Genomic DNA, 72089 nt, shown 5'->3' on the forward strand with positions numbered 1-72089 from the left:
CTGATTGGGATGAATGAATTAGGTGGGAGTGATCATGGATCAGATGGACAGAATGTAATTCCATGAGACCACTATAATTTCTGTCTGTTTTAATGGATAAACAATAGTCACACTCTCTGCCCCATTGGGCATTATGTGCCAGAAAGATCAGAGGCTGCAGAACAAATGACTTTCTTCAATAGTTGACTATGTGCCACATACTCAGCTATTTTACATAATGCCTCTGTTAATGATAAACTATTAAATGCTCAGTCACGGAGATCAGCCAGCATTTGATAAACGTGAATTCCCCTATAGCAAGGTCAACCACAGAAGGTTATTACAGTATCCATGGAATCCAAACAAACCTTATTAAGTGACACAAACTGTCCTACCATTAGCATCCAGGCATTATCCTTTTAAAGTTCAGGACTCATCCAGGAGAGACACTATTACACCTTCTGAATTGGAATTAAAGTTGATGAAGACTGTGTTCTCAGAATTAGATGAGAAAGAAGAACGACATTCTAGTTCTTTCAAAGAAAAATGATCTGTGCCTAAGGTCAGTGAATATGCTTTGAACAAGACCTTAATAAATAATTGGAGAAAAATAAATGGGAAAAGTTTATCAGTACTGTTTCAGATTAACACTCGCAGTTCTGTGTTATAGCTGAGGAAACTTTTTTTTAATTGATTGTTCAAATTCAGTGAGTGGTATAATTTGTATTTGACACTAAAGTTTGGAAGGTAGACTTATTTTTGAACTTCCTTGGATGTAGGGCAGAGCTATTTCTTGTTCAAATTGGCTTAAGAAAGTGGTGATTGGTTTTCCGCATCAATTCAATAGTTTTTTTTAACAATTTTAGGAAAAGTTAGCTGCATCAAATGTAGTCAAACATTGAACCAATCAGGAAAAGATGACCAGGTTACTTCTTCACGGAGTATTGTGATACCTTTCCCCCTCAATTCACTAGCTCTTTGTATAGTTTTACTAATTTCCATATGTTAATATACGAGTATGTGGCCGTGAACATGAGGTTGATTAGATTAGATTAGATTATGAGGACACTCAGTCCTCGTTTATTGTCATTGAGAAATACATGCATGATGACTGCTCGAATGGCTACCTTCATACAAATAGATTTTACAGTATCTGAAAATGTGGCTTAATAGCAAACATTTCTCTAATTGCGTCATTTCCAGAAGTTTCTTCAATAGCCAAAGGTTAAGGGTGCAAGACATGGCTAGTAATTACCTATGGATCTCTTGCTAGCCGTGGCATAGTGGGAAGAGAAAGAATGCAGAGATTAGGGAAATATGAGTCATAATGGAACATTTTAATCTTTCCATCTGGGAGAAATAGACTGGTCTGAATAGCAAAGGCATCAAACTTTTAGAATACATTTAGATGTCTTTGTAGAACAACATTATCTTGGAGCCAAAACACTGAATGAGAATCCAAAAGAAAACATATTGCAGTATTGGAAACCTGAAGTAAGCTGCACCACCAGACTCAAGGACAACTTCTACCCTACTGTTATCAGACTCTTTTATGATAATCTACCTCGTTATGATCATGCACTTGATTGTCTACCTGGACTGCATACTTTTGGTAGGTTCCTTAAGGTTGTTATAACCTTGGGTGGTAATCAGGACAGGGTCTGACTACCTATGAAATGCTCTCAATGACGTGTGCCTCAATTAGCGTCTAACAAGCAAGACCAGCTCCTGGCCTTCATGTCTGCCTTAGCTACTAAACCCAGCAGAACCATTTCTACTGACAGGAGATGAGCAAAGGTGAGTTGCCGGCATCTTAAAACCAGTGACTTCAGGCAGATGGGGCTTGTCAGCCATGGGTGGCAGCTCATCTAGGAGAAGGAAAACTCAGATCTCAAACCTCCCCTGCCTTGTGGCTATACCCACTCATGGACTCATGGGGAAGGCTTCAGGAGTAAACCCCAAGGCAGTCCTATGTTGAGTTCAACGCTGATGGGCAACTTCCGCACGTCTCTGGTGCCAAACTGTATCGGTCTGCTGTTCCTTTGGGTTCATCAGGTGCACAGAGAGGAGGATTCTGGGAGTCTGCTACATGGGCAACAGCTTGGTCTCGATATCCTTCTGTCCTGGCTTGTGTATCTAGACAGCTGGATGGAGCATTCATGTTCAACACTGACCAACGAGGCCTCAGACTCTTTTGGTATCTTTTACCCTTTATTCTGCATTGTTACTGTTTTACCTTGTTCTAGCTCAATGCATTGTGTAATGATTTGATCTCCATGAACAGTATGCAAGACAAGATTTTCACTGTACTTTGGTACAGACAGCAATAATAAACCAATATCAAAATGCTGGAAATACTTGGCAGGTCTGTGGAGAGTAAGAGAGAAAAAAAATAATGTTTCAATTGATGATTGCAAACACAGCTTTCAGATAAAAAGTCACCATCCTAAAACTTTAATCTTGTTTCTCTCTCCACAGATGCTGCCTGGCCTGCTGAAGGTTGAATTATTTCTATTGTACTAGTTTTAGTACATCTATGAAAAGTTTTGTCTGCACTCTTTCAAAGTAGCCATTTAAAATAGATTATGCAACAAGGTTTAGTGGTGAATAAAATGGACAGCAGTATGACAGGGAGGGTGCATCATAGGAAGGCTGATGACAACATGGAGATTGACTTTGCTGTTAGATTTAACAGGTCAAAGCGTAAATGGCAAGGTGTTGCATTCAAGCAAAGCAGATTTGAACAGAGTAAGAAATAAACTGATATTGATAAACCAGACTAAACTATTAATAAATAAATAACATGTGTAGAAAGTATTCCAAGCACTTTATAACACAAATCCTAAAAGCAAAGGGTCTACGTGTAAACTTATGATCAAATGATGTATACAACAATCCAAACTGAAGCTAAACCTCAAACAGTAAAAGCTTCATGCATTCATTTAAAAATAAGAAATGTGTATTCATTAAAAACTAAATTCATTGAGACTTTTTAACAAAAAGAAAATTGATTTTTCTGGATTAGTATTTTGTTTAGTGGAGAAGTAGATTAAATACCAACACTGCGATGTACTGTATTAGTTAAGTAATAGTTAAGTATAGCAATATAAGCAAAAAGGAGGAAAATTTAGGCTAACATTTAATTGAAAGATGCAATGTTATGGAATATTTTGGTATCGGCCAAAATGCATTTTTCTTGTTATTGCTTTATGATTTACAGTATGCTACTGAAAATAACAAATAGTAATGGAAAATAGATAGGACAGTTATTTAGAATTTCTTGACAAGTAGAGAGATTTTACATCATAGAAGTCCTTTATACAAATCCACAATTCTCAAAATTCTGTTCAGTAGCGGCAGTACATACTGACCTAAGAGTCGATCAATGCATCAAAATTTAATTCCTTTCATGTCCTTGTATTAGTACATTAATGATAAAATTTTGTCTGCATTTTACTTTAAAATAAATTATTTTACGAATGAAGCAAAATAGCGTTGCCAACAACCAGCAGGCTAGAGCAGGAGCACAGATTCAAAAGAACTTTATTGTGTTGATTTAAAAAAATGCTTAGTGGAGAGTTCTGAAATCCCACTGCAGTGATTGGTCATGAAAATACCCTTTTAAACTATAAGCTTAAGCTTGATAGTAGTATGCTGCTCCTATCAGAGAGTTAAGGTCTTAATATCTGTGATATATGCTTATTAGATTTTGAGCATATGTGTTTCTGGTAAACTGCTAGAATTTATTAGGTATAAAATTTCAGTGTTTAGGTAGTAATTGCCAATCCCTCAGTTTTATTGCAGCAAATATCCTGTCTGCTGATTGCTGACAAAAAAATGAGAAGCACAACTGCTTGATCATTCTGATAGAGTTTACCGAAAGGATGAAAATAACTTAGATATGGGAATAACCTCAGCATTATCATAAACACAGGAGATTTTTCAAATGCCAGAGCAGCAAACACGATATGCTGAAGGAACTTAGATGGTCTGGCAGCATCTATGGAGAGGAATAAAGGGTCTCCTGATGAGGGGTCTCAAGCTGAAACATTAAGTGTTTAGCCCTCTCTATAAATGTTGCCCGACCTGCTGAGTTCCTCCAGCATTTTGTGCCTGTTGCTCAGTGTTATTATATTTTATTTATATATTTATTACAGATACAGCATGGAACAGGCTGCTCTGGCCTAACGAGCCACCTATTTAACACTAGCCTAATCACAGGACAATTTACAATGGCCAATTAATCTAGAAACCAGTAGGTCTTTGGACTGTGGGAGGAAACTGGAGCACCCGGAGGAAACCCTCGCGGTTCATGGGAAGAACGTACAAACTGCTTACAGATGGCTCTGTGATTGAACTTTGAACTCCAGAATGCCACTTGCTAAGTCACATCTTGCCATTCACTACACTATGATGGTGCTGATTGGGTTCACTAATGTTTATATTATTATCTGGTTTGGGGTTTGATATTCCAGCTGCCAATTTCCCTGCGGGCAATCTGTTTGATTTTTTTGTTTAAGGGAGGGTGTGGGGGATTTAGGGTTTGCTAGTTTTGTTTCTCTTTCATGCAGTTGGAGGGGGGTGGGGGTTGATGTCTTTTCTTTCAACAGTTCCCTTGGCCTTTCTGTACATGGCTACCTGGAGAAGATGAATATCAGAGCTGTATTGTACATGCATACTTTGACAATAAAATGATCCTTTTGAACCCTCCTTTCAGAAAATCATTGCTATCATATTCAATACTTAATTTAATTTCCTTCTAGATTCTTTTCCAAGTAAAGGTATTGTTGCTGTGAGCTTTTTCCAATTTATCAATCCACAGGTTTCTGCTTAGTAGAGCAGATTGCAGTGTTAAGCAATGTACAGAAGGTTCACAATGCATTTTAATTGTACCTTCAAGGTATTAGCAACCCCAGAGATACTTTTCCTTTCCTATACCAATATTCTCTGCTTATACCAGGGGCAGAATTGTAGAATTGCCAGCTGGGAGCTGCAATGCTGTGGACCCCTACAAGAATGCACGAGCTGCTAAGCTCACTAATGGTCAATGCTGACAATTACTCAGTTCTCATAAGAACTGTATCAATTAGTCATGATCTCCAAAGGTGAAGAATCAATGTACAAGACCAACATTCACTTTGTCCATTAGATTTTCAACATGAATTCTCATATTATGTTTTGGTAATTCGTATTACTTTACAAGTTAAAAGACGTACATCACAGTCTTTCTTCTTGGTGCCCATTACACCGTTGGCATTTAGGGCAGCATTTAAGGTCCTCCATCTCTGTCTGTCCATACCATCACACACATATATAGGATTCTTTATTGCTGTTTCCGTAACCATTTTTTTGGACCCGTAAGTGTTGTTAGCCCTGGTCTGAACACCCGAACCTGGAGGGCCGGTGGAGGATCACTCTAGCCAGGCCTCTACCCTTTGACCTGTTTGGCATGGGTGACCCTACCAACAGCCAAAGCACAAAGCCCTGACTCCAGCCAACATAGATCTCCAGGTCACTGAGGCACGCAAGCCTCCAAACCCTACGGCAAGGTTGTAGTCCTCTTGGAGGATTTCACATTCTTGGTTTATAAATATGAACTATATTTCTAAAATGTATGTATAAGGCATTGAACAAATAAAAATTAAAATTAAAATTAATGTTAAAATCAACTTGGATTTGGAACTGGTTTAAAGCAATTTATTTTGAATATATTCAAGAGCGATCTCCCAGCAGGTCGGCAGAGAGCATTGTTACCCTTCTGAATTGAATAATAATTTATCCTGAACTCTGAAGGAGGGTAAAATGGTGAATGTATAAGAAACTGGGATCTGATAGTAAACAAGATTATTCTGCATTCTGGTTGCCCATAATATTGTATCCTATTGTGGCTACAATTTAAAAGATTATGATTGAATGTATGAGAGCTACAGGAAGAAAACAAAGATTCTTGTTTATCATTGTATCGTTGGCTGCAATGTTAGGCCACAGTAATGTTCTCTTTACTAAGGGTATCAAGATTGCTTTTATATAATAGAAGATGGACTAGAAAGAGATCCTGAGCTTTGTGTTAGCTGCTGATCCCACCCAGATGTTCAGGCTTTCTGTACAACTACTCAAACTGACATTTATACCTTACCAACAGAAGACTGTGTCATCTTGAAGAAGCTAGAAGAATGGCAAATTCATTTGACGTTATCCTAACCGTGAGTATTTTAAAAATACCAGCAATATTAATGTTGTTCAGCCACTCCTTTGATTATGTTGTTGCTTAGTTAAGAATAATCTTTTCATGCTACAGCTGGTATCATGATAATTCAATGCATTAGATGGCAGTATAGTTCACACATTGTCCATTTGAAACCCTTGGAGGTGACTTAATGGTTTACAATAGTGCTCCTTGTTCTTTCTTACAGATTACTCCTATAAGTTTATATTATTATACACATAAATTATATTTCAACTTTATCACTTTTCCTGACACCCTGAATTGGAATAACATGGATGAGTATTTCCTTAGGTATAAGTTAATAAATAACAGTGCATATTTTTTCCAAAAGGTTGATCATGCTTGAGCAATCTTATAGAATTCATCAAGAAAGTCAATGTGGAGGGAGGAACTGCACAGATTCAAGAGCTTCTACAAAATTGAGGCAAAGGGCATTAAAGGTAATGTGAAAACATTGTTATAAGTTCAGCTGAATGGCAGAGAATAGAAAGTAGGAGAAATGTGGTGGTTTTCTCACTGAGGCTATGTAAACCACACAAATAAATGATCTGAATTTGGAATTATTAAAGAGGTATGTCCATGGGATTCAGCAGACTGAGAGGAATAACGCAAAAGAATTTGCAGCAAATTTGGTCAAGGTAGATAAAATCAATTCACCATAATCCAAGAAGTCCCAGGGTTGAAGAGATTCAGTTGACCGGTTCCCCAAGAAAGTCCCATAACAAGTCGCAATCAGTGTCTTTGAGGCCTCTGTGTGTTTAGGTAGTGTGAGTCCACTGACAGGAGATTTAAATAGGAAGCTGAACTTGTCTAATCCACTTTATTCAGAATTGTTTATTACTGAGACATATGATAAAGAAATATTTACTTCACTACGCGTTGGGGAAGTTTTTGAAATCCTAAGTAATGTGAAAGAGGAATATGGAGGGTGAGTGTGGACTGAAGGAGGAGAATGACATAAAACCTTTAAAAATTAACTAAAAGACCAAAGACGATAAGAATTGGGCCATTTGGCCCATCAAGTTTCTTCACCATTTAATCAAGGCTGATTTATTTTCAATAACAGCCCCAGTCTCCTGCTTTCTCCCCATAACCTTTGATTCCCCCTTACTAATCAAAAAACCTATCAACCTCTACTTTAAATATGCTTAATGACTTGGCTTCCATTGCTGTCTGTGGGAATGAATTCCACAGATTCACTTCCACTGGCTGAAGAAATTCTTCCTCAACTCTGTTCTAAAGGGACATCCTTGTACTCTGAAGCTCAGGTCTTAGACTCTCCCACCATTAGAACGATCCTCGCCACATCCACTCTATTTATGCCTTTCAATATTTGGTAGGTTTCAATGAGACCCCCCCCCCCCACCCCCAGTCTTCTAAACTCCAGTGAGTACAGATTAAGAACCATCAAATGCTCCTCATTTATATTAATCCTTTCATTCCTAGGATCATTCTTGTAAACTTTCTCTGAACTCTCTCCAGTTCCAGCATATCTTTTCTTAGATATAGGGCCTAAATTTTGCTCAAGTGCAATCTGACCAATGTCTTGACATTTTCACTTTGCTGATGGATGTTTCTCCAGGATAATAGCCAGGAAAATTAGTCTCTCAAAAGGCAGATTACTTATTGTAAACAAAGAGAAAACATAGACTTTCAAGATCATTGTCGAGGCAGCTTTAAGACAAGCAGGAAGTTCTTACTGCTAACTTTAAAGTACCAGCTCTGTGATTTTATAATCCCAGGTCAAATGAGCAGCTAAACAAGGTCATAGAAATATGCTCCTTTTTATGTCCTTCTGATTGTTAATCAAGGTTAGTCTGTGAAACATTATGAATCTTTCGCTCTCCAATGATTGCTGAATAGAACCACAAATGTCCTTAATCCTAATATGCAAAGGGTAGAATTTCATTCTGGAAAAGATACAGAAAAAAAACATCAACATGGATTCCCAAATTTGAGACAAGTTTGTCTGTAAGACTGTAGGCTAATGGAGCATTTTATAGAAATTACTAAAATTATGGAAGAGTTTGAGCAATTAGGTCAAGAGTACCTTCACAGTTCAACGATGGGAAACAAGGGAGATAAATTCTCAATTACTTCTAACAGATTCAAAGAAAATGTGTGGAGAGTGATTTTTTTTTAATGCTGAGGGTTAATATGAAATGGAATTCGTTACGGAAAGCAGATGAGTGTAGCTAATTTTATAAAGATGCTTAAGAGCAAACAATTGACTTTAAACAGTTGGGGTGATCTCAACACTACCATGTCTCTGGTGGCAACTTCTGAATTGCTACATTTCTTGAGTGTTTACATAGTCATACATAATCATACGTTATTGATCCTGAGGGAAATTGGTTTTCATTACAGTTGCACCATAAATAATTAAATAGTAATAAAACCATACATAATTAAATAGTAATATGTAAATTATGCCAGGAAATAAGTCCAGGACCAGCCTATTGGCTCAGGGTGTCTGACCCTCCAAGGGAGGAGTTGTAAAGTTTGATGGCCACAGGCAGGAATGACTTCCTATGACGCTCTGTGTTGCAACTCGGTGGAATGAGTCTCTGGCTGAATGTACTCCTGTGCCCACTCAGTACATTATGTAGTGGATGGGAGACATTGTCCAAGATGGCATGCAACTTGGACAGCATCCTCTTTTCAGACACCACCGTCAGAGAGAGTCCAGTTCCATCCCCACAACATCACTGCTCCGTGAATAGTCTTGGTCCTGTTACGTACCCCGTAACTGGGTTGCCAAACCAGCAGAAATGGATCACTCAGTTGGAGTCTGGAGTACTAGAACTAAGAACGTTTTATTAAAGAAACAAGCAACACAGTAATCGAAAGGATAATAAATGCAACAATTCAACAATGATAACCACACATGTGCACAGAATTAAGATAACAGCATCAATCAAGCTCTATCGTTGTCTAGGGGTAAATGACCAATTTCAAAATGACTCAAAGTTCAGTCCAGTTTGTAGTTCAGTTCGCAGTAATCGTTGCCATGGCGATGGACAAGGTGGGGGAAGAGAGACAGAATAGGAACAACTGATCATTCAGAACACTGCTTCACTCACAGACCAGCGGGATGGCTCACAGACAGCTTTTGGGCAGGTCCTTGGTGATGTCACCTGAGGTCACCGACTGTGACCCCTCCTCCAGATGCGGTCGATCCTCTGCAGTGAACCCGGCACCCAGGCAAGGGCGGACACACACCGGGTTCCCGCTGATCGTACCTTTCCACCCTGTGCGTTGTCCGGTACTTCTCACCACTCGTGAGAGGCGCACCGCTTCCAGGGTCTCGTTACCTCGGGTGGCGTGTGTGTCTGTCTTAGCGAACCTGTCCCTTTTTATCCCCCTGCTGGGGTATCGCCTGTCCATCACTTCAAACAGTTCAGGGTTCAAAGGGGGGAGCCGCTCCAGACAGCTCTCCCTCCCACATCCCTTCATTACACATCTCCAGACGCTGCTCCATTGTTCCTTATCTCTCCTTCCCCTGAGGGCAGGTGGCAGACCAACTGCTGATGCCACTGATGCTAGCCCAGGCCAGCAAACATCTTAATTTTATGTGTATTCTCGTAACACTTCCCCCCTTTAAAGGATTTTTACCGGGAGGTAAAAATTACAAACATGACTACATTATCTTATACATACACAATATACATCTTTAACAGTTATTTAGCTAATACAGAGAATTTGAAGCTGTCAACACCTTGACAGACAGTCATCACATTTTCTGTTCCTTTTACACGTGTTATTAATAATCCCTTAGACCAGGCTCCAACTCAGCAAACTTCATAGTGGCCAAAAACACTGATGAATTGCGACCAATGTAACCTCTCATTTGGTTTTGTCCCGGACCACAACAACAAGGGTCGTCCCATTCTGACTCAATTTTCTCTCGCAAGGGCTTAGTAGGAGGGGGACGGGTATTGACCGCAGAGTTATTGCAAAACTTCCTGCAGTACCCCACCATCTCCAAAAGCCTTCTGAGGGCCCTCTTGTCTGTCGGGGTTGGGAGGTCAGCGATAGCCTGCACTGTAGCTTGCATCACTGCCAGCTGCCCCTGTGTCACCACAATTCCCAGGTAAGTGACTCTCGTGTGGCCGAATTCACTTTTTTCAAGGTTCACTATCAAACTGGCTTCAGACAGCCGTGTTAAATTGCCAATACACACCTCTGTGTTCATCAGCCCTTTAGTCACTGAATTACTCGAAAAATATGGGTGTTGTTTACTTGGCTGCCCTATTGTAACAGACATAACCCAACGTCCCAGTTCTTTGCATTTCCTCGGGACAATCAAACACATAGGTGCGAGTCGTTTAATTACTCCTTCGGGGATTAAGGGAGAGACCTTATCAGTAGATCTGGCCAAAACAATAGCCTTCTCCCATCTGACCGATCCCATCCTAATCTTTTCAAAATGGTTCTTTTCTCTTAACAGGGGGCCCCTAGCTTCATTGATTTCCACGCTAACACCGACTAGGTTTGTTAGCATATCAAAAGCCGGTGACCGTCTCAGTTCGCGTTGGTCATGATCAATAACATTTTTCCCCCTGGGCAGCCGGTAAATCTCTTTCATGATTCCACCAACTGTTTCCTCCAGCACCGCAAAATGTCCACCGGGGGGTACCTCGTGGGCCATGTTAAAAACCTCATCCCCATAACTCTTTTGCACCACCCCCCATTCCTCATCTGCGGATACTGTACTTGATTTCCCTTTCTTCCTTAGCACTTCCTCCTCCGCACAATAGCTTGTCAAGGCTGTGTCAGAGAGAGCGGTCTCGGCAAAAACCATCAGCCCCTCGTCTCGCTCCTGCGTCTGCACAAATTCTTTCCTGGCTACTGCTACGTCCGTCCCAGCTCCCTCACTACCTCTTATCTCACTACACCCTGTCTCATACAAGGTTGGCAGAAATGTTTCAGCCAAATTCACCATCGCGGGCGGGGCCTCCATGCTGGCAGGCTGACCCGTCAATCTCACGACTGGGAACACGATTCCTCCGGCGATGTCATTACCGAGCAAGACTTCCACGTCTTTCATCGGTAATTCGGGCCTCACCCCGATCGTGACTAGTCCAGAGACCAGGTTGCTCTGTAAATGTATCTGGTGCAAAGGGACTGACTCTGTCCCTTCCCCAACACCTTTGACCTCTACCTCCCCAGTCTGGGTCTCTGAGCTAAACTCTAATACACTCTTCAGTATTAGTGACTGACACGCTCCCGTGTCTCTCCAGATCCGCACTGGAACTGGTTTTAACCTCTTTTTCACTGACACCAATCCGGCCGAGATAAACTTCTCGCGCCCTTCCTGGACTTTTTCAGACCTGTCCTTCCCTAGCGGTTCGCTTAACAGCTCAATACAGCCATTCAAAATTTCCGCTTTTCCTTTCCCCGTCTCCTTCCTTGGGGCAAAGCACCTGGACGCAAAGTATCCGACTTTCCCACAATTATAACAGACGACCCCAGGAGACTTCCTACCAGACTGCTCCCGGTCTACCTTATCCTTTTCACTAGTCCCCGGCTTACTTTCTGACTTTTCCGGCGGACTCTCCCCGCCGTCCTGACTACCCTTCTGGTAGCCTTTACTCGGGGCAACCTTCATTTTATGCGTCAACGCATACTCATCCGCTAACTTAGCAGTTGCGGCTAGCGTGGCTGCCTCTTTCTCATCGAGGTAGGGTCTCATACCCTCAGGGACACAACCTTTAAACTGCTCAATCAGAATCAGCTGCAGCAGTCTGTCATAATCCCCCTCTACCCCTTTCGAGGCGCACCAACGCTCACAATATGTTTGCATCTCGCGAGCAAACTCCAAATACGTGCGGTCCCACCGCTTCCTCGCATTCCGGAACCTCTGCCGGTATGCCTCCGGGACCAACTCATAAATCCTGAGGATGGCCTCCTTCACCACCTCATACTTCTGGGCATCTTCCGCGGATAAAGCGGTGTAAGCTTGTTGGGCTTTCCCTTTCAGTACACTCTGAAGTAAAACAACCCACTTATCCCTTAGCCAGTCCTGACTTATGGCCACTTTTTCGAAATGGAGAAAGTACCGATCCACATCGGTATCGTCAAATGGGGGAACCAGCCTAACCTCCTGGGTCGCCCGGAACCCTCCACCTTGGTTCGGCACGAGCCCCTGCTCGGCCCTTATCTTTAACTTCTCCAGCTCAAATTCCCTTTCCCTCTGTTTCTCCTCTCTCTCCAACTGTCTGTCCCTCTCTCTCTCTTTCTCCTGCCTTTCTAACTGCTTCTCTTCGTGTTCTAACTGCCGTACCCGGAACTCGTGCTCGAGTCTCAGTTTTTCAAGCTGTACCTGTACCGCGTCTCCAGCAGGTTTTTCAATAGACACCTCCCCCAGCTCACCTTGGGGAAACACACCTTTAGATACATAGTGCTCTACAATAGCTCTGTGTATCTCCTCTCTCCTCATTGTCGACTTCACCTTAGCAAGATTCACCCGTTTGGCCACAGCTATCAATTCCGATTTCCTGGCATCCTCTAATGCCTCCAAGGTCGGCGCCTTTATAAATTCCTCAACCTCCATTTCTGCTGTTTGTCTTTTCTTTCTTTCGGGAATTTTACCCCAATCAATTTACTCCGTCCCAAATTTAGCGTTCAAAATCGCGGACGAGAACCCCACTTATGTTACGTACCCCGTAACTGGGTTGCCAAACCAGCAGAAATGGATCACTCAGTTGGAGTCTGGAGTACTAGAACTAAGAACGTTTTATTAAAGAAACAAGCAACACAGTAATCGAAAGGATAATAAATGCAACAATTCAACAATGATAACCACACATGTGCACAGAATTAAGATAACAGCATCAATCAAGCTCTATCGTTGTCTAGGGGTAAATGACCAATTTCAAAATGACTCAAAGTTCAGTCCAGTTTGTAGTTCAGTTCGCAGTAATCGTTGCCATGGCGATGGACAAGGTGGGGGAAGAGAGACAGAATAGGAACAACTGATCATTCAGAACACTGCTTCACTCACAGACCAGCGGGATGGCTCACAGACAGCTTTTGGGCAGGTCCTTGGTGATGTCACCTGAGGTCACCGACTGTGACCCCTCCTCCAGATGCGGTCGATCCTCTGCAGTGAACCCGGCACCCAGGCAAGGGCGGACACACACCGGGTTCCCGCTGATCGTACCTTTCCACCCTGTGCGTTGTCCGGTACTTCTCACCACTCGTGAGAGGCGCACCGCTTCCAGGGTCTCGTTACCTCGGGTGGCGTGTGTGTCTGTCTTAGCGAACCTGTCCCTTTTTATCCCCCTGCTGGGGTATCGCCTGTCCATCACTTCAAACAGTTCAGGGTTCAAAGGGGGGAGCCGCTCCAGACAGCTCTCCCTCCCACATCCCTTCATTACACATCTCCAGACGCTGCTCCATTGTTCCTTATCTCTCCTTCCCCTGAGGGCAGGTGGCAGACCAACTGCTGATGCCACTGATGCTAGCCCAGGCCAGCAAACATCTTAATTTTATGTGTATTCTCGTAACAGTCCATATTTACATGTAGAATGACAATCCCATTAAAGTCCATGCTTTGAATGTTTTCAGCCATGTAAAAGATGCTCAGTACTTAACTAAATCAGGAAATGTAAGACAGTTCTTTTTCAAATATTGGCCTTTTCCCCTATTTTATTAGTTTTCTTCATGAGAAGAGTTTGCTGGGGGTCGTGACATCGATTCTAATGTGGCACCTCTACGCGCGCCCTGAAACTGAAATGGGCTAATTTAGTTTGGATTATGAATGAAATTCAGAACATTAGAACATAAGAAACAGGAGCCACAGGCCTGCCCTATCATTCAGTATGATTATTTCTGTAGGTTTTGAATGTTCTGTGCTGCTTCCGTATAGGCCTCATTTCCCTAACGGGTCAAATAAGTTACCTATTTCCTCTTTAAATATCTCAATGATATCACCTCCACAACCACCCAGAGTAAAGTATTCCAGCAATCAACTAACCTCTACAAGAAGAAGCACCTAATGACCATCTTCTATTTGTAACCATAGGCTTCTAATGGAATGATCTCAATATCTACCCTGTCCTAAGGATTTTATATGCTTAAGTAAAACCTTTTTAATCTCTTCTGAACCCCAAAGAATATATATCTACTTTTTGTCTGGATATGATCATCTGGTCCCAGATGCTTTCTGCGGGTTCACCCTCTTGAAAGACGCTCTCACACCAGCTTCAGAGACTGAAATCACAGGGTCATTGGGGCTGTGGGAGTTTGTGATGTTTCCTACTTGTTTTGACAGTCAAAGTGAGCATTGAAGACATTGTGCTCATCAGAAAGCAAGGCCCTGTTGTCACCTATGTCACTTGATTTCACTTTACAGGAGGTAACATTCAAGCCCTGCCACAGCTGTCAAGCATCCTTTAGTGATTCACGTTCAGTCCAGAATTGCCACTTCGCCTGTGGGAAAGCTTTCCGGCGATCGTAATAGGACCTCTTGCATTTACTTGTTGCCAGATCTGAATATCACTGACCTGGCCCTCAGCAGATTGTGGATCTCAGGGTTCATCCAGGACTCCTGGTTGGAGACAACTCTGATGATTTTGTGGGGACACTCTCGTCTACAACTACTTTTATAAAATCCATGACAACGTCCATGAACACAGCCCAAACCATGGACTTGAACCAATCCCGTAGCCGCCTCTCTGCTTCCTGTGACCATCACTTTGTTGTCCTTATCTCTGGACTTTTGATCTTTTGCCTCTGCCTGTATGCAGGTAGGAGAAGAGCAGTCAAGTGATCAGATTTTCTGAAATGTGGTCTAGGCACGGAACGGTAGGTATTCATTATTGTAGTATGGTCTAGTGTGTTGGGACCTGTAGTGATACAGGTTATATGGACAGAGATTAAAGTTTCTGAATATGACTTGACATGTGTCAGGGTGGACTGTTTCTTGATCGGTGATTGCAGCATGCAGTATCTCCAGTACTTGATTACATTCGGCCGTTGATGGTATAGGAACTGTGGTCAGGATCATGTAGGAGAACTCTCTTGATAAGTAGAACGGTCAGCACTTAATTATTAGACCTTCCAGGTCAGAATCGTATGGTCTGACACCAGTGGAGAAGTGGTTATTGGTGAAATCACAGTCCCCTGGGAAGACAACATCGATGAAGCCCATGAGCGCAAGTTAACCAAGTATGCAGAATTAAGATCAGAGTGCAGAGACAGAGGGTGGAAGGTCTCATGCTATGCATTCGAAGTAGGCTGCTGTGGGTTTATTGTGTTCACTCTCCAGATGTGGCTGCATGACCTTGGCTTCACTAGAGGAGAGATCAAGTCAACCAGCAGGGTAGTAGCTGAGGCAGCAGAGAAAGGATCAGCATGGGTGTGGACCAAGTATGTCCAGAAGGGCAGATAGTCAGACAGTGTATACATATCTTGCAAACCCTTCAGTAGTTGCATAGACTCCTGAAGAGCAGACTATCTGTTGCATGGAAGTGACCAACAACTCTGATAGAGGCAGATGCCAAGTTTTTAAGCTCACCAGTGGGAGGTGATGCTTTAGCACCGCTGGCCCACCACCTCGAGGGGAGTCTTGATCATAAGCGGGCTGAAACTCCTGAAGACAGGTGGCAGATCAACTGATGATCCCACTGGTGATAGCACAGGACAGTTAACATCTTAGTCCACGTGTATTTTTAACTCAGGTCAGGGTAACAAGAGTATGACAAAACCTGCAGATGGGAGCACCGCAGAGAGTTTCTCATGAAGCACACCCCCCTCTCCCTACCTTTTGCCTTTTCCAAATCAGTAGTTCGGTCCATCCTGTGTATTGAGAAGTGTTTGGGTCTGATTGCTGAATTGGCATGTTCACAGTGAGCCATTAGGAATTAGGCCTTCCTTCTTTAAACAGCTCAATAGCAAATCACCTGCAGAAATCTGGGGAGTTAGTTTAAAACAATATAAGACAGACTTCTAACTATGATATTTCACCACATCTTATTTCCTTCAATAACATCGTTTGAAGTACAATAGCTTTTAATACAATTACTGCTTTCAATTCCATAATGCTAAGCAAACTCATCTCCAAATTACTAGACATAGGTCTGGGTCTCAACACCTACCTTTGCAACAGGATTCTTGACCAGCAGACTGCAATCAGTAAAAATAGATTCAAAGCACATAGATTATCAAAGAATGCATAAACTATACACCTTGAGATTTGTCTGCTTATAGGCAGCCACAAAGCAAGAATCCCGAATAACTCAATTTAAAAAAAAAGGCCAAAACCACAGTGCAGAGAAAGAGGAAAACCTAGCCCGCGCACACACACACAGACACACACGTATCATGCAAACAATAGAAGCAAGACAACAGCATTCGAATTAGACTGAGTCCCCAGATCTGCTCCCAGAGCAGCCAGAGTAGGCCCAGGCCTCAGTCCCAGTTCCAGACATCCCACCTCTCCCGGAAGTTCCAGGAGTCTCCTGTATATTGATAGTGGCTCTCTGATGCCTGCAAATTATATACAATATCCCAGAAATCAATTTTTTGAGAGCGAAAGAGAGAGCAAGAGAGAGATAGAGAGCAAGAGAGAGCACCATGGCAGAGTGTTCCAAAACAAGAAGATATAAAATGTACGTCGCCCCAGACTACACTAAGGTGTACCCCTGCCTAATAGGGGTCAAAATAATGACAGTGTTGTTCGCTGCACTGTTTGCAACAGTGACTTTTTTTATTGCCCATGGTGGGTTAAGACTGTAAAAGACATTTTGAGATGAGTAAAACAGGTGTCATTTGTTCATTAGCATTGCTAATGTTATTTAAACTAGCTGCCTAGCTACTAAGGAGCTACTCTATTGCAGACATCCCACCTCTCCCGGAAGTTCTGGGAGTCTCCCGCAAATTGATGGTGCTACCTCCCTGAAATGAGTTTTTGCGGGGTGGGATGTCTGCAGTTCATCACACCAGTGCAGCAAAAACAAACAGCAGTTGGATCAATTTCCAGCCTCGGTGCCGCAGAGAAAGAGTGAATATTCGCGGGAGAGTGAGCAAAATCAGCCTAACGCTTGATGCCGGTCTCAACACTTGGGCTTCCAGTCTATCTGGACCAGTTTAAATTGTTCATGCACCGGGTAGTGCCAAGCTCCAGGACCCAGACCCCGGTGCCACAATAAACTTGGGCTGCCCAGCTCAAAGCCATTCTTAATCTTGCCAAATTGAGCGATACCACCAATTCCATCTGTGAACCGGGCAGCTTAAACATGTTGGGCCGCACAATGCCCTAGCACAGGTCATCCCCTGAACCAGTTTCACCTCTCCTGCCTCCCCACTGTCTTCGGCAATAGCTCACCACAATTTGCTTCAGAAAAGATGTTATAAGTAATTTTTGTAGTCGAATCTCTTGCTTTCCGAACCACCACATCTTTGGTAGTGCCATCTTAAATCGTATAGGCAGGCACAGTTGGCCTCAACTACATGGGCCTATTTCTGTGGTGTAACGGGATAGTGAACCTGTAGCACACATGCCCAAGATGGCACATGCAAAAACTTCCGTTGCCACGCAGTTTGTAGTGCCACCCTTCAATTCTTTAAACCCCACCTATAATAAAAATGATTCATAGCGATTATCTTCACTGCTAAATGAAGCGGCGAATGATTTTTTTACAACCAGAAAGCACTGAGATGTTTTGAAAGGAAACATCTCATGCTGGCTTGACGCCAGTGAGACAGGTTGCAAGAGCACGTGATGCTGGAATATACATTTTAAAATCCTCAAGGCTTGACGTACACATCAACACATACAAAATGCTGGAGGAACTCAGCAGGTCAGGCAACATCTATGGAAATGAATACACAGTCGATGTTTCGGGTCCAGATCCTTCTTCAGGACTGGAAAGGAAGGGGACAGATGGCAGAATAAAAAGGTAGGGGGAGGGGATGGAGGACAGCTGGATGGTGATAAGTGAAGCCAGGTGGTTGGGAAAGGTAAAGGGCTGGAGAGGAAGAAGAGAGCGGACCACGGGTAAAAGGAAAGGAAGAGGTGACCTGGGGGAGATGATAGGCAGGTGAGAAGCAGTAAGAACCCATGGAGGGGATTAGAAGGGGAGAGGGAGGGAAAAAAATCGTTGAAAGAAGAAATTGATATTTATATCATCAGGTTGGAGGCTACCCAGACAGAATATAAGGTGTATAAATAAGAAATATAAGTACTGCACATTGTGCAGTATTTGGACAGTAAAAGATTATAATAACAATACCATTTAGAAATGATGTCATTTTTCAATCGTCCTTTTAAAAATTAATATTAATAATTTTCAAACAGGTTTTCAATAATGCTTCATTTATTTCAGTCTGTCTCTGTTATACCTTTATTAATAGTAAAACAATGAATACACATAAATGAGGGACTCATCCTTTTTTCTTAAAGAAGTCCATTATTATTGTTACTAATTCATTAATAAATGATAATCTCTGCTCAAAATTGTTTGGAAGATTATTGCCAATTTGGGCACATGCTTTCAAAGTGGTTCACTGCCCCTGCTCTGTAAAATTGGTGTCTTACGTCCTCAGCCCTCTACTTAGCCTACTCCTGCACCTATTGTCTATTGTCTATACATCCTCGACTGCATGGGCAGATTCTGCCCTAACGCCACCTATGAGTTTGCAGATGACAAGACGGTAGTGAGCCAAATCTCAAGTAATGGTGTGTTGAAGTATTGGAAAGAGATAGGGAACCCAGTAGCAGGCTGTCATGACAACAAGCAAAACTAAAGAGAGGGTTATTGACTTCAGGAAGAGTGGCAATTCACATGCTGTTTACATCAACAATGCTGAGGTTGAGAGTCTCAATCTTCTGGTTGTAAAATCACTCTGGTCTAACCATAAGGATGCCAAGGCCAAGAAAGCACACTAGTGCCTCTACTTCCTCAGGAGGCTAAATAAGTTTGGCATGTAAATTGGTAAATTGGTTTATTATTGTCATATTACCGATAATATAGGGTATTCTTGCAGTTCTTTGGGGTCAGGTGTAGGAAAATACAGTATTGATGGTTGTTAATGGGTTATAGGTCACAAGGAAAAATTAATCTAAGTTTAATAATTGGCAATGATAGCACCACTTCAAAATCTTGCTCTGGTTTTTGTTCTCTAAGACTTACAGAAGAGAGGTACAGTGGAGATCACCATCTAGTCACTGGCATTACTAGCAAGTGACTAGTATTACTAGAGTAGCCTAGATTGAAGCAACAAAGTGATTTAATACTATTTCATATGAGCTTCAAGTCCAAGGTTTAGCTTAAGGCTGTCATAGCTTGCAGCGGGATCTGGACCATGGAAAAACGGGCTGAAAGATGACAGATGGAATTTAATGCAGACAGATGGAATGTAATGAGGTGTTGCTCTTTGGGAGGACAAACCAGGGTAGGACTTACACAGTGAGGGGCTAGGACTCTGAGGAGTGCAGTAGAAGTGAGGGATCTGGGAATACAGATCCATAATTTCTTGAAAGTGGCATTGCAGCTAGATAGGGTTGTAAAGCGAGATTTTGGCACATTTGCTTTCATAAATCCAAGTACTGGGTACAGGAGTTGGGATGTTGTGTTGAAATTGTATAATGTGTTGGTGAGGCCTAATTTGGAGTATTGTGTGCAGTTCTGATCACCTATCTACAGGAAAGATTTCAATAAGATTGAAAGAGTGCAGATAAAATTTTTAAGGATGTTGCCAGGACTTGAGAACCTGAATATAGGGAAAGGTTGACTACGTTAGGACTTAATTTCCTAGAGTGTGAGAGAATGACAGAAGATTTGGTAGAGGTGTACAAAATTATGTCAGGTAAAGATAGCGTAAATGTAAGCAGGCTTTTTCACCGAGGTTGCGTGAGACTAGAACTAGAGGTCATGGCTTAAGGATAAAAGGTAAAATATTGAAGTGGAACATGGTGGGGGGGGGGGCGCGGATCTTCTTCTCTCAGGCTGTGTTGAGAGTGTGGAAGAAACTGCCAGTGGAATTGGTGGACATGTATTTGATTTCAACAGTTAAGAGAAATTTGGATAGATCCATGGAAGGGGAGGGGTGTGGAGCTATGGTCTGGGTGCAGGTCAATGAGACTAGGCGGGTTATTAGCTCAGCACAAACTGGACAGGCTGAAGGGTCTGTTTCTGTGCTGTAGTGTTTGATGACTCTATTACTCTAATAGAATGTGAGGGAGAATTTTGATGATCTATTGCAAACACATTGGCATGCCAGTTTATGTATCTTAATTCTGCTGTCTCACAAGGGATCTTATTGGCACTTAAATGTAAAAGGACAATGGTGGTTGTCCATTGTGTCTGACAATGCCAGGAATCCTGTGTGGGAGAGTTTTCAAAGTGGAAAAGCCACTGCACTGGGGCAGCCCTACTCTCTCAACCTCCGAAGTCTGAGTCCAGTGGTACGAACAAGCTTTCACAGACTGTGGTCTTCCTTGGTTGCAGTGGGTGACCATGACGTTTACTGTGCCTTATCATGCCCTTCGCTCTCCACAGACCATTGCAAAAGTGCCTTCCCGGCCATTGGATCTCACTGTAGATCTCATCTACCTGGTCTGCCAGAGCTGACTTCACATCCTAGGACAGGCACAAAGCTGCCAGCTACCCTCACCTGGTTTTAGCCTGCCTGTCGGAGCGGTATACTGGGGTGTGGCCATTGTCACATACAAACAGCTACTCGTGAGAGCTAAGTGTCCGTTGGGGACCAAAGGTGATTGAGCAGCCCCAAAATGAACATAACAAGCCCCTTCACCAGAGGTGCTACTCCTCCCTGGACACCCCATACACCACACAGGGCCAACACACTCAGGAAATAGTTAACCTGCTTTTAAAATCTTGTATTATCCTCATATTCCCAAATCATGCACTTGCCCTGAGAATCATAAAATACAGAAAGCAACAAGCATTCAGCAGGTTCTTAGAAGATACTTCAAGCAGGGAGGAAAATTGAAGGCCTTCTCCTGTAAAGGCAAAATATAACCAACACTGTCAAAGGTACACTGCTGTCTGCCGTCCAGCAAGGCAGCATCAAGGACCAAATCATCTCTTACTTACTGTACCTCACATATGGTTAGCTTTCCGGTAGATGGCTCCTACAATGTTTGGGTCCTGCCCATTATTGCTTTCACTCATTTTTATTGCCAGTTCCAATAAAGCCTGCAGTACTTACGCAGAAATTGGCTGGCACATTTAAATAGTAATATTCTAATTTTTCATCAATACCAATTTCTATTCCACATTCATACCTCACTAAATAGATGCTACTGGTGAGGTGAAGGGAAACTGATCTAATACATTTTGTATATACTTCAACAGTGATTCACGTAAAGTTTAATTTTCAGGTAACATTAATACTTTCTGCACTGTTGAAAACTGCTTCACTTTTGTACTTTCAGAGGTGGTCCTTCCTGTTCTCTCAGCTTCACCCAGTCAAAAAGAGGGCACATCATCTTCCAAGAGAAGTACTGTATATGTTCCCTTGGTTTTAGAGAAAGCAAAAGAAGGCGAGGCATTACAGGAGTTGTTCAACGTACAGCCAGAACAGACTGAACAAAATATTTCAACCTCTAATTGACCTGTGCTTGCAGAGACTGCACTTCATAAAGAAAGTCAGTGATGAGTTATACCAGATAATACAAAGAAACCATAGTCTGCCCCCAACATTGGGCAGTGACCATGAATTCTCCAGCTGTCCTAGGGGACCATTAGTAACATAATCAATGAGCCATGCATAGAGACAAAAGGAAAGTCACAATTGCTTATTCAGTCATGCAGGTCACTTGTACTCTCCATGAGCCAGCAGTGGAATGGCAGATTGATGGCTCAGCTAAACATACAGCATGCCTTCTGAAAATCCAGATACACAACATCCACTGATTCTCCTTTAACCATTCTATGCGACATGCACAAAACACGCTAGTGAATGAGTTGAATATAATTTCCATAACCAATGGACTCTCTTTCAAGGACTCTGCAACTCATGTTTTCATTATTTATTTATTTATTCATTATTAGTATTTGTTTTTTCAGTATTTGCACAGTTTGTCTTCTTTTGTGCATTGGTTGCTTATCCATCTTTGCGTGTAGTTTTTCATTGATTCTATTGTGTTTCTTTATATCTACTGTGAATATCCACAAGAAAATGAATTTCAGGGTAACATATGGTGGCATAAACAGACTTTGGTAATGAATTTACTCTGGATTTATTCAGCTTAACTGTCTTGTGATTTTCAAATAGTTTTCTCTACGTGGTTGCGATCATCTGAAACTTCTCTTTAATGTTGTCCCCTGGATGGGCTAGTGCACTGCCTATTGTACAAATGAATCCTCATTATTGAGGCCCATTGTTGACATGAATAACACCCCATTAAGAAATGTAGAAAAATAGGGGCTAAAGTAGGTCAATTGGCCCTTTCAGCTAGTTTTACCATTGAATACGCTTCATGACTAATATTCAATCTTTAATAGGTGTCAATAGGTGCACTTAATGTCAGAGAAATATAAACAATATACATATTGAATTTTTTTCATCAAATCCACAAAAACAGAGGAGTGCCCCAAAGAATGAATGACAGTTGAATGTTAGAACCCCAAAATACCCCCCAGCACCCCCTTCCCAGGCACAAGCAGCGGTAAGACAACAACCCCCATACCACCCCCACCAGAAAAAAAACATTAGCACCCTCCACCAAGCGTTCAAGCATCAAGCAAAGCATTAATAAATATACAGACTTGCAGTACCCAAAAACTGCATGTTCACCCGGTAATTCTACATACCACAGTCTGTCTGTCTGTCTGTCTGTCTGTCTGTCTGTCTGTTTGTCTGTCTGTCTCTCTCTCTCTCTCTCTCTCTCTCTCTCTCTCTCTCCCCCCTCTCTCCCCCCCCACTAATAAGGGAAAAAGAGGTGTCCCCATTTCACAGAGAGAGGGGAGACATATCAAACAACTCGCTGATTTACAATGTTAAAAGTCTGTTGTGTCGCTTTTTCCGAGCTCTGCACCCAGAGAGTTGGCACCAAAAAGGCGCAACTCTCCGGACACACAGCCCCCGGCAGTTAACCCGCTGCTCCCGATGTTCTGTGTTCTCCTGTGACACTTCAGTCAGGGGCACTGGCCTAGAATCAACACATTCCCAGAGCCTCGAAATCCCAGAAGCCTGAATGCGTATTCGTTTTCCAGGCCACGTCTTTGGGATATCGGAAAGCGGCTGGTCATGAGGCCCTGAGAGTGGGTCCCATTCCCACAAAGAACAGTCTTCAAAGGAGGCCCCCCCACACCCTGGAAAAGAAAAAAAAGAGATATCAAAAATAGAAATAAAGCAGTTCCCAAAGATGCAAGCAATGGGGTTGCTGTTTAGCTCCATCTTAACTTCGACCTGCCACAAAAAATTCACGACATACATTATATTAACCTGATTCTGATTTTCATGATCACCATTCTTTCCCCATACTATTCATGTCTTGTGTCCACAAATCGATTTTCTTAAATATATTCAGTGACTTGGCCTCCACAGGCATCTGTGGTGGAGAATTTCACTGAGTTGACCATCTTCTGAGTGAGGAAATTTCACCTGATGTCAATTCTGAATTTCTAGTCCTTTATCCTGAAATTGTGATAACTGATTCTAACCTCTGTACCAGGAGAAAATCCATCCTGCATCCAGTCTAACAAGCCCTCTCAGAATTTTCCACCAATCAATAAGGTTGTCTCTCAGTCTTCTGAAGCCTGGTGAATACTGGGCAAGTTACCCCAATTTCTCCTCATTGCAAAATGATACCATCTTTGGATGGACATTTAATGACAGATTGTCTTGGTTAGGTCTATTTTCACTGGAAATACACTTAGTGGCCACTTTTTAAGGTATACCTGTACACGTGCTCCTTTGTGCAAATATCTAGTTGGCCAGTCATGTGGTAGCAACTCAATGCATCAAAACATGCAGACATGATTAAGAGGTTCAGTTGTTGTTCAGACCAAACATCAGAATGAGGAAGAAATGTGACCTAAGTGACTTTGACCGTAGAATGATTCTTGGTGCCAGATGTGGTGGTTTGAGTATCTCAGAAACTGCTGATCTCCTGGAATTTTCATCCACAACAGTCTCTGATGTTTACAGAGAATGGTGTGAAAAACAAAAAACATTCAGCGAGTAGCAGTTTTGTGGTGAAAATGCCTTGTTAATGGTAACGGTCAGAGGAGAATGGTTTGATTGGTTCAAGCTGACAAGGTGACAGAAACTAAAAGAACCATGCGATACAACAGTGGGGTGCAGAAGAGCACAACATGTTGAACCTTGAAATAGATTCTATGGGTGTGGAAGACCACAGACATACACTCAGTGGCAACTTCCTTTGATAAAGGAGGTACCTAATAACGTGGCCACCAACCCTTTAGGAGAAGCCTGAGAAGGGAACTTACAGAAACCTATCACATTTCAATGGGTCTAGACGGCGAGGATGTTCTGTATGGCCTGAGTGTGCAGGACCAGAAGGCCACAGATTTAGGAATTGAGTTTAGGTGAAAATTCTCCACATAGAGGGTAAACCTGTGGAATTCACTACCACAGAAGGCAGTAGAAATGAAGTCATTCGGTATATTCAAGAAAGCATCATGATCACAAACATAAGAAAATCTGTAGCTGCTGGAAATTCAAGTAACACATACAAAACGCTGGAAGAGCTCTGCAGGCCAGGCAGCATCTATAGAGAAAAGTAAGCAGTTGACGTTTCAGGCCGAGACCCTTCGTCAGGACCGGGTGATGAGGTGGTCTCGATCCAAAACGTTGTCTGTTTACTCTTTTCCACTGATGCTGCCTGGCCTGCTGAATTCCTCCAGCAATTCGTGTGAGGCATCATGACTAGTACAGGTGAGTTGTGTTGCAGGCTTCATTTCTGTGCTGTGCTCTATGATAAGCAGTTAGGTGTATTACTTAATGGCAAAGTCAAATTTGTGTTATGCCCAGGTGCAATGAAAAACTTACAGCAGCATCGCAGGCATGTAGCACCATATAAGCACCAATCACAGGAAAGAACATAGATTAAATATAATTTTTGCAAGAAGTAAAATACAATTAGAACAAAAAAAAAACAAGGTCCATTTTAGTGCAAAGTGATCATGGCGGGCATAATGTTACTAAGCTCTGACGTATTGCCAGTTGGTTCAAGAACCAAATGGTTGAAAGGAAGTGTTGAGTGGTAGAGGACAAAATGCCCTTGGGGCCTGCTCCAGCATTCAACACTTCCTTTCAACCAGTTGTTTCTTGAACCAACTGGCAATACCCCACAGCTTAGTAACACTATGGCTACCATGATCACTGCTCTTCTCTTCTGTACTTCTGTGTTTTACCTGGCCTGCCTCAGTTCTTGGGTCTGTGGTCTCCATATAACTGCTCCCAGATTCTCTCCTTGACAACCTCTGTCTTCTACCTCCATTTGGTCTCCAGTGAGGTATGCATTTGTACACCAAGAACCAGACATTAGAATCACCTGTAGGTTGTTTGGAGAAGAGGGTTGTAGTTCGCCAAAGGTGAAAAAGAAAATGATAATTACTGTGGTAAAACACTAAGTGATTTAACTATGCTAAAAAGACTATAAGAATGTCATCTAACACACACAAAATGCTGGAGGAAGTCTGCAGGTCAGGCAGCATCTATGGAAAGGAATAAACAGTATACATACAAAATATTGGAGGAATGGTGTGTTTCTCTGGATTTCCAGCATCTTCAGAAACCCAAACATGAGAAAATCTGCAGATGCTGGAAATTCAAGCAACACACACAAAATGCTGGTGGAATGCAGCAGGCCAGGCAGCATCTATAGGAAGAAGTACAGTTGATGTTTCCGGCCGAGACCCTTCGTCAGGTCTGAGCTTTGGACCTCGGCCTGAAACGTCGACTCTTTATTCCTTTCCATGGATGGTCCCGGATCTGCTGAGTTCCTCCAGTATTTTATGTGTGTCACTCTGGATTTCCAGCATTTGCAGAATATCTTGTGTTCATGTAGTTAAAGCTTTCTCGTTTCCTCAGAAAAGAAAGTGTTGTTTCACATGCAAGCTAAATAATAAGTTAATAAAATTAAAGTTTACTTTTTAATAATTATGTCTGCCTCCTCTGTAACTCAGCCACAACCTCTTAAATTTATCAAACAATTTAGCTGCAGTCTCCTTGCATATTAATCACTCCAATTTCTGTTTTATCTGAAAATAGATTACTTATGGGATTCCAGTTGAAAAGCAGCAGAACACTTCTGAACAAATCTTACCCTAACACAAGAGCCAACGAGCTGTGAATCTTTGTGACTACCCAATGGGGCTATGCTCTGGGAAATCTTCCAGTCCTGTTGCTTCAGGCCTGAACAAAGATGATACAAAGGCAGAGGATGTAGAAAGTACAGGGGATTTGCAAAGCAGTGTTGAAGAAACCCTTTTAACAACAAGTGTCAGAAGGCTGTCTAGCACCAGTCCCACAGCAGAACTGTGTATCATCAAACCTAACACCGAACTCTATCCAGCGGCATCTGAAGAGAAGGCTGTGCAATCTGTCTCCTATGTTAATGAAAATGATGGGATGGAGATAATAGATATTGATTGAATTATCTTATGGAGAGAAGGCAGAAGAATGGGGTTAAGAGGGATAATGGAATAGCGGAGCAGACCTCAATGGCCTAACTCTGCTCCTATCTCCTACGGTCTTCTGTGCATATACGGAATTGTGTAAACTTTTGTATGAATTTAAAATGGAGTTCAAGATGTTTTTGTTGTATTTTTCAATCAAAGTGAGCTTGAGCGCTCTAAAATCTGTAAAAGACTCTGGTTTAACTCTCAGAAGTACTCAACCAAGCTGACATTTTGATGTGGAGGAGGATCTGCCTCACTGAAGGTGCCATCCCAAAGCTCTTTCCCAGTCAGTTCAATATAAAAATCCCTTATTTTTAACTTTGTTGAAAGACCTTTCTGTCTTTGGCTCCCTTCTACGTGTCACCTGTTGGCGTTACCAAGTTTGAAATACATCACACTCCACTTGTAGCAAGTTCAGATGAAGGGTCTTGACCTAAAGCTTTGACTGTTCATTTCCCTCTGCAGATTCTATCTGAATTAATCCAGCATTTTGTCATTTGCTCCAGATCCCAGTATCTGCAGTCTCCTGTGACTTCAGATTCCATTTGTACATTAATGTAATCTATTCTATTGTTGTGTTTACACTATGAATCTCTACCCTATCTTTTATCAATCACACCTCTGGTCTGACATCCAGCTGCATTTTTATTCAAAAACATTATGAATGCTGAAGCTATTACTCTTGTTTTTATTATCCTTATGCAAAGGCATACAACCTAATTCATCTTGGGTGAAGACACTCATGTAGAGAAAAATAAGAGAGAAAGCCTTACAATTATTTATAATTTTTCATTCATTTCAGAATGCCTGCAGTACTTTGCAGTCATCAAAGTGGCGTCGCTGTTGTAATGCACACTGTAAATTCCTATACACAGGGCCGTGATTTAAAAAAAAGTTAGTTTACTTAGGAATATTGACTGAATTTAAAGTTCTATTCAGTTTATTATCAAAGGACATATATAGAGCATCCGTTAGTCTTGCGAGACCATGGATCTGCACCTGGAAAGTCTTCACTCTCCAGGGCGCAGGCCTGGGCAAGGTTGTATGGAAGACCAGCAGTTGCCCATGCTGCAAGTCTCCCCTCTCCATGACACCGATGTTGTCCAAGGGAAGGGCATTAGGACCCATACAGCTTGCCACCAGTGTTGTCGCAGAGCAATGTGTGATTAAGTGCCTTGCTCAAGGACACAACACGTTCCCTCAGCTGGGGCTCGAACTCACAACCTTCAGGTTGCTAGTCCAATGCCTTAACCACTTGGCCACGTGCCCAAAGGACATATATGTTACCATAAACTACCTGGAGATCCATTTCCTTGCAGGCATTTACAAGAAAAAGAAGAAGAAGAATAGAATTTTACAAAATACTATACAAAATTGGACAAACAATCAAAGACCAAAAGAAGACAAACTGTGCAATAAACTAATGCTGAGAACATGTGTTGTAAAGGGTTCTTGAAAGTGACTCTGTAGGTTGTGGAATCAGTTCAGAGTTGAGGTGATTGAAGTTATCTATGCTGGTTCATGAGCCTGATGGTTGTAGGGAACCTGGCCGTTCCAAAACCTGGTGTTGTGGGAGGTAAAGCTAATGTACTGCCTGCCTGAGGATAGTAGAAAGTAGAGGGCGTGGCCTGGATAGTGGGGTCTTTGATGATGGATGCTGCTTTCTTGTGACAGCGTTGCATGTAGAAGTACTCAATGATGGGACAGATATTGTCCAGGACCTAGGTTACCTGAAAGCAGACTGCAAGAGAGGAAAGATTTAAAGGGGAGGTAAGGGAAGTTTTTCACACAGAGGGTGGTAGGTGTGTGGAATAGGCTGCCAGAGACAGAATAAAACAGCAAGGAAACAAGTCCTTTTGTCCTAATCACCCATGTTGTTCAAGTCACCCATCTAAGATAGTCCTATTTGTCCAGAGGAAGGAAATAGTGAGAGTGGTACAATTTCAACGTACAAAAGACATTTGGAAAGATACATGGATTGGAAAGATATTAGTTGATAAGGGTCAAATACAGGGAAATGGATCAGCTCAAATAAGCACCATTGTTGGTGTGTATTTAATATTTCAGTAGTATTTGAGGAATATCGCAAATATATTGTTTGATTAAGCATTCTTTGTTGTTTCCATAGTTCATTATGGATTATATGTAAAAATACATGAATGTTATTATGCCACCATGACATAAATGAGTGCCTCATTTAAAAAGTAAAGAACAAAGTAGACATGTTTATCCCGGTCTCCCTGTGTTTTTCTTTTGATTAATTTTTGGAGTTACAAAGCAATAAGAGCGATGATGAGGAATTGTAAAGCAAACCGGAAATGGCTACCTACCTGCTGAAGCACTGCAAGACACTCAAGTTAAAGAAGAATAGTGCAGCAGGTTTTTTGTTCTTCAGAAAGGAGAGAAAGATATCAAGTTTTTTTTAAAAAGGCAGAAAATGTATGGAATTCACAGGTTCATAAGTAGTGAGTACCAGGTGATAATAATAAATTTAAAAAAGCTGAAATGGCTGGCTATATAGGAAAGATAGACACATTTGATTGCATAAGAGATAACTGGAATATGTATACTGAGCAAGTTAAGCAGTATTTTAAAGCAAATGGAATAGCTAATGAGAAACGAGTGCCCATTTTGCTGAGTGCTATTAGTGCAAGAGCATACAGTTTGCTTAGAAGTTTAACTGCTCCAACCAAACCAGCCAAACTGAGCTTAACTGATATTGTGAAAGTAATGCAGGAATACTTAGAACCAAAACTATTGTTGAAGGCAGAATGCTTTAAGTTTCATAAGCGGTACCAAAAGTAAGGCGCTGTTCATTTCAGCGTACATGGTTGAACTGAAGACATTATCCAAGCATTGCCAGTTCAGTGATGGGCTTAATGATGCACTGAGAGATGGTTTAGTTTGTGGAATCTTGCAAGAAAGCTTTCAAAAACGGTTGTTAATTGAAGCACAACTCACATTTAAAAGATCAGTTAAAATTGTTGTATCAATGGAAACAGCAGACAGAGATGCAATTAAGTTGCAGTCAATAATGAAAGTGAGCGTGAACAAAATTGCGAAGTCTAAACAGAAACTTGTCTGGCCAAACAAATTGCCATGCTGTTGTGGCAGGGCTCACATACACCAGACCAATATTAGTTTAAAGGTGAAACTTGTGGAAAATGTAACAAAGTAGGACACAAAAAGAGCATGTTGGGAAATAGACAAAAATAAATAGACTGCACTGGGAAGAGAAAAGGATATAAAGTCAAGTTACATTTCCAAAAAGAGCATTAAGCTGCCTGCTGTTGATGAGAAATCTGATTATGATGAGAGTGACACAGGAGTGGGTTTTGTAATGTGAAAAACTAACAGGAGATAAGCAATATGGCTTACACCAGAAGTGATTGGCAAATTAATGAAAATGGAATTGGATACCGGTTCTGCTGTTTCACTCATTCCAAAAAATGAATTTGAATGGCGTTTGAAAGATATTGAACTGAAGCTTACAGATATCCAACTGAGAACTTATACTGGAGAAACTCCTATGGGAGTGACACTCATAACTGTGCAATACAACAACCAACAAGCCACATTGGGTTTGTATGTGGTAAAAGCAGGAAGGCCAGCATTGCGGGGCCATGATTGGCTGAGACGACTACAACTTGATTGGAGATCCATCCACCAATTGCATGCCACATTCCCTGCAACAGAATCAACTGAAAGCGAATTAAGAAAGGTACTGGATGATGTCACAACAGTGTTCAAGGATGGCATTCAAAAAGTCAAACATATTAAAGGTAAAATAGTGTTAAATGAAAACGCCTCATCCAAGTTTTACAAAGTCCATCCAGTTCCTTTCACCATCTGTGATAAAGTAGCCAGTGAGCTAAATAGCACGGAGGCTGAAGGAACTCTTTCCGAGGTTTAGTGGAGCTCATAGGCAATGCCAGTGATCCCAGTAGCCAAAAAGAATAGGTCTGTAAGAGTCTGTGGTAATTTTAAGGTCACCATCAACCCAGTAATGAAAGTAAGGCAATACTGAGGAACTTGTCTAGTGAGTCTTTATGGGTGGAACTGAGGAATAAATTTTCAAAGTGCATTTATTATAAAATAACATATAAATTATACAACCTTAAGATTTGTATGCTTACAGGCAGTCATCAAGCAAGGAACCTGAAAAAAAACAATTAAGATAAAATAAGACCAACCCCCAGTGCTCACAGAGAAAGAGAAAAATACACAAAACAAATCATTTAAACAATAGACGCCAGCAACAACAACAGCGTTGTGAACCAGATTGAATCCATAGATCCATATCCAAATGAGAAAGGTATGACCACATTAATGGGGCTAGATTTTAGACTGCAGGATTTTGAGGAACAAATTTATAGAGAGATCGCAGATTGTTGCAAGAAACATAAAGTTGCTATAGTAGGTGATTTCAACTTTCTACATGTTGACTGGGATTCCCTTTCTATAAATGAACTAAATGGGATAGAGTTTATCAAATGTGTTCATGTAAGTTTCCTTAATCAGTACACAGAAGTCCCAATGAGAGAGTGTGCAATACTTGATCTCCTACTAGAGAATGAGTTGGGGCGGGTGAAAGAAGTTTGTGTAGAGGAATACTTTGCATTTAGTGATCACAATGTCATTGGTTTCGAAGTAAATATAGAGGAAGATTTGTCTGGTCCACAGGTTGAGATTCTAAATTGGTGAAAGGCGATTTTTGAGGCTTTCAGAAAGGATCCGGTAAGTGTGGACTGGAACAGCTGTTTTCTGGCAAAGGTGGACTTGGTAAGTGGGAGGCCTTCAGAAGTGAAATTTTGAGGGTACAACACTTTTACATGTCTGTGAGAATAAAAGGTAAAGATAACAGGTGCAGGGAACCTTGGTTTTCAAGAGATATTGAGGCCCTGGTTAAGAAAAAAAGGGTGCATAGAAGGTATACGTAGGTAGGAACAAATAAGGTGCTTAAGGAGTATAAGAAATGCAAGTGAACGCTTAAGGTATCAGGAGGGCTAAAGGAAGGCATGAGGTTGCCCTAGCAAACAAAGAGAAAGAGAATCCTAAGATTCTACTGATATGTTTAGGGCAAAAGGATTGCAAGGGACAAAATTGGTCCTCTGGAAGATCAATGTCAAGTCGGATTTCTTTTTCTTCTTTGAACATGTGCAGCTTCCCCACTTGAAAGAGATTGAATGCCTCTACCCGAAGGTTTTTTAACTGGATTCCACTCAATGACCAAACAACTTTTCCTTTATCCTCCTTTTATTCTTCACAAGTGTGGCAGTTTGATAGTTCCATTAGTTCCATCAGACCCATCAGACATTGGTCATTGGTCATTAGTCATTAGGTGAGAAAACTGGCTGCCTCTCCGGACTTTGTAGACAGATTCGACCTGCACAGTCTTCGCTCCCTAATAGACTTTTATGTTTTCAAACCAGGCGACCCCTCCCGAAGGTTCTCGAGCTCTTCTTAAACCTCGCGCCATTTCCCAGAAGCGCCTGCGTGCGATGATCCCCGTGACGTGAAGCTAGCGCTAACCCAAAACGCAGTGACAGCAGTGCTCTTTTCCATGAAACAGTCTCTCAAGTTATTTAAAGTTAGCATCTTACTGCAGATTCCAACGCTGCTCCCGGACTGCCGCTGTGATGCTGCCGGGTCCCCCCGTTGTTCCGGGCAGAAGCAGCACAGAGGCAGCGAGTTCCATCCGGTCTATCAGTGGATTCTTGCTATTACTTTCAAATTTTATTTTCTTTTGGCTCTAGGTCCCAATACTTTCTAGAATCTCTAGTTTGACTTGACAATCAAAATGGTAATTTATGTGTGGAATCAAAAGAGATGGGGGAATCTTAAATGATTTTTTTGCATCTGTATTTACTTGGGAGATGGATACAGAGTCTATAGAAATGAGGCAAAGTAGCAGTGAGGTCATGGACTCTATACAGATTACAGAGGAGGAGGTGTTTGCTGTCTTGAGGCAAATTAGGGTGGACAAATCCCCAGGGCCTGACAAGGTATTCTCTCGGACCCTGTGAGAGGCAAATTTAGAAACTGCTGGGTCCCTAGCGGGGATATTTAAATGATCCTTAGTGACAGGTGAGGTACCAGGGGATTGGAAGATAGTTAATGTTGTTCCACTGTTTAAGAAAGGCTCTAAAAATAAACCAGGAAATTGTAGGCCAGTGAGCCGAACATGAGTATTTGAGTAGACAGGAACTGATTATGGATAGTCAACATGGTTTTGAGTGTGGTAGACCATGCCTAACCAATCTTTAGAGTTTTTCGAGGAAGTTACCAGGAATGCTGATGAAGGAAAGGCAGTGGATGTTGTTTACATGGACTTTAACCAGGCATTTGACAAGGTCCCGCATGGGAGGTTGGTCAGGAAGGTTCAGTGGCTTGGCATTCAGGATGAAGTAGTAAATTGGGTTAGACATTGGCTTTGTGTGAGCCAGAGAGTGGTAGTAGATGGTTGCCTTTCTGACTGGAGGCCTGTAACTAGTAGAACACTGCAGAGATCAGTGCTGGGTCCATTGTTGTTTGTTATCTATATCAAGATCTGGATGATAATGTGGTTAATTGGTTCAGCAAATTTGCAGATGATGCCAAGATTGTAGTGGACAGTGAGGAAGACTATCAGAGCTTGCAGCTGGATCTGACCAGCTGGAAAAAGATGGAATTTAATGCACACAAGTGCAAGGTGTTATACTTGGGTAGGACCAACCAGGCTAGGTCTTGCACAGCGAATGGTCGGGCACTGAGGAGTGTGGGAGAACAAAGGGATCAGGGAGTACAAGTCCATAATTCACTGAAAGTAGCATCACATGTAGATAGAGACGTAAAGTAAGCTTCTGGCATATTGACCTTCATAAATCAAAGTATTGAGCACGATGCTATGTTGAAGCTGTATAAGACTTTGGTGAGGCCTAATTTTGAGTATAGCTGCCTGGTGTCCAGTTCCAAATATCTTGAGTATATAGAGAGTCGTGTGGGAGGTTCTGTCTCTCTTCCTTTGTTTAAGGCAAGCGATGCACTTGGCCGTTGGGAAGGTATGCTCTGAGTGCACTCCTAAGTGTGTTTGCTGGATGTACATACGCCTGTTGAATGTTCAGCTTTGTAGCGTCTGTAACTTGGGGGAACATGAACGTTTGGTTGAATTTTTACTGTTTGTAAATAAATGATTAATACACTTATTTGCAGTCAGTGTTTTCTGTCTCACTTGCTGGACCTGCAAGGCTGATTCAACATTACAGGGTCCAGGCAGATCCGGCAGCAGACACTGGGTTTACAGATGAAAACTGAGGATCATGTATGGATAGGATATTAGCTTCTATATCATTGACTTGCCTCTCATACCCCCGAACCTCGGGCACCCTTGCACAATCCTTCCGTGAACTGGAAGGGAGGAAGGATCATCACTTGGTCCAGATGGTGTAAGAGGTTATGTTTTTGGTTGGGTACTCCAACACCTAGACTCTCCTGAAACTATGGACTAACGAGGGGATAGACTTCAGTTCAGGGTACCCTGAAGCCTTCTGGAGATCCAGTCCTGCACTTAAGGACAGACAAGCCAGCTCCAGCCAACAGGATTGTGCAAGTCCTGACCCTGTCAATTTGGGGCATGCTAGAACTAGAGAGAGAGGATCTCTATTCTGGAGGTGCAAACCAAGGAAGTGCCCAAGCAGTCTGGAGCTTTAGCAGCTAAGCCTAAGGGATCCAGTTGCCAGGTCTTGAATGAAGGAAAGACTCCTAAATGCAGACCATTGGAACCAATTCCCGGGGGCACAAGGACCACTTGTTATACCTCGCTGGGGCCACCCGAAGATACGGATGAGAATTTGGACTCTGATTTGGCCACTGTTCCAACGAATGAGCCTCGTGAACCTAGAGAGGAGACTCTGAGGTCTGTCAAATCACCTTGGCCACCTAAGAAGCCTTAAGAGTCAACCTTGAGAGAAGGTCTGAAGGAAATTGCAATACTCAAACCACTCAAAATCCCTTCAAAGACTTGGAAGAGGTCTTCAGCAAGGGAACGGGCTTAACCGTATGACAGTGCTACAGACCTATTGCCTGGTATTTGTCCTCTGTGTCATAAAGTGGGCGTTGATGGGAGTGGACCCAAATGCAAGACACAGACACTGAAGTACTAGGAACAGGACTAGGTGTGTCAAGAAAGCAAGGGAAGTGGGGAAGAAAGGATGCTGGACAAGACACCGGCCCTGGACAGGGCTTGGGCTAGGACTAGACTAGGAAAGCGGGACCTGGAAGAGGAACTAGGAACTTGGAACCTGGACAAGGACTCTGAGCCAGAGACTGGACAGGGACCTGGAACCTGGGTCTTGACTCGGGCTTGGACTCCGGATCTAGGCGAGGATGAGACGTGGCTACAGGACTGGACGTGGAACTCCTGCACAGGATGAGGCACGTGGACAGGACAAGAACCCAAAGCCTTGACTTGGTCTTGGGAGACAGGCACGCAGAACACAAAGCCTTGGTAATCTTGGGAGACAGGAACGCAGAACACAGAGCCTTGGTAGTCTTGGGAGACAGGAACGCAGAACACAGAGCCTTGGTCTTGAGAGACAGGAACATGGAACACAGAGCTGGGACCCCTCCTTGGGAACAGGACGTAGGGCCGGGACTCATACACAGAATGCTGAACATGGTGAGATGGTTCCTAACACAAGGTAGCAGCAAACGGCCAGACCTACCTAGCGAAGGTGTGGACACAGAGACGGTTCTCAACAGAAGGTAGCGGCAAATGGTCAGATCTACCAAACGAAGGCGAGGACACAAAGAGACAGTTCCAAAGAACATAAGACACAGCAAGGCTTCTGTCTTGCTCCAGCAGTAGAACTTGACAGCAATACAGGCAAGGACACAGGCAAGGCTTCAGAAGGAAGGGGAGGGGAAGGGAACAGTCCAGCAAATGAAGCTGAACCCAGGAGCTATTTACGTAGCCAACCCAAAATGAGGATCACGTGCCTCAATTAAGGCACACAACAGGACAAGGGAAAACCAGAAAACTTGGAATACAGATCGATGGACCAGACCGTGAACCAGAATGCGGACTTCACAGACCAGACCATGACACTGTGAGGTCGATTATACTCATTCTCAGGCCCAGAGAGAAACGGAATGTAAGAGTATATAAATGAAGCTCTTTCCATGGGTTTTATTCAGCCCTTCACCTCAGCAGCCGGCGTAGGCTTCGTACAAAAAAAAGCATGGGCGCCTGCAACCATGTATTGATTTTAGATGGTTAAACTACATGATGGCCAAGAATTGTTAGCCCTTTCCACTCATGAATACTGCCTTCAAGATTCTTCGAGGGCCAACAGTATTCACGAAGCTAGACTTGTGGAGTGCATACAATCTGGTCCACATAAAGGAGGGCGATGAGTTGAAAAATGCATTCAGTACACTGACAGGGCACTATGAGTATCTGGTTATGCCCTTCAGTTTTGCAAACGCTCCAGCAATTTCTCAGGCCTTTCTAAATGACGTCCTTCGTCTACTTGGATGATATCCTAATTCTTGAAGTCCATGGAGGAGCACACCACCCATGTCAGGGACATTTTAAAGAAGCTTCTAGACCATGAATTTATGTTAAGCTGGAGAAGTCTGAATTTCATGTGCATATTTGGGTTTCATCATCTCCAATGTCAATTTCAAGATGAATCCCACCAAGACCCAGACACTCAGAGACTGGCCACAACCATCCAGTGTCAAACAACTCCAACCATTCCTAGGATTTGCTAAATTTTACCTGAAGTTCATCAAGAACTTCAGCTGAGTGGCAGATGGCTCAGACTAAGAAATCCACTGACCCTTTTGTCTGGACTACCAAGGCTGCTTTTGCAGAGCTCAAACAACAGTTCACATCTGCTCTTGGTTTTATCTAACCTGGACCTTCCTTTCGTCATGGAGGTGGGTCTCCTCAGACATCAGAGTGGGTGCAGTGTTGTCTCAATGGTCACCTCTGGACAGTAAACTGCACCTGTGTGGGTTCTTCTCCAGGCGTCTATCCACAGCAGAGAGAAACTATGACATCAGGAATCGGGAGCTACTTGCAGTTACGTTGGCCTTGGAGGAATGGTATCACTGGCTTGAGGGGGTCACAAACACTTTTATTGTCTGGACAGTCCCATGAACCTGGCTTACATTCAGGAGGCCAAGAGACGTCCAGGCAGTCCAGGTGGTCTCTTTTTATTAACCATTTCAATTTTGTCCTGATCTATCGACTGGGGTCAAAGAACCAGAAACCGAACACCTTGTCTTGTCAGTTCAACAAACCTGAAAGAGAGGAGAAGCCTATCACCATCTTACCCCAAGCCAAGTTGATACACCAACTCGCCAATTCTTCCAAGGGGAAGACTGTCATCATGGTAATTGTCGATTGGTTTTCGAAGGCTTGCAAATTCATTGCCTTGGACCATCTACCGTCTGTGGTGGAGACTGCCAAAATTGTCCTGAATCAAGTCTTCAGGAGCCAAGGATGGACATTGTAATGGATCGAGGTCCACAATTCACATCACATTTCTGAAAGCTGAATGGGGCAACAGCAAGTCTTTCCTCTGGTTTCACCTGCAGTCCAACGGTCAGACGGAGTGGGTCAGCCAAGATTTGGAATGAACTCCAAGATGCCTGGCCTCAGAAAGACCTGATGAGTGGTGTGACCATTTGACGTGGACAGAGGTCGCCCACAGCACCTTATGGCATTTAACGCACAGGATGTCACCGTTTGAGTGCAAGTTTGGATAATCTCTGCCACTCTTCCAGGGGCAGGAGGCCAAGGTTGGGGTTCCTGCAGCCAAAGATCACGTCCAACACTGCAAGTAGAAGTGGACTAGGGCAAGAGAGATTTTGGTGGCCTGGAGGTGGAAGCCAAGTAACTGAAGGATAAGACAGGGACCCGCTTTGCGGTCTGGCTGACCACTCAGGAGTTGCCTCTCTGGGTGGAGTCTAGAAAGTTGGCATCCAAATTCATTGGACCCTTCAAAGTCCTCAAGAAAGTAAGCCTTACACCCTGCAGCTCCCCAAGACCCCGAAGATCAAAACACCTTCCACATCTCTAAGTTAACATCTGACAGCACCAGTCCCTTAGCCCCACCACCATCAGCCCCGCCATCACTCAGGTTTATCAAAGGGGAACAGGTTTCACCGTAAGAAGAATTTTGGACTTGCGAAAGGTTTGGGATATTTGGCAGTACCTCATGGACTGGGAAGGATTCAGACCCGAGAAAAGGTGCTGGCTGCTTGAAAAGGCCATCTGGGATCCAGCTCTCACCCATGACTACGACCACCATCTCTCCGAGCAGCCAGGGCCATCAGGAGTCGGCCACAGGGGAGGGGGGTCCTGTTACGACAAGCACCCAACCATGCCAGCTTCCAGGGTTTAGACACTCTAACCCTTCAGAACATGGGTAGCTGCTGTGGCCCCGTTTAGTTTTCAGGACTATCTCACTAATTGGCTGCTGCGTTTTGGTGCCAGGATTTCAGTATTTAAGGAGCATCTGAACAGAGGTTCAGTGCTCAATCGTAAGCTCAACTTGAGTTATCGTCTAACATCTTGTGTAGAGCTCATTTTTCGCGTTTCAGTCTCATATTGTGTTTTGATCCTAGTCTTGGATAATCTAGCACTTGAGTCCTAATCATCCTTGTCAAGGTCTCTCGTCACATTGTTGGTGTGTTGGGAAGCCTCTTCTCAAAGACTGGTATTCCAGAACACTTAGTGACAATGTACCACAGTTTGTTGCAGAAGGATTTTAGTCTTGCTTGAAAATGAACAGAATAAGATATGTTACATCTGCACTATAACACTCAGCTACAAATGGCTTAGCGGAAAGATTAGTCCAGAATCTAAAGAGCACACTGTGAGCAACGTCAGCAGAACACACCACACTGACACTGAATAGGAAGCTTGCCAATTTCCTCTTTGCATATTGCAATGCAGCACACTCCACAACCAACAACTCACCAGCCAAGCCGTGTTGTTCCTGGGTCAACCCTTGTACTCAAGACGATCTCAGAAGGAGGATGCAGGATAACCAGCTGAGATAAATTGAGGTCTCCTCAAACAAAGAAGTTCGATGCTTCACTTGTGGACAAGCAATCCTGGAGAGGGCTACATACTGTATCTGATCAAAATCGGGCACTTGGAAAGATTAGGACCAGAACGGGACCACTCTCCTGCACGGTGGAGATTGCACCTGATGTTGTCTGGAGTTGGCACATCGATCAGCTGAGGAGAGCAGAGTCGATTGCTGGAGAAGAAAGGTGTCCAGAGCTGCCAGAACCACTTCTTGCAGTCCCAGAGTCAAATCCTACAAACACCACAGTGAAAGCCCCAGAACCTGAGATTGGTTCACAGTCACAAGTTTCTCCAGCCACCACCACCCTCAGGAAAAACACTGTCTTAAAAGAGTAAGAAATCCTCCAAGTAATTAAATCTTTAGGCCTGAATGGGACAATTTAAAATTTACTTTTCTGTGGATGTCTAGATAGTAGTTGTATTATATAGTACACAATGTATATAGATGATACACATTCTATATTGAGTTAGAGCTTATAGCTAAGCAGGAAGAAGTGTAGTGTATTTAATATATAGTAATATTTGAGTAATATTGTAAATATACTGTTTATTTAAGCATTATTTGTTCTTTACATGGGTTATATGTAAAAGTACGTGACATATGTGATTCTGCCACCATATCGTAAGTGCATGCCTCACTAAAAAGTAAAGACTGAAGTAGGCAAGTTTATCCTGATTCTCCCTGTGTTTTTCTATTGATTAGTTTTTGCAATTACAAAACATAACAGTTGGCATGGATAAGTTAGGCTGCAAGCCCTGTTCTTGTGCGGTATAACTCTGTGATAACATGACAACATTCCCTCAATAGTGGCAGCCTTGCTTTTCGATGAGTCACAGAAGTACTACAGCAAAGACACAGGCCCTTCAGCCCATCTAATCCACGTTGATTTGGTTTTCTGCCTATTCCCGTCGACCTATACCTGGTTCGTAGTCTTCCATACTCGCTCATCCTTGTACCTCTCCAAATTTCTCCCGAATGTTACGATTAAATGTGCACCCACGGCTTCTGCTGGAAACTCCTTCCACACCATCTGAGTAAAGAAGTTCCCCCTCAGGTTCCCCTTAAATTTCCCTTTTCGCCCTAAACCAGTACTTCTAATCTCAACCAACCTGAAGGGAAAAACCTTTATGTATTCACCCTGTAATATGCCCCTCATGATTTCGTTTACGTCTGTAAGAACACGCTCCCATTTTCCCGCTCTCCAGAGAATAAAATCCTAACCTATTCAAATGTTCCTTATTTCTCAGGTTTCCAGGCTTAAGTGCAGAGCCACATGAATTCTGAAATCGCCGCTCCCCTGATCTTGCGAGCCTCCCTTTTACCAGTTCCCCAGTTAATGACCCCATGCAGAGGAAAAAAAATACAGTACAAGGCGGAAAGTGCGCATGTTGCCTAAATCTCAGAGTCTGGCAGAGATAAAACGGATTTGCTCTCAAGAAAATGCACCGCCACAAATTGTTCATTGCATCGCACCTTCCTCACTGTTGATGCACGAATGTGTGTTAAACTAATCTGAATAATTGAACTGGCATATGATTTATTTTACTCTTTTTTCTTGCCTATGAATTATATGGTGCTGTTAAGTTTTCGGATCGCGTTGATTGATAAACATTTCCCCTTAATATTTTGCACCGAATTTATCGACTTATTAACCAACTTAATATGTAAAGGAAAATGAAATTATCGTTGCTACGGATTCGATGCAACATAAAAAAACACAATGAGTACAAAGGGGAGAACAACGAAAATAGTATAAATATAAAGACAATCCTATACGATACAATGTATAAGTAACTGAGTGTGGCCGAATATACATAATAAGGTTAGCTTATATACACAGACAGATGGAATGTACAAAATGACGTTATGTGCAGGAGTATCTGTAATACGGTGACAGGAAATGATACATGATTTGATGTATTTTATCCTGTTAATAATGTCAGTTAATTGAGAAACTTATAACGAGCTGGACGCTGTAGGTGACCTTTCATCCGGATTGTTTCGGTTGTCAAGTACGCGGCGTAACCGGGCAACCGGTGTCGTATGGGAGGGGCTAACGGCTGTGTTTCTGTTGATTAAATCGGTAGCTGGGCTTTCTGCAATTGTGCGGGAGCAAAAGCGAGAGGGGAAAAACTTCTAACAAACATAGCGCTTTATTGATCGTCCCGGGGAGATTACTTTTCCCGTTATCGAGCGTTGATTGGTTAGAACTCACCGGGCAACGGCGGAGAGCGGAGTGTTTTGATTGGTTGTTCCGCACGCTTGGTGGAAGGTCGGCTGCCATAGGCGGAGTTGGAATGACCAGGTGCCCGCGGAAAGAGCGAGAACAGGTGGCTTCAGCTTGAGTGTCCACAGGTGGGGTCCATGAAGAGCTGGAGGTGTGATTCTGGTATCTCATTGATGCCGTTCTGCTCAAGCGGGTGAGGTATTGTGAGGAGAAAGTGTGGCTGTGACAGGGACGACTTGGTGTGAAAATACTGGAGGGGCTCTTGGTGAAGTTACTGGCTCTTAGTTTATCTTGTACATGGGTGTATTTGCGCACCCCGGTCTCCCTCTCCAGTCCTCTTGATGTCTTAAAGCCACGCAACCTATTTTGCATGACAGCAACAAGCTGGGGGGGGGGGGGTCAGGTTTGGGGAAACTAAGGGGGAAGGGGGACTTTTTGAGGGCACTGAAAGTACCGAGCGGTTTTAACCGCAAGGGTGAGGGGAGGAGTGAAGAGAAAACTCGTCCTGTTTTCCCAGCATGTCTTCGGACTTGCCTACGCGGAGATGGAGTTGGTCAGCCTCTAACTTCAAGGTAAAAGTTAAAAATAAACTGGAAATACTCAGGTAGACGCTAAAATGAACTTTTTTTTTGTTTAAAGAAGTGGTACTCGGGATAGTAAAGTAGCTAGCAACTTTAAAAGTAATTGCTCTTGGGTAGCATCTTTTCAAAAAGCAAGCTTTCTGTAATGTGAATTTGAACCAAAGTTTGTTTAAAAAGTCTTCAAGATTTTGCAAGTAAACAATCCTAAAAGCTCAGTAGTTCCTATAGCAACTGTGTACTCCTGTGGTTGTTTCTCCTGGATCAAACAACTAGAAAATTTCCTCATCCAAATAAAGCTGTATGAAAGGTGAACCCAGTTAACCAACTGTCAACTGTATTTCCAATTGTCCCTTTTGTGTAAATGAGCAACCATAGGACTGTAATATGCAACAATTAATTAGCATGTTCATAAATCTAACAATTGTTCAATCAACTAGTTTACAACTGAAAAATTATCCCTTTTGGATGCTGTATCTTGGTAAAGGTCAAAAAGTGCTAAAGAGTTATTATTTTGCTTGACTGGTGATTTAACAAATGAGAGTTCAAATTCCACTCTCGCAGTTTGAGTAAACCATGTCAATATGAACATAGAATGCAAAATATAGAGCAGTACAGTTATGCTGACCTTTGAACCTACTCAAAGTACAAACTAACACTCCATCCCACTTAGCCCTTCATCATGTGCCTATCTAAGGATCTCTTAAATGTCTCTGTATTTGCCTCCACCATGAGCCTTGGCAGTGTTTCACACATCTACCACACTGTTTAATAAAATCTATTTCTGACCCCCCCCCCCACAATACTTTCCTCAAATTACCTTAAAATTACGCTCTTTTACGTTGGCCATTTCCACCCTGGAGAAAAGTCTCTAGTTGTCCACTTGATAGTCATAGAACACTACAGCACATAAAGGGGCACTTTTGCCCACCTATTCCATGCCAAAACCATTAACTGCCTAGTCCTATTGACTTGCACCTGGGTTATAGCCCTCCATTTCCCTGGAATCCATGTACCTATTCAAATTTCTCTTAAATATTGAAGTCAATCCTGAACCCACCACTTGCATTGGATCTTATTCTACACTCTTACCACCCTCTGTGTGAAGAGGTTGCCCTTCAACATTTCATCTTTCACCCTTAACCTGCTACTCAGGAGGCACTTGAGTTGGTTCGAAGGTGGCGTGCAGTGAAACCTTGAGGGTCTATCTTGGACATTTCTTTTGTGATCGTAAAACCCTGTTGGACATTGATTGCTGCAGGTCTGCTGCCCTTGTTTTGTGGTGTGACAGGTGGTGAGGCAACAGTATCGCCTTGGTTATAGCTAGGACTAGGTCTCAGTCCTTGGGCTTGCATTATAGTGTGGTATCCAAGCTCAGTTGGGGGTGGCCTCTTCCATCAGTGCTTCCCTCCAGTGGTGGATTGGTGTTCCCAGCAGTTCAGCCTCTATTCCAATCAGTTTGCGGGATTTGTTGCTCAGGAATTTGGTCTAAAAATTTGTTTTCTTGTGTGACTATGTTCTTTTTTTCCTTTCTCGTTATTTTGAATGTATGTTTTTGTATTTTTTTGCACTTCGGCCCTAGAGGAGCGCTGTCTCATTCAGCTGTATCCATGTATGGTTTGAATGACAATTAAACTTGATCTGATTTTGATTTAATCTATAGCTTCTAGGTCTGGTCTCACTCAACCTCAGTGAAAAAAGCCTGCTTGCATTTATCCTTTCTTTACCCCACATGATTTTGTATACCCCTGTCAAATTTCCTCTCAATCTTCTACACTCTAGGCGATAAAGCCCCAACATATTCAACCTTTCCCTATAACTCAGGTCCTCAAGTCTTGGCAAAATCCTTGTAAATTTTCTCTGCAGTTTTTCAATCTCTCTTTTTAAATCTTTTTATTAATCTTCCAAAATTATAAACAATAACAATATTGATACAGAGGGATTGGAATAATCTTATTGTTGATAAGCATGTATAAAAAAGATTTCAAATAATACAGGTAAAATAGACTTCCAAACTCCTAATATAATTAATCACAGAGAAAAAAGAAATAAAAAGAAAAAAAATACAAAGAAACCCCCCCCCCCCAAAAAAAAACAAAAAAAAGAAACTAAATGCTAAACCCAAAAAAAAAGCACATGGAACAAAACAAGGTTAGACCAATATCTTAAGTTGAACATGTTCAGTAATGTCATCAACTCCGCTCCTCTATTCATATATTTTAAGTTAATAAGAAGGATTCGGAAAGGTCAAATTACATCATATGAAAATGTTGAATAAATGGTTTCCAAGTCTCTTCAAGTTTAACCGAAGGATCAAAAATGTCACTTCTGATTTTTTCTAAATTTAAACATGATATAGTTTGGGAAAACCATTAGAATGTAGTAGGAGGATTGGTCTCCTTCCAGTTCAATAAAATGGATCTTCTGGCCATTAAAGTAACAAATGTGATTATCCGACAGGCTGAAGAGGATAAAAAATCTATGTTCTATCAATGGCAAACCAAAAATTGCCATAATAGGATGTGGTTGTAAATCAAAATGCAAAACTGTTGGGATAATATCAAAAATATCTTTCCAGAATTTTTCCAAAAGAGGACAGGACCAAAACATATGATTTAAAGAAGCCACCTCAGAGTGACATCTGTCACAAATAGGGTATATATGGAATAAAAATGGGCTAATTTATCTTTAGACATATGGGCCCAATGCACTACTTTAAATTGTATTTGTGTGTGTTTGGCACATATAGAGGAAGAACTAACTAATTGAAAAATTTTATCCCATTTCTCTATAGGTAGGCAAAGTTGAAGTTCCCTTTCCCATTCATTTTTAATTTTATCAGATATACCTGGCTGTAATTTCATAATTATTTCATAAATAGATGCTATTAATCCCTTCTGAAAGGGATTTAAACCTAACATTTTATCAATGATATCAGTAGGGTATGAGATCGGGAAGGTAGGCAGCATGTTATTTAAAAAGTTTCTTATTTGTAATTATCTAAAAAAAAACTGGGATCTGGGCAAATTAAATTTATTAGATAACTGTTCAAAAGACATGAAACAGTTATCCAGAAATAAGTCACAAAAACATGTTATACCTTTCATTTTCCATATCAAAAAGGCTTGGTCCATAACCGAGGGTTGAAAAAAAATTAGATATAATAGGACTTGATAATATAAATTTGTTCAAACCAAAAAATTTATGAAATTGCAACCATATTCATAATGTATGTTTAATTATTGGATTAACCATTTGTTTATTCAATTTAGATAATACAAAAGGAAGTGAAGTTCCTAAAATGGAAGCCAAAGAGAACCCTTGTACAGAGTAACCTTCAAGGTTTACCCAAGGTGGACTTGGAATTATATTCCAATCGTGTCCAAAATATTAAATATTGAATAATAATTGCCCAATAGTAGAATCTTAGATTAGGCAATGCTAAACCACCATCTTTCTTGGACTTGTATAAATATTTTTTTCTTAACCTGGGATTTTTGTTCTGCCATATATAAGAAATTTTAGAATCGATATTATCAAAAAAGATTTGGGAATAAAAATTGGTATCGCTTGAAATAGATATAAAAATTTAGGTAAAATAATCAATTTAATAGCATTAACTGGGCCAATCAGTGGTAGAGACAATGGGGACCACTTAGTAATCAGTTGTTTAACTTGAATAATTAACGGTAATCTGCCCAGGGATGCAGTCTGGCCCTGTTGCCTTGTGGCTATGACGCACTGGAATGTTCTATGTACCTCAGCCTCTGAGATGTCCAAGGTGTAGGTCTCTTTGGGCGGGGTGGTGGTGGTGGTGATCAGTCCTGTCAACTATGAATCAAGCATTTAAAAAAAAAATAATAATTTGCTGATCCGGGAGCGAAGCGGCAATGTTGGCAGTACTGCTGCATTTCTGCTTGAATCCACAATGGTGTGCAGTCCTTGCCACATGCTGTGTGTGTCATTGTCACAGAGTTGTGACTAGATGCTGTCCCTGTGCTGCTATTTTGCCCCTTGATAGCTCTATGTAAATCATAGTGGCATCTCTTGAGCTTCTGTTGGTTTGCAGAGGTGAAGGCTTTATCCCTTGCACTGAAAGCAACACACACTGAACTATTTAACCAAGGTTTCTAGTTTGGTAAACACAGACTGATTTTTGGGAGCAATGTCTTCAATGCACTTCCGAATGAAGCATGTGACCACTTGCGTGTATTCTGAGAGGCTCTCAGCTCGAAATACCTTCCAAGTGACGCTGTCAAAGTAGTCTTGTAACATTGAGTCTGGTTGGTTGGACCAGCAGTGGATGGTTTTCACCATGGCTGTTTCCAGTTTGCGTTTCTGCTTGTAGGTGGGCAGGAGCAAGATGGGGGAATGGTCAGACTTCCCAAATGGAGGGTGGAGATGTGCTTAATACATGTTGCGGATGGGAGAGTAGCAGTGGTCAAGTATGCTTTCTCCCTGTGTTCTCACCTAAATGTGTTGGCAGGACTTTGGGTAAGCTCTAGTCAACAACGCTTGGTTAAAGTCTTCAGTGATGATGAAAACAGCCTCTGGGTGTGTGGTTTCATGGATACTGAGTGTTTTCTAACCAGAGTTTTATAGTTCTGCAACTGTACCTTGCAGCTCTTGAACTCAATCTCCCGACTAATGAAGGCCGACATTTCATATGCCTTTTTAACCACCATCTCAATTTGTTTGGCAACTTTAAGGGATATACATACATGAAATCCAAGACCCAATTGTTCTTTTACACTACTGTACTAAGAATATTGCCATTAACTTTGTACTCGGCCTTCAAGTTCAATCTTCCAAGGCGTATCACTTCATATTTTTTCCTTCCCGGGGTAGCTAACCTTATGCTATAGATCTCTGCCATTATCTGAGAGGTCTGTGGACCCCAGGTTAGGAACCACTATCTATAACACCAATCTTTGTGTCATCTGAAACATAATTACCTACACTTCCACTCCCTTATTGAAGTCATTTATTCAAAGAGCAAGGGTCCCAGAACTGTTCCTGTGAAACACAACTATCACCAACTCTATCTACTGCCATTTTTGCATTTGACCCATATCTCTTTACCCATGTAGCAATTTAGACGTCTTTTTAAATGTTATTGTACTTTGAACTTTGTCTCCTCTTCTGGATGGTGGTTCCATATATGTACCCCCTTCTATGTGAAACAAGTTGCCCCTTGTGTTGCTATTACATCTCTCACCTTAAATTTATGGCATCTTCTGGATTTCGCCAACCCTGGTAAAAAAAAACTATGCATCCACCCTGTCTATATACCTTTATAAGATCACTTCCTCATTTCCTATGCTCCAAAGAATAAAGTCCTAGCCTGCTCAACTTCTCTTCGTAACGTTGGCCCTTGCATCCTGATAAAGCCTTCTTAAATCTTTTCTGCACTCTTTCCAGCTTAATGATATCTTTCCTGTAAGTGGGCTGTCCAAAATTGAAAATGATACACCAGTATATCTTGACTGACAATGTTTCCCAACTGGTGGGTGGGCATCAATGTTTTAGAGTTTTCATTCAGTCTCAATGTTGACGTCTTGTCTGATTGTGGAAACCCACTTTTTAACATCTTCATACAAAAGAGCAGGGAGATAAAATGTAGGCCCTTTGAACCTCTCTGCCATCCATTAAGGTTCTGTCTAATTTTGTTATCTCCCCTCTGCATTCTCACCTAGAATGTTTGGCTATCAAGAATCTCCTTTTGCCTTATATATTCAGACTCTGCTTCAACCATCCTTGAGAATGAAAGTACCAAGTACTTGGAACCACTTAAGGAAAGAAATTTTGCCTTTCCTTAAATAAATGATGCCTTTTTCTAGATTCTCCAACATGTTGAGATTTGGAGGTCTTGTTTTTCAATTAAGTCCCATTTCACTCTTCTAGCCTCTAGTAACTTGCCCTCATAAAACAGCTGGCTTATTCCTGGTGTTAGACTAATAAGCATTCTCTGAATTGTCAATATGTTAACATCCTTTACTAGACAAAATCAGTATTGAACATAGTACTCCAGTTGTGGTTGCACTGACAACCACAACTGGAGTACTATGCTGCTGTATAACAAAACCACCTCCTTTCGTGTTCAATTCCCTAATAAGTCTGTTCTTGTGTCAGATGTTAGTTTATCAAATTCCTTGCACTACTTGCATTTGAGCCTTTTTGTGAATGATAGAGGGCACCCTGGATCCTTCTGCAATTTAGTTTTGCAATCTTTCACTGTTTAGCAAAATGCTGCTTTATTTTCCTTACTACATGGGCAATTTCTCTTTTTTATTTCCACATTTTTCCACATGTGTCTATCTTTGTCATCAGCAAATTTGGGAATTGTATCTTTGGCACTTTTAACCAAGTTATTTAGATAAATTGTAGGAAGTGAGACCCTAGCACTGACCTGTGTTATTCCTTTCTTGATTATGAAGATGGATTCATTGAATACATTCAAGACAAATTGACCTTTAATTGTCAATGGAGCTGAGTGATGTGGGGGTGGGGGGTGGGGGGAGTGCAGTTTATTGAGACAAGATTGGATTGAGGATCCAATTTGTCCTACTATTGTATCATTCCTGTGTTCCAATAAACTGATAAATCAATTTGATTTTCCTTTCCTTAATATTTTTGGCCTGTTGTAATGTCTTTAATAATTTTCAACACAGTTCTTGTGTCGGATGTTAACATCCTGCATAAGGGAAGTGTTGAAGTTTCTCCAGTATTTTATGTGTGTTGCTTTGGATTCCAGTATCTGTAGACTTCCTCGTGTTTATAGTTTCAGTTTTTTGACGAGGACTGGAATTATAAATGTTATGGAATTTTTATCTGATACTGGCAAGGTTATCATTAACTAGTATCTGATCCTAGAATGAGTTCATTAGGGTTGAGGACTTGTTAGCCCACCAATTTGCTTAGAACCAGTTGTTTGGTCACTTTTCAGTTCTTTGTTCCATTTTAATCCCATCTTGGATGCTGCTTGTATTCATTGAGCAAAGACTGATGCGACACAACTTAGTTCATTTGCTTTTTGTTTTCCACTATTGCCCAGATTTCCTTTTTAAAGGACAGGAGCTTATTTTCATCCTTTTAATATCAACAGAAACTTAGATATCTGTTTTAAATTTTTTAGCTAGCAATATCCTGTATTCTAATTTTTCATTGACTATCAATGTTTTCTTATTTTTGCCTTCTGTCCAATCTTCTGACCTGCCATCCATTTTGGTACACAATAAAGAAACAAATATGCAATCTAACTTTTAAGTTGACCTGAAGTAAGTTGATGTTTTTTTAAAAACACAAATCAGCATTTTATGTACCCCCTCCTTAATGCAGTAAAATTCTAGGCACTTCCTGGGAGTGTTATCAAATTAAAATTGACACCTATTGAAGGTGAAATCACAGCAATAATCTAAGCTTGATTGAAGAGGAGTGCTGCCATTAAGGAGAAAGTGAAATTTAGAGGTGTAGAAGGCCTCCTGGGGACAATAAAAATGACAAGAATTGGAGGACATTCGCATAGGATTTAGAAGCTTGCTTGTCTTGTGTGGAATATTGGGGTCAAAAGGTAACAGAAGTGAAGAAGCAGAAATAGAGCTGGATTAAATTATAGTGGAAACAGGTTGTCTAGGCTGTAGCACAATGTGTTCCAAAGCACATCTTAGCACTGACAAGTTTAAACAGTCTGATTCAATTTTGAGCAATTGTTAAGAGACAGGGACAAGTGAACAGTTTGTGATTGGGTCTGAAGAAAATGGTTTTTGATTTCTAACATGAAATATATCCACATAATCTATATAGTATAACCCAAATAACATCTTTGACATTGTACATTTCTGTTGTGTAATTTAATGTAATTTTTGTTTATTGTGTCTCTAATTATTCACTGGTGCCCTTAACCACGTTTACCTGCAGTGCCTATTTTGTCACTTAGTTACCTGCCTTTCACCAAGTCACAGACTTTGGTTTTACATCTATTCCTTTCATCTGTAAACGTTTGCAGTTTTGACAAAAGGGTAATTACCTGAACTGCTTTCTATGGATGCTGTCTTATCTGCTGAATAAATTCTGCATCTGTTGTTTTATTTCAGATTTTCATATGCAGTATTTTGCTTTTGGCATTTATACTTTTAATGCTTTACTCATGCAATTGATAAAAAGCATTCCCAATTCCAAATTGGGAATCTTAATGCAGCTTACTTAGATACAATTTCATTGCCATTAACCTATTTAGAACACAATATCTTAGAACGCATTCAAAATGCTATAGATTTACTTTTTCTTTCTTATCCAGGAAATTATAATAAATATCCTAGACTTCTTGGGTCAGAATATTGGTTCTGAGTTGGCCCTTGAACTCGCAGGATTTAAAGACAGAGCTCAAATTAATCAGGATGATTTTCTACTCAGTTTTCAGGTGATTAGTTTAGAACTGTTTTGTATACATGTAGCTATCTTTCAAAGTATTTTGCAAGAGAACTCAAGCACCTGGTAATTGCTTTCAACATTGTTCCAGCATTGTTTGTGTGCATATGTACGTCTTATTGAATAATAAGAATTGGAATTACCATCATGACATATGTAAAATAATTACAATACAGTACCAAGTCATAAAGTTACTATAAATTACACTGGTGGAAAATAAATAAAATGGAAGTGCTATGGACTATTCTAATTTCTGATGGCAGAGGAACAAAGCTATTTCTAGAATGTGTGTTGGTCTTCAGGCTCCTTTGCCTCCTCACTGATGGTAGTGATGAAGGGAGGATGTGTCCTGGATGATGCCGCCATCTTCTGGTATTACCTCTTAAAGGTGTTCGTGATGGTGGTGAATGTGAGCCTGTGATAGAGCTGACTAAGTTCACATCTCTCTGGAGGCTGTAAACCAGGTTGTGATGTGACCTGTCAGAATGTTCCCCACTGTATATCTGTAGAAATCTGTAAATCTTTGGTGACATACCAAATCTTGACAAAGTAGTGCCACTAATATGGATATGGGGGGGGGGTGGAAATAAGGGATTTTTGATCTGAAGGGAGCAGAAATGGACTACTCTAACATTTAAGAGTTGCCAACAGTCCCATCCATTTTCAATGGGAAATTATGGCTTTCTGTTAGCGAGTGAGTTGATTGAAATTTATTCTGACTGATTCTTCCAGCTTTAATTTTGAGCGCTGCCGAAATCCGTCGAATGGTACATTACAGCATAGTACATACCCTTCAGCCCATGATCTTCTGTTGACCTTTTAACCTGCTGCAAGATCAATCTAATCTTTCCATCCCCATAGCTTTCCATTTTTCTATCTTCCATATGCTTAAGAATCTCAAATGTCCCTAATGTATTGTGTCTATCACCACCTCTGGCAGCACATTCCTCACACCCATCAAGCTGTGTATACTGTATATCATTAAAAAAACTACTTGCTCTGACATTCTCCCCCCCCCCACACACACTTTCCTCTAATCAGCTTAAAATTATGACCCCTTTTATTAGCCATTTTTTTTCCTGAGGGGTGCAGGCAGTCTCTGACCGAGCACTCAATCTAAACCTCTTTTCGTTGTGAAACACATCAATCAATGTCCAGAATAACAAGCCAAACCACAAGTTACTTGTCTGAAGATGAATTTAACAGCCCAAATTTAAGTTCTACACCTGCAAAATCAAACCAAATGTCAATGGTTCTTTTTCATTCATAACTGTTGCTATCCTGCTCCTGAAATAGCCCACTTCTGACTGAACATCTTCTACTTTTCAAAGACCTTGGACATATTATCACTTACAACAAGTAAGTTCTTATTGCATTTTGAGTTCTGACTAGTGAAATGAGTAACTGGTGAGTATTTTTCTATACTGTCCACCAAATACATTCATTGAGCCAAAAATGTTGTCAAACTTTTTTTGTGTAAGTCATTGTAAAATTATCTTTTTAATTTACTGTTTAACTGGAATCACTCAAAGTTCTGCAGTGGTCATGGAACACACAATAGCGTTAATATTTCAAATGAATGTCCTTTTATCAGAATTGGCATATAGTAGAAATGAGCTGCTTTTTAGGAATACATAATAGCTAAATGTGTAAAAAAAAGAATTTATTATGCATTTATTATGAATACATTATTTCAGTATGGTATTCCTTTAGTGTCCCAGTCAAAGTTACCTTAGTCAATATTGTTGGGTTTCAATGTGCCTTTTCACGGCTGATTTATCTTTAGTTATTAATTAAACTGGATTATGAAGGAAATGAACTATTGTGTAAATATTTACTATTGCAAAGAAAATATTACAATTTTATCTATTTTACATTTATCATTTTAAAATAATATATGTTACAATTAATGATATCAAAAGTTGGACCAGAAATATTGCCATTGTTTTCCCAGGTGCTTTTTTTTTTGGAGATCAGAAATCAAACTGAACATTGTGGGGGGGGGGCAGAATGTGATCCCTAGTTTTAGGTTTTTCTATAAATCTATCACGACTACTCAAGATTTTCAAAAATTTCAATAGTCCCTTGTTGTTCTTAACTCCAGTAGAATGCAAGCAGAGCCGATTCAATTGTTCTTCATAGCACAATTGCCAGATTCCATATATTAATCTCGAAAGCCACCTTCTCTGAACTGTTTCCAATGTATCATTCTTACATGAGGTTCTTTTGCCATTTTTTAATGTATATAAATGTGTACATTGACTGTATGTCTATGAATTGTTGCTGAACAAGCAATATTGTAATATATGATGGGAAGGATTCTTTAAGAGGTGACCACATAGGTACAAGGAGAATAGAAGTGCAATGCTTTTCAGAGTAATTAAAGATGTCATAAATGTTTATTGTGTCTTATATTTTCATTGAAATAATTTAAGATTTAAAACTTTGTTTTTGATTTCAGATTAACCAACTAGATGAAGTGGATTATACATTAGAGAAGCAAACCCAGGACTTCTTGCAAACTAAAGATGATGTAACCCAGCAAGTGAAGAAACTAACAAGAACCAGGAATTCTTCAAGGAACTTAATGAAATAGAACGATTAGCTGAGAAGCCTGAAAAAGATGAGGAATTAGCACTATTGCATGTAATGAAGTAAAAATAGCTGAGGTGGGTTAGAATTCAGTTTACCTGCATTATATTTTGCTCATTGATTTTTGCATATATTTCTCTCAATTTTAAAGCAATTTTCTTTAGAAAACTGTGCAAAAATTGCTTGGAAGTCATTGTTGTTGATCAAGAAATCTAAAGCAGTAATTCTCAGTGGATTTACGTGATTCCCAAAATAAAATTGGCTTTGTTATCAGTTTTGAATATTCATGTAAAATTGTAATGTTCATAAAGCTAACAAAGATAGAATAGTCCAACATTTTGATCTAATTGTCTGTGAATAAGAGATCATTTCTGCACCCTGTACATCCAAGTGAGAAACTGAGTGAATTAATTTTGTCCTGGATAAATTTGTAAAATTTGGAGAACTTCCCTCATCCATTCTTTCTGAAGGTTGATTCTGAATTGTGGCAGCATCAATGTGTTGTTCAAAAAAACTGATGTACTTGGTGGCACCCTCCTTCAGAATTTAGGATCCAAAAAGTCAAGGAAAAATATTTAAACCTTTTTTTTATTTTTAATCATTTTGTCCTTTCAATCTCTTAATCAAATCATGGCTGATTTATCTCAATATTTTCCTTTTTTATATTTCCTAATCTTTTACTAATGCTAAATTGTAAGTTGCAGTTGACAAGGTATTATTTTTAAACACCCATTTTTTCCCCTGAAAGTTCTTTTGCCCTAATATCAATAAATTCTCAAATACCAACAGTAATTGGTTTACGGCAGTGAGTGGAACACTGGCTGAAATCATTACAAGATGTGAAGAGAAAGGTGCCAAGGCAGAGATCCCAATGTGAAATTGATTGTGACACTTCAATTTTTGGAGGGATTTGATCAACTAAAGAAAATAAAGGATTCTCGAGTAGATGTTGGTTGCAGATTGTATAATAGATTGGGTCTAGAACTCACTGTGTGAAAGAGTAGGCTGACTTAATGTGTATCTGTTCAGTAATTGCAGTTCAACTGCTCTTGCACCATTGCCATCTGCCTGATAAATGGTAGATCCTCTTTAACAAGCCTAATCAGTTGCCCTCTGCCACCACCCTCTTCAGTCTGTGGAACTGGTTCTCACCCTCAATTTTTCTTACAGCTGCAAACCATTTTCATTTTCAAAATTTCCATTTTCTGCAAACCAAGAGTGTAGCCATGGATGCTTGCATGAGCCCCAGCTATGTAGGCCTTTTCATCTGCTTTGTGGAACAGTTCATGTACCAAGCCTACAATTCTCCCTCTACTGATTTCCCTCCTGCTACTTATCCCTGCAAATGGGACAAGTACTAGACTGCCCTTACTCCTCTTCCCTAAGCAGTATTCAAGACCCCAAACGTCTTCAGGGTGAGGTGACATTTCACCTATGAGTCTGTCAGGATCATCCATTGTATCCATTGCTCCTGCTGTGGCCTCTTCTAAACAACGAAACCCGACGCAGGTTTGGAAACCACTTTGGACACATTCACTCTGCCACAAAAGGCAGGCTCTCCTGGTGGCTACCTGTTTCAGTTCAACTTCCCATTCTGAATTTTCTTCATAGCTGCCTCTACTGCCACACTGAGGCCAAACTCAATTTGAAGGAGCAATAACTCTTATTCCATCTGGATAGCCTCAACAGGTTTAATTTTTCTAATTTCAAGCACCGCTCCAGCCTCCCCCTTTTTTCCCCATTCCCTTTCTGGTTACCTTCTCACCCCTTCTCATTTGCCCATCACCTCCACTGGATCTCCTTCCCTTTCTTCCATGATCCAAAGTCCTTTCCTATCCAATTCTTCCTTCAGCCCTTAACCTCTTCCACCTGTTCCTTCATCTGGTTTCACCTATAACCTGCAAGCTTGTACTCCCACCCCTCCCCTACCACACCACCTTGATCTGGCTTCTGCACTCTTCCTTTCCAATCCTGATGAAGGGTTTCAGCCCAAAACACTAGCTGCTTATTTCCCTTCATAAATGCTGTCTGACTTGCTGAGTTCTTACTGCTTTTTTTTGTGTTGCCCAAGGTCTCCAGCATCTGCAGAATCCCTTGTGGTTAATCCCTTGAGGTATGTGTTGGGGAGCACCTCGGGTCCAGTGAACACAATACCATTAGTTTCTATATAATTATGGAGAAGGATAGGACTGGACTCAGGGTTGAGATTTTTGATTGGAGAAAGGCTAACTTTGAGGAGATGCGAAAGGATTTAGAAGGAGTGGATTGGGACAATTTGTTTTATGGGAAAGATGTAATAGAGAAATAGAGGTCATTTAAAGGTAAAATTTTGAGGGTACAGGATCTGTATGTTCCTGTTAGGTTGAAAGGAAAGGTTAATAGTTCGAGAGAGCCATGGTTTTTGAGGAATATTGGAAACTTGGTTTGGAAAAAGAGAGGGATCTGCAATAAATACAGGCAGCTTGGAGTAAATGAGGTGCTCGAGGAATATAAAGAATGTAAAAAGAATCTTAAGAAATTAGAAAAGCTAAAAGAAGATATGAGGCTGCTTTGGCAAGTAAGGTGAAAATAATCGAAAGGGTTTCTACAGTTATATTAATAGCAAAAGGATAGATTATGAGAACACTCAGTTCTCTTTTATTGTCATTTAGAAATGCATACATGCATTAAGAAATGATACAATGTTTCTCTGGCGTGATATCACAGAAAACAAGACAGATCAAAGACTAACACTGACAAAACCACATAATTATACCATATAGTTATAGCAGTGCAAAGCAATACCATAATTTGATGAAAACAGTCCATAGGCACAGTAAAAAAAAAATCTCAAAGTCCCAGAGTCGATCGACTCCTGAGTCCCCGATAGCGGCGGCAAAAGGGAGAAACTCCCTGCCATAAACCTCCAGGCACTGTCAACTTGCCGATACCTTGGAAGCAGCCAACCCTGAGTCCACCCGTCCGAAAACTCCGAGCTTCCGAGCAGCCTCTCCGATACAGCCTACCAAGCACTATCCTCTGCTGAGCGCCTTCGACCTCCCCCAGGCCACTGAAACACGCAAAGCCGAGGATTTCGAGGCCTTCAGCTCCAGAGATTCTGGTTACCACACAGTAGCAGCGGTAGCAAAGCAGACATTTCAGAAGTTTTCCAGATGTTCCGCTATGCACTCATATCTGTCTCCATCAAATCAGAATTGTGCACAGTCCCTTACTTGTCAGATAACAGATATTCATCACCGGAGAGTCCGCGTGCGCTGTCGTCGCGCTGCCATCTTCTCCCGAAGGATAAAATTGGTCCCTTAGAGAATCAGAGTGGACGGCGATGTGCGGAGCCAAAAGAGATGGGGGAGATTTTGAACAATTTCTTTTCTTTGGTATTCACTAAGGAGAAGGATATTGTATTGTGTAAGGTAAGGGAAACAAGAAGGGTAGTTATGATGATTAAAGAAGAGGAAGTACTGGTGCTTTTATGGAATATAAAAGTGGATAAGTCTCTGGGTCTGGACAGGATATTCCCTTGGACCTTGAGGGAAGTTGGTGTGGAAATAGCAGGGGCTCTGACAGAAATGTTTCAAATGTCATTAGAAATGGGGATGGTGCTGGAGGATTGGCGTATTGCTCATGTTGTTCCATTGTTTAAAAAAGGTTGTAAGAGTAAACCTAGCAATTATCGGCCTGTGAATTTGACTTCAGTGGTGGGTAAGTGGGTAAGTTGATGGAAAGTATTCTTCTTTTCTTTTTAAATCTTTTTATTGAATAAGTATACCAAAAGGTAAGCCATATAAACATTAATACAATGTTAAAATATAATAAAATTACAGAAGGTATCAATACCGAAAAAAATACTACAAACAATGTAATTTAAACATAAGAAACCAAGATAACATAATAGTATACTAAATTTTATATATATATCGATAGAAAAAAAGAAAAAAAAAATCCCCAAAAAACAACCCACCGTGCAACTAACTAAAAGCAAAGCAAAGCAATGGGCTAACTTGAAACCAAACAGAGTTAAACTTAAAATCACGACCTCAATCCCGACCTCCATTAAAAACAGTGAAAAAAAAACAAGAAGGGTATATATTACATTAAATGAAAATATCGAATAAAAGATCCCCAAATCTGTTCAAATTTAAATGAAGAATCATAAAGGTTACTTCTAATTTTCTCCAGATTCAAACATAATATCGTCTGGGAGAACCAAAAAAAGGTAGTTGGAGCATTAAGCTCTTTCCAATGTTGTAAAATACATCTTTTTGCCATTAAAGTAAGAAATGCAATCATTCTACGGGCTGAAGGGGAAAGATTACTAGAAATTTTAGGTAGTCCAAAGATAGCAGTAATAGGGTGAGGAGAGATATCTATATTTAACACCTTAGAAATAATATTAAAAATGTCTCTCCAAAAAGTTTCCAAAGTAGGGCAAGACCAAAACATATGAGTTAAAGAGGCTATCTGCCCCGAACATCTATCACAAAAAGGATTAATATGCAAGTAAAAACACGCTAACTTATCTTTGGACATATGTGCTCTATGAACAACTTTAAATTGAATTAGGGAATGTTTAGCGCAAATAGAGGAAGTATTAACTAATTGTAAAATCTGCCCCCAATCATCCACAGAAATGGTAAGCCCCAATTCCTGTTCCCAATCTACCCTAATCTTATCAAATGGAGCTTTCCTAAGTTTCATAATAATATTATAAATCATAGCCGATGCACCTTTCTGACATGGATTAAGGTTAATTATCGAATCTAAAATATATGTAGGAGGAAGCATTGGAAAAGAAGAAAGTATAGTACTTAGGAAATTTCTAACTTGCAAATATCTAAAAAAAAATGTATTCTTGATAAATTATATTTGTTAGATAGTTGTTCAAAAGACATAAGGGAACCATCTAAAAATAAATCCAAAAACCGTAAAATACCCTTAGTCTTCCAAGTTTGAAAAGCGCGATCCGTAAAAGAGGGAGGAAAAAATATGTTACCTAAAATAGGAATCGCTAACCCGAATTGATTAAGATCAAAAAATTTTCTGAATTGAAACCAAATACGCAAAGCATATTTAACTATCGGGTTAGAGACCTGCTTAAGGCGTTTCGAATCAAAAGGGAGAGAAGAACCTAAAATAAAGCCAAGTGTATAGCCCTGAACAGATTGTAGTTCCAATGCTACTCATTTAGGAATAGATAGTATATCCTGATCAAGTAACCAAAATTTCATATGTCGAATATTAATTGCCCAATAATAGAATCTAAAGTTAGGTAATGCTAAACCTCCATCTCTCTTAGCTTTCTGTAAATGTATTTTACCCAGTCTCGGATTTTTATTCTGCCAAATAAATGAAGAAATTTTAGAGTCAACTTTATCAAAGAAAGATTTTGGAACAAAAATTGGTAATGCCTGAAACACATATAAAAATTTTGGCAAAAAAAACATCTTAACTGCATTAATACGACCAATCAAAGTTAAATATGAAGGAAACCATTTAGATGAAAGTTGAGTAATATGGTCTATTAATGGTAGAAAGTTAATCTTAAATAAATCTTTATATTTACAAGTAATTTTAATCCCAAGATTATGGAAAGTATTCTTAGAGATGGTATGTATAATTATCTGGATAGACAGGGTCTGATTAGGAACAGTCAACATGGATTTGTGCGTGGAAGGTCATGTTTAACAAATCTTACTGAATTTTTTGATGAGGTTACTAGAAAGTTGATGAGGCTAAAGTGGTGGATGTTGTCTATATGGACTTCAGTAGGGCCTTTGACAAGGTTCCACACGAAAGGTTAGTTAGGAAGGTTCAATTGTTAGGTATTAATATCAAAGTAGTGAAATGGATTCAGCAGTGGCTGGATGGGAGACGCCAGAGAGTAGTGGTGGATAACTGTGTGTCAGGTTGGAGGACGGTGTCTAGCGGTGTGCCTCGGATTTGTACTGGGTCCAGTTTTGTTTGTCAGGTATATTAATGATCTGAATGATGGGGTGGTAAATTAGATTAGTAAGTATGCAGATGATACTAAGATAGGTGGAGTTGTGGATAATGAAGTAGGTTTTCAAAGCTTGCAGAGAGAGTTAGGCCAGTTAGAAGAGTGGGCCGAAAGATGGCAGATAGAGTTTAATGCTGATAAATGTGAGGTGCTACATTTTGGTAGGAATAATTAAAATAGGATATACATGGTAAATGGTAGGGCATTGAAGAATGCAGTAGAACAGAGGGATCTAGGAATAATGGTGCATAGTTCCCTGAAGGTGGAATCTCATGTGGATAGGGTGGTGAAGAAAGCTTTTGGTATGTTGGCCTTTATAAATCAGAGCATTGAGTATAGGAGTTGGGATGTAATGTTGAAATTGTACAAGGCATTGGTGAGGCCAAATTTGGAGTATTGTGTACAATTCTGGTCACTGAATTATAGGAAAGATGTCAATAAAATTGAGAGAGTACAGAGGAGATTTACTAGAATGTTGCCTGGGTTTCATCTCCTAAGTTACAGAGAAAGGTTGAACAAGTTGGGTCTTTATTCTTTGGAGCGAAGAAGGTTGAGAGGGGACTTGACAGAGGTATTTAAAATTATGAGGGGGATAGATAGAGTTGATGTGGATAAGCTTTTTTCCATTGAGAGTGGGGGAGATTCAAACAAGAGGACATGCGTTGAGAGTGACAGGGCAAAAGTTTAGGGGTAACATGAGGGGGAACTTCTTTACACAGAGAATGGTAGCTGTGTGGAACGAGCTTCCAGCAGAAGTGGTTGAGGCAGGTTCGATGTTGTCATTTAAAGTTAAATTGGATAGATATACGGACAGGAAAGGAATGGAGGGTTATGGCCTGTTTCCGTGCTATAATTGTTATATGGTTATAATCCAGTTCCCTTTTCAACATCATAGTTGAATGCTACTCTGAACCATATGAAGTGCTTTCCAATTCCTGAATGCTCAATGTGCTGTTGGTAGTGCTGCTTCCTGAATCACTCTGGATTCTGTCTCCCCAGAAACAGCAGGGTTTAGTAATTCCAATAAAAATGGAGAGTGTGCACTTGCCCATTGCCATTGCCAATAGCCATTGGCAGTCAAAAATAGCCTTGACTGCCTTATTTGAAAAAGCACTGTGAAATGCCATTCAACTTCCTACTGGTGTTCAGCTCCATTGCAAGTCCTGATATAAACCAATGGATCTTTAATAGTCTCATTTAAAGTGAAGATTGGTGTCATGATCATAACACTTTTCTCAATCATTCCTGCTGCATTGTTGCTCCTCACTCCAAATTAGCTTGTCACAAGGGTGGCAGTTTTTTATGAAAAATGGGGCTTTTCAATGTAACAAAGTTCAGTTTACAAGTTACAGGATGCAGATAGCACTCAACTTTTGTAAATACACAGAAGATTAGCTTCAAGTCGACATTGATGCTTTACAATCCCAAGGCAAAGTTCCTTGATGAATTCCACTGTACCACGCTGCCCTCTGACAGTATTTTCTGGTGCAAACCTGGAAAGTGGGTACATGTTTCCTTATTGGTTGGATCTGAGTTCAAGCCATAAAGTAATATTGCAGCTCTATAAAACCCTGGTTAGATCACACTTGGAATGTTGTGTTCATTTCTGGTCACCTCATTGTAGGAAGGGTGTGGAAGCTTTAGAGAGGGTGCAGAGGAGATTAATCTGGATGCTACCTGGATTGGAGTGCATGTCTTAAGAGAGGTTGAGTGAGCTAGAGGTTTTCTGTTTTGGAGAGCAGGAGGATGAGAAGTGACTTGATAGAGGTGCACAAGATAAGAGTGAACTTATAAATTACTTTTCCCAGGGTGGAAATGGCTAAGACAAGGAGGTATAATTTTAAGGTGATTGGAAGAATGTGTAGGGGGGATGTTAGTGGTAAGTTTTTGCATAGAATCATGGGTGTGTGTAATGTGTTGCCAGCAGTGGTGGTGGAGGCAGATACATTAGGGACATTTAAGAGACTAAGACAAGCATATAGATGACAGATAAATGGAGGACTATATAGGAGGGAAGGGTTAGACTGATCTTAGAGTAGATTAAGAGGTTGGTATAACATCATAGAGCAAAGGGCCTAACTGGAGTTATGTTCGATGTTTACCATTTCTTAGGACCCACGTCTCTGTGAGTGAGGACAGTGATGAAATCCACCCTTGCCTTCAATGTTCTAGTACAGCTTTTGAGGGAAAATAGCATTTAAAGAGATGTATCTCGTATCTGGGATACATAATGTATCATAATATACTGAATTGTTGTCCCTGGTCTCATTTTTGCTTCAGAAAAACTGGAGTATTTACAGATGACATCTCAAGGTATTCAAAAATGCTACCATTGCTGCCTTTACAAAATTCACTGGGAGAATAAGGGAGCCAATGTAAGTGTTCTCTTCCCTAGTGACCCTAGTTACACTTCAATCAGCTACATTGGAAAGACAACATCATTTACAGGCCCTACAACAATTTGAGGTTGTGCTGGAAGCCTTGAAGGAATGAAACATCTCTACTGATTCCTACAAGTTTCTGGTCCACACCAATCACAGTGGGGTAGAAGTATTTGGGATCGTTTTGAGAACCTTGAAGTTGTGCAGTAGGAAGCATGCAGAGACCCTCTGCAAGTGACAGGAGGATTGAACTATCTCACAAACTACTCACCCACCTGCCCTGTCAGCTATCTCTTACCCTAGCTGTGGAAAAGCCTGGTTCACATATTGTCACCTCAGTGTCATCAAGACCACAAGCATCCACTATCTTGAAAAGGAAGTTAACATATGGAACAGCAGTACAAAGGGACACGTTCAAAGAAATGTCAACAGTGAAAGTTTCCTCTGAAATGGTTTCAGTAATTTGAGGAAAAATTCTCAAATGATTTGACAAGAGAAAAGTAAATGAGCAAGGAAAAGAAACTAGATTCTGGCAATCTGAAATAGAAACAAAATGTTGGAAGCACTTAGTAGATTGTGCAGAAGAGGCAGAAAGAGAAACGGTTAATATTTCAGGTCTTAAGATACTTTGTATGAACTGGGAAAGAGAGAAAGTTAGTTTTCGTTTGTTGAGGTGGTGGTGAAAGGATAGGTGGAACATGGGAATATCTGATGGGGTGAGGCCAAGTGGATTAATATGGCAGCTAGAAGTGCACAATACTTCTTTGTGTTATGCATTGCTAATAGAACTGTGGGAGATGCCTGGCAGGTGAAGCTATGAAATGAAAAGAAGAAAAACTGAGCCAAGATCACAGACTAACATACAGATAGAGCAAGTACTCAAAGTTAGTCATGTCAGTATCAAGTCCAGAAGGCTACAACATGTCCAGATGGAAGATGTGCTGTTGTTCCTGAATGTTGAATTGGGCTGCTTCTACTTCTGTAGTCATCATTGGGAATTTTATTAGAAACTAGAGCACTTCTCCCACCCCACACAAGACAAATGGTAAAAGCTGGCTTTATTACAATTAAATTCTGTCTTGAATATGTCAGATTGGGTTTCTGTACTTTTACCTGGATGCTTAAGTTTTCTGTTTCATTGCATGTAACTCAGCCTTCCTTAACTCTATTCTTTGATTTGTTACCACATTGGACTTGACCATACTGTGTATATTCTTAAATAAGTATTAATGTATCATTAAGCTGTTAACTTAAATTCTGGATCACTATTTAGGACAGGCCACATTAGATTTTGTAATGATCTTAGTTTTCTGCCATTAAAACTATGCTAAAGTTGCACAGAAAATTCGCTGTCATTTTGGCTTTAAGATAAAATGGTTTAGGTCATTGAACTGTTGCCTAACAGCTCTGTTACCCAGGTTCAATCCTGACCTCGGGTGCTTTCTGTGTGGAGTTGCATAGTTTCCCTGTTATCACATGAGCTTCCCGCAGGCATTGTGATTGTCTCCCATTTCCCAAAGATACAGAGTTTCAACCCTCAACACCGACAATTCCTTTTCTGCCACAGATGCTGCTTGCTCTACTGATTTTCTCCAGCAGATTATTTGTTACTCCACATTCATGCCCACTATTGTTTTAAGCCCTGTGATTTCAGTAATGTCATGCATCTTCTGCACAGAGAAGAAATAATTTGTACAGAAACAGGATTCCATGAAATCAGACAGGGATGGAATTGTAAGCTTTGCAATTGCACAGTATCAATGTGTTCTGTCTGGCTTGTAATGCTGTTCATGACTTTAAAGCACAAATTGCCTTTAAGCCTCATAGATTCTGTTACGTCATCCTTGTGCAGCGACTTAACTGTCCAATCCCTTTTAATGGCTTTGAATCCCTTTCTCCTCCAAACAATCCAAGAGGAAAACCTTTTAGTGCAAAGTGAAGTAAACCAGCACTACTATTTAACTTGATTCTTAAAGCGCTGGTTGAAATTTACTATTAACATGAAAGGAAAACCTGGTTTTGTTATTCAAACACTGCTTTTAAGAGCATTCACTTCTTCTTTCTACCCCTGAACCTCCTGCCAACAGTTCATTGTTTGATGTGCTCATCTCCTACTGTTTAATACAGATCTGGAAAACAGATAAAAACTATTTCCATTTTTCTTTCTGACGTTGAAGATGGCTATTTCAGCTCATTGTGTCTGTGTTAGCCAACAGAGTAGTGCTATTCCCCAGATGTTTTCCCTATAACCTTTTCTCCCCATGTTCTACCTCACCTCACCTCAACTCAACTCTAGGCCAATTTACCTACCAACTCTTCAGAATTAGACTCAGGTTGAATATTACTGGCATATGTCATGAAGTGTGTTGTTTTGTGGCAGCAATACATAATAATAAAAAGCTATAAATTACAATAAGAAATATGTAAAAAAGTAAATAACTAGTGTAAAAAGAGCAAAAAAAGAAATAGTGAAGTAGTGTGGATTGTTTCTTTGTCTATTCAGAAATCCATTGGTGGAGGAGAAGAAACTGTGCCTAAAACGTTAAGTGAGTGCCTTCAGGCTCCTATACCACCTCCTTGGTGGTAGTAATGAGAAGAGAGCATGTCCTGGGTGATGGAGGTTCTTAATGAAGGATACTGCCTTTTGAAGATGCCCTCTTGGGAGGTTGGTGCCCACGATGGAGCTGGCTGAGTTTGCAACTTTCTGCAGCTTTTTTCGGATCCTGTAAAGTGGCCCATATCAAATAGTGATGCAACCAGTTAGAATGCTCTCCGTGGTACATCTGTAGAAATGTATGAGAATTTGGTGACATACCAAGTCTCCTCAAAATGCTAATGAAATATAGCTGCTGCTGTGGCTTCTTTGTAATTTGTATCAATGTATTGGGCCCAAGATGGATCTTCAGAGATGTTGACACCCAGGAACTTGAAACTGCTCATCTTTTTCACTGTTGTTTCCTCAATGAAGACTGGTGTATGTTCCCTCGACTTCTTCCTGAAGTCCACAATCAGTTCCTTGGTCTAATTGATGCGAGTGTGATGTCGTCGTTGTGACACCACTCAACTAGCTGATCTATCTCACTCCTGTACGCCCCCCTGACCATCTGAAATTCTGTTAGTTGTGGTCACCAGCAAATTTATAGATGGTGTTTGAGCTGTGCCTACCCTCATAGTTGTAGGTGTAAAAAGAGTAGAGCAGTGGACTAGGCACACATCCTCGAGGTGCGCCAGTGCTGGTTGTCAGTGAGAAGATGTTATTTCCAATCAGCACAGACTGATCTCCCGATGAGGAACTGGAGGATCCAGTTGCTGAGGGAGGAGGTACAGAGGCTCAGGAATATCCAGAATGACACACACAGGCTAGGCAACACTTAGGGAAAAGAGTAAGCAGTCGACGTTTCGGGCTGAGACCCTTCTTCAAGACTTGGCTTGAAACATCGACTGTTTACTCTTTTCCATAGATGCTGCCTGGCTTGCTGAGTTTCTCCAGTATTTTGTTGTGTTGCTTTGGATTTCCAGCATCTGCAGATTTCCTCGTGTTTGTGAAATGCAGAGGGAGTCCAGTGTTCACAGGAAGGACATGGAAATTCCACACAGACTGCACTGGAGATCAATACTGAACCTGGGTTGCTAAAGACTGTGATGTTTCACTTCCATCAGTTGTGCCACAATAGTGTGTATAGATATTTACTATATTTTTTTTACTACATCACTTTGTGTAACATCTATAGTAGAGAGAATCTGATTGAATTCATATAACTTCCAGCTGAAAGGGGAGATCTGGTATTCATGGCAAAGCATTCAGGTGAATAAACTGTCAGCAACACTGACTTCAATTCTTCCTGATTTCCAGCCTTTTGAGAGTTCTAAGGTTTTCACTCCCAGGAATTGAGAAACCGAGTGAGCGGTGGTGCATTTTGTTACCAGCCATGTCCTTGTATTGTAGGCTTCAAGATGGAGGAAAGGAGTAAGAATACTAATTATTTGCTAAGAAGTGTAATTTGCTGAGACCGAATTAATGCAGATGTCAGCATTCACACCATAATGGAGGTGATGACAAGTGCATGAACAAGCACATGACACACGGCCTTCGGTGCATTCTTGAATGGTGGGCTGGAAATTAAGTTGAGCTTTAAGATCAAAACTTTGCATAAAGGTAGTCTCCTGGATATTAATGGTGAATTCTTGAAGCTTTTCTGCTTGTAACTAAGAGGAGGAGTAGTAGGTGGGGGTGAGGTGTAGTATGTGGGCATAACATGACTGAGTTAAACTTTAAACTTTGTTGACTGTACCTTAGCATTGCCCTTTATCACACAGTAAAAAGATAATGAGCAAATGTAGTTCAGTGTGAGCTTTGGCATATTTGTCCTGCATTTGACTTGAGAGGAGTTCCAGGGTTGGTCGAGCTGCATGATGGAGAAACGTTATTTTGTTCATGCTCCATGTTTCATTTAAATCTTGCTGGATTATGTTATTTGCTGCCAAAATAGTAAATTCCTATCTTCAGATGGAATGTTGGGGGCTTATCCAGGCACTTATATTAGAGTTTGGGAGGGGACTGGCATAAGTCTTGTCCCACTTGTGAAATTGCTGTAAAGAAAAAAAATGGGCTTTTTCTTTGCACCTTGAATGTCTCCCTTGATCTATTAGCTTTGATTTGACATGGAATTCTATACTATTTGAAGAACTTTTCATTGTTATAAAGCATGTTCTAGTTTTTTTAGGATACATTATGGTAAGGTAATATTAAAGTTACCCCAGTTTCTTCTTGCTATTATGCTTCTGTCTTGGTGGGGAAGGGGAGAGAAAAGATATCCACAGACTTCTCTAAGTACGACTCTTATCCTGTCTACAAAATCAGATGGTAGGAATAAAATTGAATGTGCAGTAAGGGGAGAATTGTAAGTACACCAAAGTAAAATAAGATTGACTTGTCAGTTTGTAATGCATTTTTATGTGGACTTGTATGCCTTAAAAGGTAATGAATGGTGACATGATTGTATTTACATCATAATGCATCCTGTATGCATCATAAGATGAGTAATAGTCTTTATACTGTCTGTTGAATGGCATATCTAACCTGCATTTAGATGCAGGCGTCACTTAATTGAAACAGATGTGACTATTTACATCAAATTTTTTGATAGTACTGTACTGTAGAAGTGTAATAATTGAATGTCTTTGTAATAGATTGAAATTGAAAAGCAAGAGAGGGACATTGTTGTGTTGGAGCAAGCCATCGTAAAACTCAGATCAGTAAGTGCTGCTGCCATTTTGGAGACTCAGAACAGAAACTGATTTAGAATGATAATTTTTCAATATTAACCAACAATGATATACTGAGGTAAAATTCCAATCTAAATAAGCTTGCTCAGTGCTTTAATTAGACTAGATTTCCACACTATGATTTCTTTTAGAAAAGAAGCCATCTGTCAAGAAGTATGAACCATATTGGGCAAAAAATCGTTTCCTTATTAATGACTCGCATACTGCATATTTTATGGTATTAGTTTTGCTTTACTGGATTGGAATGGTGCTGGGGCTTGAATCAATAAGAAAATTCAATGTCATTTCAGGAATAACTACGTAACATTCCCCAACTCTTTCTATGCTACATCGATGATTGCTTTGTGCTGCTTCATGAACCTTTACTGAGCTTGTCAATTTCATAAATTTTGACTTCAACTTCCACCCTGTCCTCAGATTTACTTGGTATATCTCTGACTCCTCTCTCCCTTTTTCAATTCACTGTTTCCATCTCTGATATTTTTTCTACACCTGACTAACAGGTATCTTTCTACCTTGTCACTTGTAAAAGTGCTATTCCCTTTCTCAGTTCCTCCATCTCTGCTGCACCTGTTCTCAGGATGAGGCTTTACATTTTAGAACATCTGAGATATTCTCCTTCAAAGAACGGGGTTTTCCTTCCTTCATCATTGATGCTTCCCTCACCTGCATTTCTAGTATTTCCTGCACATCTGCCCTCATCCCATCTTCCCCTCGCTGTAACAGAGGTAGAGTTCCCCTTGTCCTTGCCTTCAAGTCAAGTGAAGTTTATTGTCATTTAACTATATACATGTATATAATGGATATAACCATATAATGTATATAGAAATGAGAGAAAGTTTCTCAGAACCAGGGTGTAAAGCACAATAGTACAAATAACATACATAACATATAACTTATGAAGGTAAGAATAGATTCTACAGATGGAACTTGCATAAATAACAAACCAAAGTGCATAAATTAAATATTGTAAGGTACGGAACAAATTAGCCAGTGGCACTTAGCAGAGAGATCAGAAGACTAATGGGCTGCGGAGAGAAGCTGTTTCCCATCCTGACCATTCTTGTTTTTATGCATCGGAGTCTCCTGCCTGATGGTAGAAAGTCTAAGAGGATGCTGGATGGATGGGTGGAATCTACCCATGAGCCTCAGTATCCAGCACATCATTCTCCATAACTTCTGCCATTTGCAAAGGGATCCTACCACTAAACACAGCTTTCTGTAACCCCACTGTCTGCTTAGTGCAGGGATTACTCTTTACATGACTCCCTTGTCCACTTGACCCTGCACACTGATTTTCCTCTTGGAATATCTCTGAAAGCAGGACAAGTGCTGAACCTGCCCCTACACCTCCTTCCTCACCACCATTCACAGCCTGAAACAGCCCTTCCAAGAGAGGTGACATTTCACTTGAGTCTGTTGGGATCATCTATTGTATTTTGTACTCATGTTGCAGCCTCCTGTAGACCAGTGAGACTCAACATAGATTGGGGGACTATTTGGTCAAGCATGTTCACTCTGTCTGCCACAAAAGGTGGGAATTCCCAGTGGCTACCCATTTCAAATAGACTTCCCAATCCCATTCCAACATATCAGTCCATGACTCCCTCTACTGCCACCATGAGGTCATAATCAGTTTGGAGGATCAACACCTCATATTCTGTCTCAGTAGTCTCCAAACCGAAGGCGTGATCATTGATTTCTCTGACTTACAGTAATTTTTCCTCCCTCCACTTTCTCTCCTATCCAATCTCCATTCTGGTTCCCCTCTTACCCCTTTCTCCTCAGCTGTCCGTCCTGCCTTCCAGTGCCTCACCTCCCTTTCTCCCATGGTCCACTGACCTTTCCTATCAGATGGAAATGAATAAACAGTTGATATTTCAGTCCAAGACCATTCATCAAGCCTGAAATATTAACTATCTATTCATGAGTTCCTCCAACATTTTGTCTGTGTCGCAATGGGTTTCCAGCACCTGCAGAATCTCTTGTGTTTATGACCTCCTATCAGGTTCCTTCTTCAGCTCTTTACCTCTTCCACCTATCACATTCCAGCTTCTCATTTCATCCCCTCTCCCTATCCACCTACCTTTCCCTCATTTGGTTTTACCTGTCATCCACTAGCTTCTTATTCTGGTTTTGTCCCCTTTCCTTTCCAGCCCTGATGAAGGTTCTTGGCCCAAAACGTTGACTGTTTATTACCCTCCATAGATGCCACCTGACTTGCTGAGTTGCTCCAGCATTTTTTTGTGTTTTGCAACATGCTGTTATTTGGCATATATGTTAATTGCCTCCAGTTTATAGTTTTTCTCCCCTTCTCTAGGACACAGCAAAATCCAAACAGCAACTTGAGGAAATTAGAGCAGAATTACAGGCGAAGACTGAAGGGAGTAATGGGGTGATAACTTCGTTTGAGAATTGTCAACAAGATAAAGCTGAGAAAGCTTTTGATAAAGGTTAGCTGTTATTTGGAAAAATTAATTCAGATATATGAAAGTTATCAACTAGATAAGAAATTCTGTTATCTAAACCTTGATCTGTGCCAATGATTTTCATTCAGCGCAATGATGAAACCCCAGAGAGCTGGAAAAAGATTAATGTTATCTGAAATTGATATTAGATGATGATAAGTAGGCTATTTGACCCATTAAATCTGTTCCATCATTCAATCATGTTTTTTTTTCTTTAACCTTATTCTCCTGCCTTCTCCTGGAACCCTTAACCACCTTACCAATTAAGACCATATCAACGTTTGCTTTAAATACACCCAATGGCTTGTTCTCCACAACCTTCTGTGGTGACAAATTCCACTGATTCAGCAGCCTTTGGCTGGAAGAAATTCCTCCTTTTCTTATTTCTAAGTGTGAGCCCAAAGATCCTGGATTCTTCTATTAATGGAAACATCTTCTCCACATCCACTCTAACTGGGGCTTTCAATATTGAGTATGATATCTACCCTCATCCTTCTGTATCCAGCAAGGATGGGACCAGAGATATCAAATGGTGCTCATACGTTAAGGCTGTCATTCCCAGGATCATACTTGTGAACCTCCTCTGGACCCTAAACAGTACATCCTTGCTTTTATATTCTAGTCCTCTCAATGTGAATTGAAAGCTTCATTGAAATCCTCATGCTGGAAAAGAATCAGAATCAGGTTTATTATCACCGGCATGTGTCGTGAGTTTGTTAACTTATCAGCAGCAGTTCAATGCAATACATAACATGGAAGAAAAAAATAATAACAATATTAAATAAATAAAATAATATTAAATAAATAAATAAACAATATTAAGTAAATAAATAAATCACAGTATATGTATATTGAATAGATTAAAAATCATGCAAAAAACAAATAATGTATATTTAAAAAGTGAGGTAGTTTTCAAAGGTTCAATGTCCACTTAGGAATCGGATGGCAGAAGCTGTTCCTGAATTGCTAAGGGTGTGTCTTCACGTGCCCTGGGTGCTGGAGGTCCTTAATAATGGACGCTGCCTTTCTGAGACACCACTCCTTGAAGATTTCCTGGGTACTATGTAGGCTAGTAACCAAAATGGAGCTGACTCGATTTACAACCCTCTGCGGCTTCTTTCGGTCCCGTGCAGTACCCCCCACCGCCCATATCAGACAGTGATGCAGCCTGTCAGAATGTTCTCCACAGTACAAATATAGAAGTTTTTGAGTGTATTTGTTGACATGCCAAATCTCTTCAAACTCCTAATGAACTATAGTCGCTGTCTTGCCTTCTTCATAGCTGCATCGGTATGTTGGGACCAGGTTAAATCCTCAGAGATCTTGCCACCCAGGAACTTGAAACTGCTCACTCTTGCCACTTCTGGTCCCTCTATGAAGATTGGTGTGTGTTTTTTCATCTTACCCTTCCTGAAGTCCACAATCAGCTCTTTTGTCTTACTGACGTTAAGTGTCAGGCTGTTGCTTCAACACCACTCCGCTAGGTGGCATATCTCGCTCTTGTAAGCCCTCTCATCCCATCCAAGATTCCACCAACAATGGTTGTATCATCAGCAAATTTATAGATGGTATTTGAGCTATGCCTAGCCATACAGTCATGGTTATAGAGAGAGTAGAGCAGTGGGCTGGGCACACACCCCTGAGGTGATCGTCAGTGAGGAGATGTTATCACCAATCTGCACAGATTGTGGTCTTCTGGTTAGGAAGTCGAGGATCCAATTGCAGAGGGAGGTATAGAGACCCAGGTTCCATAACTTCTCAGTCAGGATTGTGGGAATGATAGTTTTAAGTGCTGAACTATAGTCGATGAACAGCATCCTGACATAGGTGTTTGTATTGTCCAGGTGGTCTAAAGCCGTGTGAAGAGCCATTGAGATGGTCATTCAGTGACATATTTTTGAATCTTCATTGTCACCCATTCTGCCACTCATTGTTCAGCTCATGAGAGACTGAACCATTTGACCAAAGGCTGTTGATGCTTTTAAAAGTAGATAACAGTGAGAGAAGTAAACCACAAGTAATAAATAAATGATATGAGTATTTTATAAATGCCCATAGTGTATGGTTAAAAATGGATTGTGTAAGTGGAAGCATTAATTATTTTGTACTATTGCTGCAGTGACTTGTTTGTTTCAGCTGTTGCCTCTGAGTCAACTTCAGACATGGACAGAAATCTATACTGACAATAGTGTGGTGTTGGGCAAAGGAGCGAACAGTGTTGGGAAGTGTATGGTCATGCAGTTTGGTCTAAGGAATAGTCATAGTCATACTTTATTGATTCTGGGGGAAATTGGTTTTTGTTACAGTTGCTCCATAAATAATAAATAGTAAAAAAACCATGGATAGTTAAATAGTAATATGTAAATCATGCCAGTAGATTATGAAATAAGTCCAGGACCAGCCTATTGGCTCAGGGTGTCTGACCCTCCAAGGGAGGAGTTGTAAAGTTTGATGGCCACAGGTAGGAATGACCTCCTATGACGTTCTGTGTTGCATCTCGGTGGAATGAGTCTCTGGCTGAATGTACTCCTGTGCCCACCCAGTACATTATGTAGTGGATGGGAGACATTGTCCAAGATGGCATGCAACTTGGACAGCATCCTCTTTTCAGACACCACTCTGAGAGAGTCCAGTTCCATCCCCACAACATCACTGGCCTTACGAATGAGTTTGTTGATTCTGTTGGTGTCTGCTCATACACTATTTGCTAAATGGGGAGAAAACTCAAAGCCCAATATGCAAAGGAACTTGGAAGTCGTTGTGCAGGGTTGCATAAAGATTAATTTTCACATTGAGTCAATGGTGAGGAAGGCAAACGCAATGTTAGCATTAATTTCAAGAGGTCTGGAATATAAAAGCAATGATGTAATGCTGAGTCTTTATAAGGCACTGGTGAGGCCTCACAGATGAATTTTGTGTCCCTTTATTTAAGGAAGGATGTGCTGACATTGGAGAGGGTTCAGAGGAGGATTACGACAATGATTTCGGATTGAAAGGCTTATTGTAGGAGGAGTGATTGATGGCTTTGGGCCTTCATTTTCTGGAATTTAGAAGAATGGGTGGGAATCTCATTGAAACCTATGGAATGTTAAAAGATCTAGTTAGAGTGGATGTGGAGAAGATGTTTCCTATGGTGGGAGAGTCCTGGATCAGAGGACACAGCCTCAGAATAGAGGGATAAGACCATAACAGATAGGAGCAGAAGAAGGCCATTTGGCCC

General features: G+C 40.9%; 1 protein-coding gene and 1 long non-coding RNA gene across 3 annotated transcripts in view; both read left to right on the forward strand.

Annotated features, from left to right (window-relative positions):
- Positions 1-1699: 1699 nt before the first annotated feature.
- LOC134349071 (uncharacterized) lies at positions 1700-27064 on the forward strand. 2 transcript variants are annotated; one of them, XR_010018577.1, is made up of 4 exons: positions 1700-1776; positions 6122-6182; positions 6537-6645; positions 26420-27064. It is a non-coding gene; the product is annotated as an uncharacterized LOC134349071 (long non-coding RNA). The 2 variants fall into 2 exon arrangements; XR_010018578.1 differs by lacking the exon at positions 26420-27064 and adding an exon at positions 14565-14868.
- A 23414-nt stretch (positions 27065-50478) lies between these two features.
- LOC134349959 (testis-specific gene 10 protein-like) overlaps positions 50479-72089 on the forward strand; it is a 104222-nt gene continuing 82611 nt past the window's right edge. The window contains 6 exon segments of the mRNA XM_063054913.1: positions 50479-50556; positions 52609-52696; positions 52699-52779; positions 52782-52816; positions 66306-66371; positions 68722-68854. Coding sequence (XP_062910983.1) covers positions 50479-50556; positions 52609-52696; positions 52699-52779; positions 52782-52816; positions 66306-66371; positions 68722-68854 — 481 coding nt within the window.

The sequence above is a fragment of the Mobula hypostoma genome, chromosome 7 (genome assembly GCF_963921235.1).
Source record: "Mobula hypostoma chromosome 7, sMobHyp1.1, whole genome shotgun sequence".
Lineage (NCBI taxonomy): Eukaryota > Metazoa > Chordata > Chondrichthyes > Myliobatiformes > Myliobatidae > Mobula > Mobula hypostoma.